This window comes from Magnolia sinica, chromosome 7 (genome assembly GCF_029962835.1).
Source record: "Magnolia sinica isolate HGM2019 chromosome 7, MsV1, whole genome shotgun sequence".
Classification (NCBI taxonomy): domain Eukaryota; kingdom Viridiplantae; phylum Streptophyta; class Magnoliopsida; order Magnoliales; family Magnoliaceae; genus Magnolia; species Magnolia sinica.
This window is the reverse complement of record NC_080579.1, coordinates 69567946-69640034: the sequence shown is the minus strand read 5'-3', so window position 1 is coordinate 69640034 and position 72089 is coordinate 69567946. Positions and strand designations below refer to the sequence as shown.

Sequence of the window (72089 nt, the reverse complement as noted above, 5' to 3'; positions counted from 1 at the left end):
AAGCGGCCTAACACTGTAATCTTCCCCAAGGGCATTGATACGATCAACCTCTCACGAGCAGACTCTGTCAGCAATCCAGTCAAACGGCAGAATCACTCAGACATAAAAGAATGTGAAGCACCAGAATCAAACAAAACTCGAGCGATGCATACAGAGACGGGGAGAATACCATCAACGACTCCTCCGGAGAACTACGGGTCCTACTCAGCCACATAAAACTTAGCCTGAGCTAGCTGGGGAGGTGTCTGTCCCCTCTGAGGGTGTTGCTGCTACTATTGTCACTGAGGCGGTCGAAACTGCTGCCTCTGCTGCTGAGGTTTCGGAGGTTAGTGTTGGTGCTGCTGCTGAGGGGGCCTCCGTGGTGGGAGCTGCTGTCACTGCTACTGCAGAGGCTATTACAGTGTTCTCAACTGCTGCTGTGGAGGCTTCTACAGTCGGAGACACTCCCACCTATAGTGTCCTATCCCACCACATCCAAAATAAGCACCGAGAAGCTGCCTTTGAGGTGGTGTTGGGGGTGATGTTGGTGCTGCTAGTGCTCTGGCGGTTGGGCGGCCTATGTATCTCTTCTACTGATGATGTTGCTACAGCTGGGAGCTACCGGAGGGGGCGTGCCTCTTCCGGTCTCTCCTCTGATCATGATCACTCTGGATGCCGGCCCACTTAGTCTCATAAATTTGTGCCCTCCGTACTACTGCATCAAAAGTCAGGAGCTCATGTCCAATAACACGGCCTTGAAGATCATAACGTAAGCCATTCTCAAAATGGTGGGCCTTTCGCTCCTCATTATCTACTAAGTATGGCACAAATCTGGACAGCGCTATAAAATGGGTCGCATACTGAGCCACTATCATATCCCCTACACCAGAGTCTCGAACTCTAGCCCACGCTGTCGTCGAATGTGGTCAGGAAAATATTACCAGTCAAATTAGTTTATGAAATCCTCCCATGTCCAGACAAAATCAGGCCCTGCAATATAGGTAACAGAGGTCCACCAGTACTTGGCATCACCCTGGAGAAGAAATACAGCTAACCGAACCCGCTGCTGGGTCGTACATCCCATCGTATCAAAAATCTTCTCCACCTCGGAGCACCATCTCTCGGCTGTTGTCGGGTCTCACTCAACTTGAAAACGTGGGAGATCGAGCTGTCGAAACTCTCGAAGAAGGGCACTCACATGCTCTTGCTCTACCTAGGCTGGCATAACAGTAGGGTGCATGCCCTACCCCGGGAGGGTAGCTGTCACAGCCTGCAACATCTACTGTAGCTGGGTGGTAGTCATGGGTACAGTCGGATCCGCACCGGTCTCGGGTGGAGGAATAACATCCTCAGGCTGGGGAGCAGGGATCTCTGGTGGTGGACTGAGAGTCATCGATGGTAGAACAGGAGTCACAGGTGGTGGAGCGGGAGTCACTCGGGTCACTCTCCTGGGCGACATATCCTATAAGAAAGAACAAAGACGCCTATCAACCTTGAAAACTCTAGAAGGCACGTACATTAAGGGTCTATACAGAAAATTGCTAAGTTATTTGAACTCGAGACCTAATTATTCTAAGCTCATAGCCGACATGTGATGTTGTTCTTAGTTACTCCTAAGTTATTCTCTGATACCAACTTCTGTCATGCCCCAAACTCAGAAACCGGGCTCACAAAATTTTCGATCACCGAATCCGGCGCCAACAGCCTCCATAGTACCCCATTCTCGGGTCCCTACACCCATATATCAAATTTCAATCTTAAGATCATATAAGAAGGATTTTCAATATGAATTTGATTTATAATAAGTATAACCATAAGCATAACCTACATACAACAACCAACAACATCATCACAAATCCACAAAGATAAAAAACTTTGAGTACAATGCGTAAAGGAAATACAATATCGATAATCAAAAGCTCTAGAAGTTGGTAGTATGCTCCAAGCTCAATGCTATTGTGGCGTCCTAGCGTCACCTGCACGCATCAATCGTGCATAAGCTTATAGAAAGCTTAAAGGGTAGTGAAAGTGTGTGCACAAGTAGAAATGCAAATATGCAATATCAGAACAATGTGAAAATATGCTAGTAAGTCCATGAATACTATCAGCCGTACCAAGGCTATACGATGCAAGGCATGAATGTTATCGACCATATCAAGGCCATGTGATGCAAGGCATAAATGATGTCGGCCATACCAAGGCCATGCGATGCGAGGCCTATGTAGCTGAATGTCATATGTGAGATGCAACGCACGCATGCCAGTCCTTATTTGAATCCACATAACCATATAACTCATCGCTAGAGCTTCAAATATTAGTACAGATCTCATTCTAGATAATTACTGGGGTCTAGTACACTCTACACTAGCTTGTCACCCCTATCCGTGCACACAATTAGGTAAGTGAAAGAGACCTCACTATCCACCTGCCAATATCGGGCCCATCTCATCGATAGCGGATCCATTCCTCATGCTGGTCAAACTCAACCTAGATATTGCCCTCTCACTCAGGCAGGTAAGGTCACACCCCTTTCCAACTGACCACGACACGGTGGGAGACATTGCCTACTAGTATCGGCCTTCATGCACTCATGTATCCACTTGGTCTCGACATTGGAGTCATCCTCTGGTACCATCGAGTTTAAAAAATTTCACCTACGGACATCTATGGCGCCCCGATGCTAATAATAGTATTTTTTGTATCCAATCCGGCCATCACACTATAACTACGGAGACTACGGCCCTGATGTCACTAGGGTGTACAGTAATCACAATCACACAATGCAAAATGCATGGGTCACGCAGTCCAATCATGCATCAATCCTGTACATATCATGCGCTCATGTGGGATAACTCCGCCTACCAGGGAGTCTCATAATAATCCACCAAATGGCATATGCTGTGATCAATCACTCCTCATATCAAGCATACATATGATGCGCATGGGTATGGATTGTGAAGTTATACTAAGCGTGTTATATGATGATGATATACTCTCCTCATATCAAGGATGAGCCTAGACGGCGTACTCATATCGAGAATGGTCCTAACGATCATTGGGGGTCCAACGGTTTGGGTTAGCCCACTAAGGGAAGGTGAGAATGGGCCTAACAATGGACCCTAGGGAGAGTTACAATGTGGACATTTAACCATCATTGCTCTTATAATATAGACATCAGACCATCATTGCTCCCAAGTCATGGCCCATCATACACATCATTACATACATCATGGTGGAATCGCACATCACATCGGTCCTCATATACATCGCTACGGGCCTCACTCATGGACCTCACATGCATCATGTTGGGCCTCATACAAGGGCCTCATATACATTACATTGGGCCACATACCATGGACCTCAAATATATCACGGTGGACCACGTCCCATGGGCTTCGAATACATCACAATGGGCCACAACCCATGGGCCTCCAACACATCACAATAGGCCTCATATATGGGCCTCAAATATATTACAATGGGCCCAACCCATGGGCCTCCAACACATCATAATGGGCTTCATATGCTTTACATCAAGGTGGGACCCACACAATATATTTTTATTTTATTATATCTACATCATACATCTATTTTTAGAGATTATTATAGAGCATTACACAAAAATGAATCATATCGAAAGATCATCTGGACCATAACATAAATAATAGTGGAGATAATGATTTTCACTATTAAACAAATCATAGGGCCCACCATAACATTTATTTCCCATCCAATCTGATCATAAGGTCACAAAGACCTAGATTAAGAGGAAAAACAAATTCCATATTGATCCAGAACTTCTGTGACCCAAAACGGGTTTCAATGATAGACGTTCAACCCTCCACTTTTTTTATAGTGTGGTCCACTTAATAGACTGATCTGGTCTTATTTCTGTCTTAAGCCTTAAGACGAGCTCGCAAAGAGAATGGATGTTTTGGATATAACATATAACTCAGATCAGACCCACAGAGCTTATTGACGTTTAGGGGGGCCCCACCGTCAAGGTAATGGATGGTGGATAAAACACATACATTACATGGGCTCCTCACACCGTCCATAGGGACGGTGTGAATATAAAATGCATACATCAAGGTGGGACCCACATGTGCAGCACATGTGGGTGGGTCCCACCGTCCCGTCAAGGAAATAGACGGATGGTGTGGATTAAATCCATACATCATTGTGCGCCCCATAGCAGCACCATCCAGATGGACGATGTGGGGATAGAATACATACGTTAAGGTGGGTCCCACATGGCACTGTCCGATGGACGATGCTGATATACAACACATGTATTAAAGGTGGGTCCCACCAGTCCAGCGTACGGACAGAGGGGATGAGACCCACAGAACTTCTGACGTCAATACCCCAACCATATGGCTGGGCTGCTGGCCACCAACAAGTGGATGGTCTGGATTCAACACATGCCTCTTGATGGGGTCCACAGAACTTACTGACATCAATATAGCAGCTAAGGCTACTGGCCGTCTAGCAGATGAATGGCCCAGATATAACATATGCATGAGGTGGGTCCACATGTGTGAGACCCACCAGATCTTTGAATAAAGGTGATATTTATGTTTTTCCTCTTCAATTGGGCCTGTACGATGGTCAGGCCAATGGGCTTGCCACTGGACGCCAACAAAGTAGGCCCAACGTGTGGACGGCATGGATATGATACATACTTCGTTGTGGGGTCCATCCGGGTGGGCCACATGGCCTCATCATCACCATAAAAAAGGAAGAGAGGGAGAGAGAGAGAGAGAGAGAGAGAGAGAGAGAGAGAGAAATGGTGTGATGGAGGGGCCCCACCACTATGGGCCCCTCTAATACATACATCAAGATGGGTCCCAAATGGGATCGATACCATCAATCATTAGGCCCCACTTGGTCCATCACAAAAATTGAAATCTAATTTTACCAAAACACCCACCGATTGCCTTCTTCTGTAGCTCCTTAGAACCCTTAGCTCTTAAGCTTTGATTTTCACGGAGGATGAGGAAGATTGAAGGGTTGTATGGTGCGGTATGGGGGTAGGAAGTGAGCCTTGATCTTTTCTCTCCTTAGAGCTTTTCTCTCATGGAAGCTTGGGAAATGGTGGAGAGAATGAGAGAGGAGAGGGTGTTGTAAGAAGGATGGGATGAGAGGAACGGATGTTGTAAGAATAATGACATGGAGGGTATGAGCTTAGTTGAATTTTGGATGAGAGAGCGATGGGTGGAGAGAGAGAGAGAAGGAGAGAGAGTTGACTTTGAGTAAGGCTTGTGTAAGAGAGGGATGGGTTGTGTACTTGACTTATGATTGATTGATGTGAAAGGTGGTAGAGATTCTCTTAGAATTCACAACGCATGACGTTTTCCTCGAAATAAATGTGGGCCCACAACTCTTGGCCGGGGTATCACATCGGCGCATGAGACGCGATGTTGGAACCACATCAACGATGCAGTCGCTAGGGTACAAGTCTCAAGTCAAATTGACTCGAATATACAGGATGCGACTCAGGGTCACACGTAAATGCTATATACACATCGCAGGTCACCAGAATTCAATCGAGAGGACTGCGAGATCCTAAGGAACTGTACGGACTAGGATACGAGTCTTGCAGCTGCATTTGTAGTGGATTTCATGTCTACATGTATGTGGCATGCATGCCTAAACCACATGAGCAAGCAGGGCATGAAGGTATTTTTTAACCGTTGTTTAATTTTAATTTTTAAAAGTATTAATTTTAGTATATGGGAGCATTATATATATGGTAAATGGATAATGTTATCTTTTAAGTCTTGGAAACATGTTCGTAAGAGAGTTCTAGATTATGTGCATTCTATGGTATGGGGGCCGACGCCTATAGTTTTTTATAAAAGATCGTCATAGTTTATCACGTTTACTGACGACTATTCTAGAAAAGTGTGGGTTTATTTTATAAAAAATAAATCCGATGTTTTCACCAACTTCAAACAGTGGAAGGCAATTATGGAAAAATAATCAGGGTAAAAGGTGAAAATGTTGAGGATAGATAACAGTGGGGAATTCACTTTTGAGAAATTCAATCGGTACTGAAAGGACGAAAGGATCGTGAGGCACAACATAGTGCACCATACACCAGAGCAGAATGGTGTGGCTGAGTGGATGAATCGGGCTCTCTTGGAGAGGGCCCAATGCCTGATCAGTAATACTAGATTAGGCAAAGAATTATGGACTAATGCCGTTAACACGGCTTGTTACTTGGTGAATCGATCTCATTCTATGGTCATTGAATTTAAAATTCAAGAGGAAGTGTGGAGTGGTCAATAGGTAGATTATTCAGGACTGTGTATATTTGGTTGCGATGCTTACTCTAACGTACCTGCAAGTGCTCTGTTTTCTAGCTCCCATGATTGTCAAATTTTGTAGTGCTAAAACCTCTTGGAATCTGTATCTTGTGTAGCTCATCTTCATGTTCAAGATCATGCAATCCATGTACAAGAACAAATGTCTTTACCTTAAGAACTTCAAATGCAAGAACAAGAGATTCACAAGTTCAAGTACAACATTGAAGTGATAGATCAAGCTTTCAAGCTTCAACATATGTTAAGACAAAGTGCTTTATTTTGGAACTCAAAGCTCAAGGTGAAATTCAAGCTTCAAAGTACTTCAAGTTCAATATTCAAAGTAAGTCAAGATGTTAAGCTTCATGTACTTCAAGATCAACTATCAACCGAAGTAAATGATGACTAAATGTTCAAATATCACTTATAAGGTATGATTGACCCTCGATTGACCATAGGCTAGGTCATATTGATTGCATACTTAAATTGGGTCACTATATAGTTTTATAAACTGTTTCTTGACTAGTCTTGGCCGATGTTCAACTAGTCCTAGTACTGGTTCGACCAGTCCAAGAATTTCCTCGACCTGTCCAAGGTTTGTTACTAATTTTTGAGATTTTCTGTTATAGCCTCGACCATTCCTAGAGACTGCTCGACCAGTCAAGTAGGCTCGACTCAAAGTCCAGCAACCATTTTTTGTTCCACACGACTAATCGTGAGCATGGCTCGACCGGTCGTGAAGGCTACTCGACCAGTCGTGCAGACTATTTGATCAGTCGTGGAACGGCTTTATCTTATCGTGCCCGAAATTTCAAAAGTTTGTTGGTCCTTTGACCAGTTGAGCTGACCTCTGGGCCAGTTGAGTGAACAATTTTTACACTTATAAATAGAGCACGATTTTCATAGTTTGATAAAACATTCAAGCAAAATCAAGACATCATTCTGAGAGATAAGTTTGTGATATTTTTAAGTTATTTAGTGCTTATTTAATATTATCTTTAATTTAGCTTTTTGCATTTGATTTTAATATTCTACATTCCAATCTTATTTGAAGAAGGGATTTAAGTTTTTTTCCTTTTTTAGAATCAAAATCAAATCAAACTAGCCCAAGGTGATTTAATCTAAAAATCATTTAGAACCTAGAACCTTTTCATGAGTATGGATATTGAACATCTACGTTGAACTTCTACTCTGAATTGGTTCTACAGGACTTTATCAAAGGAGAATATCCAGATAAGTATTTTACAATTCTTGTAAATTTCTTTTTATTTTTTGAGGTTGTGCCAGAAAAATCTCTCTTTCTTTTTTGGTTTGTCTGAGGAGATCCAAAAAACTCAAAGTGTGGGGTTTTTGAATTGTGTAAGCCTACTTAAAAAGACACAATTGTGAAGGTTTTAGGTGAACCTTGAAAAACCTATTTCATAGTGAATACCAATATCCACTGTATGAGGATATTGGGAGTGGAGTAGTGATCAGGGTCAAATATTGCATATCAAACCCCAGTAATTGCCTAAATTGACGTACATGATGAGGCTTAATGGAGTGTTTTACTCGTGTTTTTATTACAGGATGAAATCAGGAGTGTGTATTGAAAATTGATGTTAAAGGCATGGATTTCATGATCCAAAGTCTCCAGAGCATGGGATGGACTCCAGAGAACTAATAATGAAGATTTTACACGCCTGGGATCCAAGAAAATCAAGCCGTTCACATTAAAAAGGCCCGAAAATGGTCCAGAATGCAAGATCACATGGTTCCCGCCATCCGATTGACTTGAAACTTCATGCATAGCCTGGAGGCCATAAATAAACCGTACATATTAAATTTCAACCATTGGATATCTCGAGAAGTGGCCCAACGGCCAGATCAGCCCTTTAATTCCTTAAGTGGGGCCCACCTGGTCCCTGGACATGGCTCATCTTTGGTATCAACGCTGTAAATTATATGGGGAATCATATGGATGGAGGAGATTTGGTGCATACATCATGATGGACCTCACATGTGCACTGCATGCACACAGTGCGGACGCACACCGGCAGTACAACCATACATTCAAGGTCGGTCAGCAGACGCTGACCGACGAATTTTAAAAGAAAACGGAAGTTGCCGTTTTCGGCTTCACAGAAACAGAAACAGGGACTTGCGGTCTCCTGTTGTGGGCCACCATCACGACTCGTGGGTCCAATCTGGACCGTCTATTAGACCATAAATGCCGATATTATCATCGCCTAGGTGGCGTTATTTCAGATGGCAATAGAGATCGGTTTTTAACCGTTCAAAAGCAGAATGGATGGCAAGAAGCGAAATCACGTGGGCCGCATCGTGACGGTGAAAACGATCCATTCTCGTCAGAAATTGTGTGCATAAAAAGGGTTAACAAAAAATTTATTCCCTTTTGGGTTCTTTTTAATGACAAGGGGGAAAAGGAAAAATTCCTTTAAACCCGGGTTTCCAAGAAAATTTTAAAATGCTTTTCCCCCAAAAAAAAAGCAAACGTTTATCCCTTGGGGATTAAAAAAATGGGTTTGGGAAAGAATTAAACCCCCTTTCCAAAATCCCCAGAGGGCCAACTCCAAACCAAAAAAGGGCACTTTCCCTTTTTAATTGCCCAAAGCCCCCACTGGGAAAAAAAAGAAACAATTAAACTTTTGGGTTTCAAAAGGCGTTTCCCCTTTTTGAGGGAAACAAGCCCTGTTCGAAAGTGGCTTTAATGGAATCAAAAGCTAAAATTTCCCTCACAAAAGGTTAAATCCTTATGCAAAAGAGGCCAACCCATGGGGATACTAAACTCCTCCGTTTAAATATGGACCAAGCCACTTTATGAGGCAATGGCCAATTTATTGGAATTCATGCCTATTGATTTTAAATTGTTAAATTCAATAGGTTTTAATAAGGATTGGATCCAACCAAATAAGAAAGGGTTTTAGAATCAATTCCCGGAAGTCGGTAAATACTATGGTTTAGACACTTATAATCTTATAACTTCACGTTCATGTTGCCTCACTTAGACATCATTTCAGACGACACCAGCATCCTCAGACTTTCCCGAGATTCGCATTTTGCAAAATTGAAAATGCCTTAATGCGAATCAGGGGGTAAAGCTCAATTGGTCATAATGCCCAACCAAAGAGTTGAATCAATGGCACAACAGACCCGAGTGGAAGCATTTAATGCAAGAAGACTAATCAAGGACTTCAATACATTGCCATCCTTAAGCAACTTTCAGCCACATCCCACGCTTGTCCATCTTGATAAGGCTTAACATGAATGCAATGATTCAAGTTGGACATCAAAATGGGACAAACTCTAAAGCTAGTACATACCAATGCGTCCAACCAAACTCTCTTCAAAGCAGACCACAAATGGAGGACTTAATGTCGAGAAGGCTTACCTCAACAGTGGCCAAACAACATACTATTGAGAGCGGATGTGATCAAGAGACGCAGATGACTCCATGGGATGCCTATCTTAGGAGTATGTCAGCAACTATCGAAACCTTACCAATTCCAGAAGTTATGCAAATAAAATGCATAAGCCAAGACAAAGGAGTCATTATAAGAGATCTGACAGTTCTGATTCTTAAGCAAGATCAAATGGCATCATGGAGCTTCACAGTCTGCGGCTATATGAACATGATCTAGCCGAAGCATATGTGAGCGTATGAATTCTATCTACCAGTAGTCCGGACATGATCCTAATGTCTCAAAATGGATCCTTAAGAACACTTCCACGTATGATCAACATCGAAGCATCCGTGGTATAAATGTACATCTAGAGGTGCTCTTGGTATTTTCTATGCAATTAGGAACAGTAGATCTTCTATGACCATCCATGTTAAGACCAGTGTAACATCTAAGATACTATCCATGGATTAAAGAATACCATGTCATGATAGGTCTCTCCATTTCATCCATCAATGGCCAACCATGCTTACTATGAAGACTTGAAGTCGACAAATGAATCCAATTCATGGGATAGAGTCACCATTTAGCAATGAGGATCCATAGGAAGTAGACAATGAGCTGGCTAATTGACTAGGGCAATTGGTAAATAGATCCTACGCTCTAGCGAGCGATATGTAATGAATCCTGATATAAATTTACAAGTGAATCGAAGTCATCATTCGAACTACAATGTTCAATCGACAAGTAAAGCCATTTCCAGCACTATTCACGTAGACAAAAGAGCTACATGAACTCTGAAGTCGGCAAAAGCATGGTTTCCAATTCTTAATGTCAATCAATGATACATTGAGGAATATAGCATTGTAATCAAGTCAACAAGTTCAATGCCATCAGCTAGAGTAAGTTTTGATATGCATCAAATAACCTATGAACAGCATGAATCGTTCAGCATGTTAAGAAACTACTTAATCGAGGGATCCTATTGTTACTTGTGCCATCCATGAGATAATAGGAACATCTTATGCGACTCATGCACGTTGTTGAGAATTAACTGAGTGTAACGATTCGATAATTCTCAATGTCAGTACCGGTAAGTCTGTCAAACCTGTTGATAAAGCACAAATGATCTAGATAATAATGCGAATTAAGCGTTAGTGAGAATGTAAATTCTTTGTGATCATGTTTAGTAATTTTACGTTAGATTCTATACAATGTATTCGTATGCTAATTTTTGGACTAACCTTATGGACTTATCATATTCAGATTGAGACTTACACTCCAGGATCTTGTTCGATCTGTAATATTGGATTTAACTTCTTTTCTTTGAAATTTAGAATCTGAGGATGCACGTCTCCTAGGTAGACTCATAAACGAGTTTACTTGAGTCTTGAGACGTCTAATTCTCGAATTTAATCATGAATTCTGAAATGTTAGTAGATTGGATTCTAGAGATAGTGTATGTTGTAACTCATAGCATTATGCCATGATGATTTGTGTAATATATAATCTTGAGCTTCCGTATTGTTTGACAGTCAATATTTCATTGTTTCTTCGTATACATTAATTTGATGGTATCATTTGATGGACTTAATGAATATAATGTATTATGTCTTTAGGTTACTGAGTATAATTTTGAATTTACGAATCTCGAATATGATGCAACTAGAGTTTAGCATATGTTGGATAGTCGTTCTTAAGCTACTGCTAAATACGTATTTGAATAGAGTACTCTTGATATCTGTTGAATTTTAATCTATGGAATGCTTTCAACTGACTTAATTAATTTAAAATGCAGTGAAAGTTATTAGTCACATGATTCTCTCGATTGTAATTCAATTCTTGACAATATTGTATTGATCATGTAGACAATGAGATTAGGATAGATAAGTATTAAATCTTAATTTGAATTTTCTCAGTGAATGTGATTTTCAATATGGCATTTATATATTACATCTAATTTAAGTCTGGATGCTTATATTAGAGTCATATTACTCATCTGTTATTCACTCTGAATTATTCGAATCATTATTTAAAAATTAAGTACATAGGTAAATATGTCATAGTTGGTTTGATGGTCAATGCTTGCATTGTAATTGATTGATGTATCTCTGAGGTAGTTATCTGATTCAACGAATTAGGAAATTTGTTCTAATATGCTTAACATGTTATTGTCATGATTGTAGTATTTTTCAGATAAATTCTGAGTGGGTTGAATATGTAAGCATGATTATCTAATTGAGATTGAATGTTTAATCACAGATCACTATGATATTGTGAGTTTAATTACGCAAATGTGATTCAGGGAAATCATGATCTATTCATCATGGATTAATTTACTTATATTAATGATAATCTATTTCGACTTCTAATTCGATTATTGATTGTCGAACAGCATAACGAGTTGTTGATTTAATATGCAGTACTCATAATCCAAAATTGATATGGCTTGAATGTTCACAGATTCATCTATAAGTAGTGGATAGGATTCTAAGGTCATATTAGAAAAGGCTGACGAATGTATGAATGCCATGGTACGATGATCCGTTGCTTAACCAAGCACTAGATAACTACGTACATTGAAGATTGCAATGGTTCCAAAGAGAAGATTCATAACCTTAATAGGCAGGTTGACGGAAACTGTTGAAAGGAAATTCACATTGGAATCTCGTTGGTCCAACTATGATGGACTCTTAGGAGGTCTCTATGGACCACTGGGATTCACCTATCCACGAATTGCAATGGAGACATTTGTAAAGTCATAGATGCTCTGCAGGTCAAAAGGATCGAGTGAGCCAAATCCGACGACTCAGAATTTGGTTGCAATGCAAGGATGCGGATTGGAACCATAGAGCTCATGGACGACTTGGGCATAGAGCCAATGTATACATCATGGTGTTAATTGATTCAAAGAATCGTTATTTAATCCGGCATTGATGGCATCAAGAACACATATGAGCTCCAGATGGTACCGACTGCCGAAATTGCATGTCCTTACAGGCAAATGCTCATTCAAGAATCATGGTCACTAATGTGCACTAACAATCTGATGCAGAAACCGTACGTTACTAGCAGCCATCTCTTGAAATCGGTAACGCCAGAGATATCGATAGTCTAGCACGGTGTTCAAGTCACGAGAACCTAATTGCTATGGAAAGAGCGAACGCATCCGCAGACACGGTTCAGAGACAAGAAGCATGACGAAAGCCAATGAGTTGCCTAGTGAAGAAATTAATAGAGAGAGAGTATAGGATCGAATTAGAGAGTGGATGACGTTCTGAGCCTTATGTACCTGATTATGTGAACTTTGACAATGACGATAATTTGTCAATGTTGAGTAGAAGCTATTATATATGAATGTTGATTCTTATTAATGAATTGTTGAATTATCATATGGTTGATAGTTATCTCAAACTTTCTCAAGTGGTTACGTTGATTGTTGAATTATTATGTTATTACATGTTCTTAGTATCTTAATGCTTTGCTATATTATCATATTATGGATGCTTATTATGCTGATTATACAGTTGTGTCCATCAGCATAATGAGAGTAAGAGACGTGTTAATCATGGAAACAGGTACATCATGGGTGTAAAGGCATTGTTCGAGTTAATTCCATTTCGTATCCTAAGGATCAGTTTAGCACGATAAGTGGTTAAAATTAGATAGGATTGATAAGCAGTGTACGATTGATAAGGTCAGATGAACTTATTACTGTTTTGTTCATTAGATTTGAATTTATTAGTCTCCATATTGATTTTGTTATATTTGATTTATAAATTAATGTTTTAACTTATTCTTTTAATATATATTCGTGACAATCTAGTATTCATATTCATCTCTTGAAATCTGTGTTTAATAAGACCGATTTACTTAGATTCGATTTGCAATGTAATCGACAATCATCGATGTCAGAAACTGATTGTATCACCATGTGCCAGGAATTGATTCGTGTCTAAATTCAAAAGTATCAATGACTGCATAGTCACAAGGTATATAGTAATACTAGCACGGTGATATACGAACAGTTATCCGAGAAATGATGAGATCTAATAAGATTAGCATTAATGGCAATCAAATTAGAAGTTGAGAATATTAGATAAGATTATGGAAGAGCACTGAAGTCAAGATCAGAGATTCATACTATTCAGAACAGAATACGTTGGATGAATAAACTATACCTAACGAATTCATGAATTAGATATCACATCATGCGCAATAGAATAATTAAACTAACAGATGACGGAAGGGTACATAGAATTCAACAGACAATGATAAGAATGGAACTAGCATTCAAGATTCAGGGAAAATAATTAAGAAAGATTGATAACTCATCATGATTAAAATAGATACACATCAACATTGCTCCTGAGAAGATTAATCAATCAATGAATGATTCATAAAACATAAGAAAGAAATAAATAACGATAGCACTTAAACAATCCATAATGTTGATTTGGTAGGATGGTTTGGATTTTTAGATGAAATTGATTATTGGAACACTTAATGATCGTAAGCTGATACTCATGGAACTCAATGTTTAGGAATGTTCTAATTAATGGATTAAAATTTTGAACATGAGTATGAAGTTTACTGTGAGCTTGATTTCAGGAGAAAATTCTATTTACCATTCATGAATCTTAGAATTTTCACATCTCAGCTATCTGTTCACAAGTCACTTGAGTTTACAGGAATCGTCTTTTATTTCTAAAATTATTTTTCGCATGTTTTGCTCGGGACTAGCAAAATGCTGGTTGGGGGTTGTGATCAGGGTCAAATATTGCATATCAGACCCCAGTAATTGCCTAAATTGACGTACATGATGAGGCTTAATGGAGTGTTTTACTCGTGTTTTTATTACAGGATGAAATCAGGAGTGTGTATTGAAAATTGATGTTAAAGGCATGGATTTCATGATCCAAAGTCTCCAGAGCATGGGATGGACTCCAGAGAACTAATAATGAAGATTTTACACGCCTGGGATCCAGGGAAATCAAGCCGTTCACATTAAAAAGGCCCGAAAATGGTCTAGAATGCAAGATCACATGGTTCCCGCCATCCGATTGACTTGAAACTTCATGCATAGCCTGGAGGCCATAAATAAACCGTACATATTAAATTTCAACCATTGGATATCTCGAGAAGTGGCCCAACGGCCAGATCAGCCCTTTAATTCCTTAAGTGGGGCCCACCTGGTCCCTGGACATGGCTCATCTTTGGTATCAACGCTGTAAATTATATGGGGAATCATATGGATGGAGGAGATTTGGTGCATACATCATGATGGACCTCACATGTGCACTGCATGCACACAGTGCGGACGCACACCGGCAGTACAACCATACATTCAAGGTCGGTCAGCAGACGCTGACCGACGAATTTTAAAAGAAAATGGAAGTTGCCGTTTTCGGCTTCACAGAAACAGAAACAGGGACTTGCGGTCTCCTGTTGTGGGCCACCATCACGACTCGTGGGTCCAATCTGGACCGTCTATTAGACCATAAATGCCGATATTATCATCGCCTAGGTGGCGTTATTTCAGATGGCAATAGAGATCGATTTTTAACCGTTCAAAAGCAGAATGGATGGCAAGAAGCGAAATCACGTGGGCCGCATCAGCAGACAGTGAAAACAGTCCATTCTCGTCCGAAATTGTGTGCTGCATCCAATGGACGGCTTGGATTTATCTATACAGCAACAAAGTGGGCTCCACCAATGTCGCAGCGCGAACAGTGTAATCCCTGTTTACGCACGCCGGACGCTGTCCGATTTTTGCACCTGTTGTGGCCCACTACACTTGATCAGATGGAAGATCTGATCCGTCCATCATGTAGAAGACTGGAAAACGTCCTAAGGGACGGTATTTATTTGGAAATCGAGTGAGGAAAGAGGGCTGTTTTGCATCTGATCTTGGCTGCGGAAAGAGAGTCCGAACGCGGCTGCTGCTGCGACAGCGTTTCCAGCACGTCTCTCCACCGCCTAAATTGCTATAAGAAAGAGGAAAGAGAGCTCGTTCCAGAGGACCAGAGATTGAGGAGGAGAGCCAGGGAATTTGAGACCTAGAGCAAGGGAGAGAAGAAAGAGAAGAAAGAAGAGGGAGATCGATCGGTTTGATGTTCCTTGGTTTTATGAATTTTATTTCATCTATTTAATGGATTTTATGGGTCACTAATCTTTCAGCTAGGGCTGAGATGAAGCCCCTAATTTGATTAGTTCTTGTATTGGTTGAATTCACTTTGAATATTAATTAATTTGTTTCTTTCTCTAAGTGGGCTTGATTGGTTAAATTCTATACTTCTCCATCTATGAACTTGATTAAAGTATATATATGGATGTTGTTGGGATGCTTATTATAGGTGCTTGTGTCTGATCAAGAACAAGTTTCCTATAGAGGAAGAAACAGGGTGCTTTAATGAACTATACATTCCATGTGCCCAACCAAGGACATGGGATGTGTTATTCATGGCATTGCTTAAAGGAATTAGACATTCTGTATGCCGATTAAGGACACAGATTGTGCTTTCTCTGTATAAGTGGTATCAATCTAGATCAAGGTGAATAAACAGACAAAACAAGGGTTAGGATAATTAGGGGTGGATTCGAAAGTCCTAGTGCTCTCTCTGATTGAATTTTCTTCCCTGTTCTTAATTAATTGTTTTTCATAAAATTGTGCTTAGTAATTCATTCCATTATTTGTTGGATTAGTTAAGGAGAATCATAGATTTGAATTGTGACGACCAGTCCTCGTGGGAACGATCTCGTAATACGTACCGTATCTACATCTGATTCGTATACTTGCGAGTTTAAAAATCATTTAAATCATGTTGGTTTAAATAAAACATCAAGTTTTTGGCGCCGTTGCCGGGGACTGTTTCGTTCCAAATTGGATTTAGGATTCTCTCTTATCATAATTAGGTTTTTTACTACCTTTAGGTTAAATTTTTTAGAAACTAACCTATTTCCTGTTTTGTAGGGACATGACATAAACTACTAATTTGGTAATCTCTTTCCAAATTTTCTATTTTTCTTTCTAATTTCTATTTTCAGAATTAAGGTTTTATTTTTATTTTTAGAAAGTTTCTATTTCTAGGCTATTTTATTTTTTAGAAATTTCCTATTTTCTAATTCTAGATTCTGATTCTTCTTTCAAGTAACTTTCTATTTTCTAGTTTTAGAAATTTTTTCCCTTTTTAGAAACTAACTTAGTTTTTATTTCTAAGATTACAAACCTTTTTTTTTTTTTTTTTTTTTTAGAAATTAACCGTTGTTTAGGATTTTTTTTTCTAGCATTATTTTAGTAAATTTAATTTATTTTTGTTTTCTTTTTGTTTACAGGAATTAAGGAAGCTGCTAAATAATATTGTCTTCAAAAGGAGGAGCTCTCAAAATCTTCAGACATTCATCATCTCCTTTTCTCGGGTTCTTCTTTCCAATTCTCGTTTACATAGCTTTCTCTTGTTTTTAGGAATTCATAACTTTTTCCTTTAGTTTTAATTCATCTTAGGTTGCATCTTAGTTTAGTTTTCTTTCTTATATTGATAACATAGTTTATGCTAGGACGTAGATCCCTGAATATAGAACTAGCACCGTTTGATCCTGAGATTGAAAGAACAATTCGTGAAAGATTGAGAAATAATCCTGTTGAAATGGTGAATGAGACTGAAGTTAAAGCTCTCAAAGATTATTCAGCTCCTGTCCAATTTAATGCGCCTTCATGCATAGTGTTGCCAACCACTACGGCAGCACACTCTGAACTTAAACCTGGAGTCATACAATTGTTGCCATCCTTTTATGGATTGGACAAGGAGGACCCATATCATCATGTGAAAGAATTCTTAAACATTTGCTCCACCTTTAAGTTCCAAAACTTCTCAGACGATTCGATCCGCCTACGCCTGTTTCCTTTTTCTTTGAAGGATAAGGCGAAAGCATGGTTGAATTCTCTAGAAGTTGGATCTATCACTACATGGGACCAACTGTCTAAGAAGTTCTTAAACAAGTTCTTCCCCGTTCACAAAACCAATGCCCTCCGTAGAGAAATTACTAACTTCACACAAAAAGAGGGCGAGCACTTTCATGAATGTTGGGAAAGATGGAAGGACTTGCTTCTTAAATGTCCTCACCATGGTTTTGAGAAGTGGCAACAAGTTCAATACTTCTATGACGGTCTGGACACCCCAAAACCGTCGCATGGTTGATGCCACTAGTGGAGGGTCATTCATGACCAAAAGTGATGTCGAAGCGTGGAACTTCTTTGAAACCTTGTGCGAAAATTCCCAGCAATGGGATTATTCAAATAGAGGTGACAGAAGTCCCCAACCACAAAAGAGAGGTGGTATATATGAGATAGGAGTCATACCAGAGCTGAGCGCCAAGCTTGATAACCTGACAAAGAAAGTTGATGCTCTGGTATTAAATAATGGACCACCACAAACAACTCAAGTCGAGGCATATGCCACATGTTCTAGTCCTGCCCATCCTATGCAGTCTTGTCCATCTGGTGCAGCATTCCCAGAACTTCTCTCTGAACAAGTTCATGCTATGAACACTTTTCAAAAATCTGGGAATGATCCTTACTCGAACACATACAACCCAGGGTGGGCTAGACATCCAAATTTCTCTTGGGTAAAAGGACCACAACAAGGAGGACCATCTGGAAATCCTCCCATGCAACCGCACCTCCAAGTTGGCAGTCAACAACCTCAACAGTTTCCACAATATCAACAACTGCCTACACAATCAAGGAAACCATCTCTTGAGGATACACTCCATCTTTTCATGCAGAGTTCTCTCCAATTCCAAAAAGACACCCAACAAACCTTACTGGCCAACCAGCAAAGCTTACATGCAAATGCACAATCCATTGCCAAGCTGGAAGTACAAATGGGTCAACTAGCTGCCACATTGAGTGAGAGAGAGAAGGGCAAGTTCCCTAGCCAACCTGAGGCTAATCCAAAGGGACAATATGAGATTGGCTCTAATTCCAACCAAGGGCAATATCATGAACAGGCCAAATCGATCACTACCCTTAGGTCAGGCAAGCAGATTGATAACAGAATAGAGATGCCTGGGGATGAATTAAATTCTAAAACAGAAGATCAAGATGAAGCAGAGAGCCATACCAATGCATCCAAAGTCCAAAAGCTCTCGACTCTCCAAGAGCCACTAATGTGCCACCTTATGTGCCCAAAGCACCCTTTCCTCAACGTCGCACCAATAAAGAAAAGAAATAACTTTGATGAAATCTTGGATGTGTTTCAAAAAGTGCAAGTCAACATCCCGTTGCTTGACGCTATCAAGCAAGTCCTTGCTTACGCTAAGTTTCTTAAAGATTTATGCACTCAAAAGCGTAAACAGAATGTTCATAAGAAAGTCTTCCTTGCAGAGCACTCAACTCCATGATTCAACATAACACCCCTCCTAAATTTAGGGATCCAGGAGCTCCCACCATTTCTTGCGGCATAGGAGATCATAAGATCGGGAAGGCATTACTTGATTTAGGGGCGAGTGTCAATTTGTTACCATATTCGGTTTATGAGCAGCTAGGACTTGGTGAGTTGAAACCGACTAAGGTAACATTACAACTAGCTGATAGATCTGTCAAGGTGCCCGGGGTGTTATTGAAGATGTGTTAATCCAGGTTGATAAATTTTATTTTCCGGTGGATTTCATAGTTATAGATACTCGGCCTGTCCAGAATCTTCATAGTCAGATCCCAGTCATTTTGGGTCGTCCATTTTTGGCCACATCTAATGCTATTATCAATTGCAGGAATGGAGTTATGAAATTGTCCTTTGGTAACATGAATATTAAACTCAATGTTTTTAATGCAGGACAACAACCCTCAGATTTGGATGACATATTTGAAGTGGACATGATCGAGAGCCTTGTGCAGGACTCCTTCCGTACATCTTTTGAAGATCCTCTGGAGACCTGCTTAGCACAATCGGGCATGGATTTTGACATTGATAGTCCCATCCATGAAGTCAATGCATTGCTCGACTCTACTCCTATATTGGAGACTGAAAAATGGAGAGCGAAAGTGGAACCTCTTCATCCCTCTGAGACTCTTCCTGACAGCACAGTTTGTAACTCTGAGAAGACAAAGGCGAGCAGGCTGCTTAATGTTCTTAGAGCATATAAGGCAGCAATTGAACGGAAGATAGAAAAAATCCAGGGAGTATGCCCCACTGTATGGATGGATCATGTTGTGGTAATATCGCATAACATGCAAAGGAAGCGTGATCCTAACATAGAAGAAGTCGTTCGAGCAGAAGTCCTTAAATTATTTGACGACAGTGTCAGTTGCCTTATTTCAGATAGCACAGTTTATGGGAACTCACATCACTTGTCTGGGATCGGTTAATGAAAGTGTTGAGTTAGTTACTTCAATGTTTGTGGGTAACATTACTGCAAACCCTCACGAGACTACAACTCGTCCACTAGGGGTAACCTAGGAGTTTAAAGGCTTGTTGCATGCGCTAAATGCAATCGAGAGCACCTGCGAAAGTGGTATAGGTAGGATCTTCTTTTATTTTTCTTTTTGTTATTTTTTCTTATGTTGATTTCTCTCTTGTGCTAACTCGCTTTTACGTTGAAATTTTTTCACAAATTTTGAGAAAGCTTCTTGATTCTCCATCCAGGTATTATCTTTTCATCACTCCTCTTTTATTCGCGTAGTCCCATGTGCATTGCTTGTTTATTTCTTTTACATTGAGGACAATGTACATTTTAGGTTGGGGGTGGGAGATTAGGGTACCTAATCAGTATTTTCTTGGTCTTGAGGAAAATTTGTGAAAATTTTAAAATTTTTTCTGAATTTCTATTGAATTCAAAGTGATTTTGACGGATAGTTGTGATTTTAACATCATAAGATACATGATGTTGGTAACTAATGACTCTTGGATTCGGCCATCTGCTTGATTTCACAGTCAATTTTGAATTGTTAATCCATGATTAGAAGTTGTAAACATTGATTGTGTCATGATTTCACATATCACATCTCGCTTGCACATTAAGTTTTGGTTCGATAACTGAATGATTAACTTGGTAAAAAGAAGAATTAAAAGGCTAAGTCACATAATCTTCACCATAGGTTTGCTCCCTATAGGTGTAGATTTGATTCTCCATAGTTGACTTATAAAAAATGAGGCGACGAGTTTTCACCATAGGTTTGCTCCCTGTAGGTGAGGATTTGATTCCCTTCCTTGGCGTACTGTTCATAAAAAAAAAAAAAAAAAAAAAAAAAAAAAAAATTAAGGCTGAAAAGTTAATCTAAAATGCTAGTGTTGGTTGTCAGGAATTCTGTTGTTAATTACCAATTTTAGCATGAAATTGATTATTGGAACACTTAATGATCGTAAGCTGAGATTATACTATACACCTGTGGAACTCAATGTTTAGGAATGTTCTAATTAATGGATTAATATGTTGAACTTGATTATGAAGTTTACTGTGAGCTTGATTTCAGGAGAAAATTCTATTTACCATTCATGAATCTTAGAATTTTCACATCTCAGCTATCTGTTCACAAGTCACTTGAGTTTACAGGAATCGTCTTTTATTTCTAAAATTATTTTTCGCATGTTTTGCTCGGGACTAGCAAAATGCTGGTTGGGGGTTGTGATCAGGGTCAAATATTGCATATCAGACCCCAGTAATTGCCTAAATTGACGTACATGATGAGGCTTAATGGAGTGTTTTACTCGTATTTTTATTACAGGATGAAATCAGGAGTGTGTATTGAAAATTGATGTTAAAGGCATGGATTTCATGATCCAAAGTCTCCAGAGCATGGGATGGACTCCAGAGAACTAATAATGAAGATTTTACACGCCTGGGATCCAGGGAAATCAAGCCGTTCACATTAAAAAGGCCCGAAAATGGTCTAGAATGCAAGATCACATGGTTCCCGCCATCCGATTGACTTGAAACTTCATGCATAGCCTGGAGGCCATAAATAAACCGTACATATTAAATTTCAACCATTGGATATCTCGAGAAGTGGCCCAACGGCCAGATCAGCCCTTTAATTCCTTAAGTGGGGCCCACCTGGTCCCTGGACATGGCTCATCTTTGGTATCAACGCTGTAAATTATATGGGGAATCATATGGATGGAGGAGATTTGGTGCATACATCATGATGGACCTCACATGTGCACTGCATGCACACAGTGCGGACGCACACCGGCAGTACAACCATACATTCAAGGTCGGTCAGCAGACGCTGACCGACGAATTTTAAAAGAAAACGGAAGTTGCCGTTTTCGGCTTCACAGAAACAGAAACAGGGACTTGCGGTCTCCTGTTGTGGGCCACCATCACGACTCGTGGGTCCAATCTGGACCGTCTATTAGACCATAAATGCCGATATTATCATCGCCTAGGTGGCGTTATTTCAGATGGCAATAGAGATCGATTTTTAACCGTTCAAAAGCAGAATGGATGGCAAGAAGCGAAATCACGTGGGCCGCATCAGCAGACAGTGAAAACAGTCCATTCTCGTCCGAAATTGTGTGCTGCATCCAATGGACGGCTTGGATTTATCTATACAGCAACAAAGTGGGCTCCACCAATGTCGCAGCGCGAACAGTGTAATCCCTGTTTACGCACGCCGGACGCTGTCCGATTTTCGCACCTGTTGTGGCCCACTACACTTGATCAGATGGAAGATCTGATCCGTCCATCATGTAGAAGACTGGAAAACGTCCTAAGGGACGGTATTTATTTGGAAATCGAGTGAGGAAAGAGGGCTGTTTTGCATCTGATCTTGGCTGCGGAAAGAGAGTCCGAACGCGGCTGCTGCTGCGACAGCGTTTCCAGCACGTCTCTTCACCGCCTAAATTGCTATAAGAAAGAGGAAAGAGAGCTCGTTCCAGAGGACCAGAGATTGAGGAGGAGAGCCAGGGAATTTGAGACCTAGAGCAAGGGAGAGAAGAAAGAGAAGAAAGAAGAGGGAGATCGATCGGTTTGATGTTCCTTGGTTTTATGAATTTTATTTCATCTATTTAATGGATTTTATGGGTCACTAATCTTTCAGCTAGGGCTGAGATGAAGCCCCTAATTTGATTAGTTCTTGTATTGGTTGAATTCACTTTGAATATTAATTAATTTGTTTCTTTCTCTAAGTGGGCTTGATTGGTTAAATTCTATACTTCTCCATCTATGAACTTGATTAAAGTATATATATGGATGTTGTTGGGATGCTTATTATAGGTGCTTGTGTCTGATCAAGAACAAGTTTCCTATAGAGGAAGAAACAGGGTGCTTTAATGAACTATACATTCCATGTGCCCGACCAAGGACATGGGATGTGTTATTCATGGCATTGCTTAAAGGAATTAGACATTCTGTATGCCCGATTAAGGACACAGATTGTGCTTTCTCTGTATAAGTGGTATCAATCTAGATCAAGGTGAATAAACAGACAAAACAAGGGTTAGGATAATTAGGGGTGGATTCGAAAGTCCTAGTGCTCTCTCTCTGATTGAATTTTCTTCCCTGTTCTTAATTAATTGTTTTTCATAAAATTGTGCTTAGTAATTCATTCCATTATTTGTTGGATTAGTTAAGGAGAATCATAGATTTGAATTGTGACGACCAGTCCTCGTGGGAACGATCTCGAAATACGTACCGTATCTACATCTGATTCGTATACTTGCGAGTTTAAAAATCATTTAAATCATGTTGGTTTAAATAAAACATCAAGTTTTTGGCGCCGTTGCCGGGGACTGTTTCGGTCCAATTGGATTTAAGATTCTCCCTTATCATAATTCATAGTCTTAGGTTTTTTACTACCTTTAGGTTAAATTTTTTAGAAACTAACCTATTTCCTGTTTTGTAGGGACCTGACATAAACTACTAATTTGGTAATCTCTTTCCAAATTTTCTATTTTTCCTTCTAATTTCTATTTTTAGAATTAAGGTTTTATTTTTATTTTTAGAAAGTTTCTATTTCTAGGCTATTTTATTTTTTAGAAATTTCCTATTTTCTAATTCTAGATTCTGATTCTTCTTTCAAGTAACTTTCTATTTTCTAGTTTTAGAAATTTTTTCCCTTTTTAGAAACTAACTTAGTTTTTATTTCTAAGATTACAAACCTTTTTTTTTTTTTTTTTTTTTAGAAATTAACCGTTGTTTAGGATTTTTTTTTCTAGCATTATTTTAGTAAATTTAATTTATTTTTGTTTTCTTTTTGTTTACAGGAATTAAGGAAGGAAGCTGCTAAATAACATTGTCTTCAAAAGGAGGAGCTCTCAAATCTTCAGACATTCATCATCTCCTTTTCTCGGGTTCTTCTTTCCAATTCTCGTTTACATAGCTTTCTCTTGTTTTTAGGAATTCATAACTTTTTCCTTTAGTTTTAATTCATCTTAGGTTGCATCTTAGTTTAGTTTTCTTTCTTATATTGATAACATAGTTTATGCTAGGACGTAGATCCCTGAATATAGAACTAGCACCGTTTGATCCTGAGATTGAAAGAACAATTCGTGAAAGATTGAGAAATAATCCTGTTGAAATGGCGAATGAGACTGAAGTTAAAGCTCTCAAAGATTATTCAGCTCCTGTCCAATTTAATGCGCCTTCATGCATAGTGTTGCCAACCACTACGGCAGGACACTTTGACTTAAACCTGGAGTCATACAATTGTTGCCATCCTTTTATGGATTGGACAAGGAGGACCCATATCATCATGTGAAAGAATTCTTAAACATTTGCTCCACCTTTAAGTTCCAAAACTTCTCAGACGATTCGATCCGCCTACGCCTGTTTCCTTTTTCTTTGAAGGATAAGGCGAAAGCATGGTTGAATTCTCTAGAAGTTGGATCTATCACTACATGGGACCAACTGTCTAAGAAGTTCTTAAACAAGTTCTTCCCCGTTCACAAAACCAATGCCCTCCGTAGAGAAATTACTAACTTCACACAAAAAGAGGGCGAGCACTTTCATGAATGTTGGGAAAGATGGAAGGACTTGCTTCTTAAATGTCCTCACCATGGTTTTGAGAAGTGGCAACAAGTTCAATACTTCTATGACGGTCTGACACCACAGAACCGTCGCATGGTTGATGCCACTAGTGGAGGGTCATTCATGACCAAAAGTGATGTCGAAGCGTGGAACTTCTTTGAAACCTTGTGCGAAAATTCCCAGCAATGGGATTATTCAAATAAAGGTGACAGAAGTCCCCAACCACAAAAGAGAGGTGGTATATATGAGATAGGAGTCATACCAGAGCTGAGCGCCAAGCTTGATAACCTGACAAAGAAAGTTGATGCTCTGGTATTAAATAATGGACCACCACAAACAGCTCAAGTCGAGGCATATGCCACATGTTCTAGTCCTGCCCATCCTATGCAGTCTTGTCCATCTGGTGCAGCATTCCCAGAACTTCTCTCTGAACAAGTTCATGCTATGAACACTTTTCAAAAATCTGGGAATGATCCTTACTCGAACACATACAACCCAGGGTGGGCTAGACATCCAAATTTCTCTTGGGTAAAAGGACCACAACAAGGAGGACCATCTGGAAATCCTCCCATGCAACCGCACCTCCAAGTTGGCAGTCAACAACCTCAACAGTTTCCACAATATCAACAACTGCCTACACAATCAAGGAAACCATCTCTTGAGGATACACTCCATCTTTTCATGCAGAGTTCTCTCCAATTCCAAAAAGACACCCAACAAACCTTACTGGCCAACCAGCAAAGCTTACATGCAAATGCACAATCCATTGCCAAGCTGGAAGTACAAATGGGTCAACTAGCTGCCACATTGAGTGAGAGAGAGAAGGGCAAGTTCCCTAGCCAACCTGAGGCTAATCCAAAGGGACAATATGAGATTGGCTCTAATTCCAACCAAGGGCAATATCATGAACAGGCCAAATCGATCACTACCCTTAGGTCAGGCAAGCAGATTGATAACAGAATAGAGATGCCTGGGGATGAATTAAATTCTAAAACAGAAGATCAAGATGAAGCAGAGAGCCATACCAATGCATCCAAAGTCCAAAAGCTCTCTGACTCTCCAAGAGCCACTAATGTGCCACCTTATGTGCCCAAAGCACCCTTTCCTCAACGTCTGGCACCAATAAAGAAAAGAAATAACTTTGATGAAATCTTGGATGTGTTTCAAAAAGTGCAAGTCAACATCCCGTTGCTTGACGCTATCAAGCAAGTCCCTGCTTACGCTAAGTTTCTTAAAGATTTATGCACTCAAAAGCGTAAGCAAAATGTTCATAAGAAAGTCTTCCTTGCAGAGCAGCTCAACTCCATGATTCAACATAACACCCCTCCTAAATTTAGGGATCCAGGAGCTCCCACCATTTCTTGCGGCATAGGAGATCATAAGATCGGGAAGGCATTACTTGATTTAGGGGCGAGTGTCAATTTGTTACCATATTCGGTTTATGAGCAGCTAGGACTTGGTGAGTTGAAACCGACTAAGGTAACATTACAACTAGCCGATAGATCTGTCAAGGTGCCCCGGGGTGTTATTGAAGATGTGTTAATCCAGGTTGATAAATTTTATTTTCCAGTGGATTTCATAGTTATAGATACTCAGCCTGTCCAGAATCTTCATAGTCAGATCCCAGTCATTTTGGGTCGTCCATTGGCCACATCTAATGCTATTATCAATTGCAGGAATGGAGTTATGAAATTGTCCTTTGGTAACATGAATATTAAACTCAATGTTTTTAATGCAGGACAACAATCCTCAGATTTGGATGACATATTTGAAGTGGACATGATCGAGAGCCTTGTGCAGGACTCCTTCCGTACATCTTTTGAAGATCCTCTGGAGACCTGCTTAGCACAATCGGGCATGGATTTTGACATTGATAGTCCCATCCATGAAGTCAATGCATTGCTCGACTCTACTCCTATATTGGAGACTGAAAAATGGAGAGCGAAAGTGGAACCTCTTCATCCCTCTGAGACTCTTCCTGAAAGCACAGTTTGTAACTCTGAGAAGACAAAGGCGAGCAGGCTGCTTAATGTTCTTAGAGCATATAAGGCAGCAATTGAACGGAAGATAGAAAAAATCCAGGGAGTATGCCCCACTGTATGGATGGATCATGTTGTGGTAATATCGCATAACATGCAAAGGAAGCGTGATCCTAACATAGAAGAAGTCGTTCGAGCAGAAGTCCTTAAATTATTTGACGACAGTGTCAGTTGCCTTATTTCAGATAGCACAGTTTAGGCAACCCATCCTTTCATTTCATTTCATTTTCCTAGTTAGTTACTTCAATGTTTGTGGGTAACATTACTGCAAACCCTCACGAGACTACAACTCGTCCACTAGGGGTAACCTAGGAGTTTAAAGGCTTGTTGCATGCGCTAAATGCAATCGAGAGCACCTGCGAAAGTGGTATAGGTAGGATCTTCTTTTGTTTTTCTTTTTGTTATTTTTTCTTATGTTGATTTCTCTCTTGTGCTAACTCGCTTTTACGTTGAAATTTTTTCACAAATTTTGAGAAAGCTTCTTGATTCTCCATCCAGGTATTATCTTTTCATCACTCCTCTTTTATTCGCGTAGTCCCATGTGCATTGCTTGTTTATTTCTTTTACATTGAGGACAATGTAGATTTTAGGTTGGGGGTGGGAGATTAGGGTACCTAATCAGTATTTTCTTGGTCTTGAGGAAAATTTGTGAAAATTTTAAAATTTTTTCTGAATTTCTATTGAATTCAAAGTGATTTTGACGGATAGTTGTGATTTTAACATCATAAGATACATGATGTTGGTAACTAATGACTCTTGGATTCGGCCATCTGCTTGATTTCACAGTCAATTTTGAATTGTTAATCCATGATTAGACGTTGTAAACATTGATTGAGTCATGATTTCACATATCACATCTCGCTTGCACATTAAGTTTTGGTTCGATAACTGAATGATTAACTTGGTAAAAAGAAGAATTAAAAGGCTAAGTCACATAATCTTCACCATAGGTTTGCTCCCTATAGGTGTAGATTTGATTCTCCATAGTTGACTTATAAAAAAATGAGGCGACGAGTTTTCACCATAGGTTTGCTCCCTGTAGGTGAGGATTTGATTCCCTTCCTTGACGTACTGTTCATAAAAAAAAAAAAAAAAAAAAATGAAGGCTGAAAGGTTAATCTAAAATGCTAGTGTTGGTTGTCAGGAATTCTGTTGTTAATTACCAATTTTAGCATGAAATTGATTATTGGAACACTTAATGATCGTAAGCTGAGATTATACTATACACCTGTGGAACTCAATGTTTAGGAATGTTCTAATTAATGGATTAATATGTTGAACTTGATTATGAAGTTTACTGTGAGCTTGATTTCAGGAGAAAATTCTATTTACCATTCATGAATCTTAGAATTTTCACATCTCAGCTATCTGTTCACAAGTCACTTGAGTTTACAGGAATCGTCTTTTATTTCTAAAATTATTTTTCGCATGTTTTGCTCGGGACTAGCAAAATGCTGGTTGGGGGTTGTGATCAGGGTCAAATATTGCATATCAGACCCCAGTAATTGCCTAAATTGACGTACATGATGAGGCTTAATGGAGTGTTTTACTCGTATTTTTATTACAGGATGAAATCAGGAGTGTGTATTGAAAATTGATGTTAAAGGCATGGATTTCATGATCCAAAGTCTCCAGAGCATGGGATGGACTCCAGAGAACTAATAATGAAGATTTTACACGCCTGGGATCCAGGGAAATCAAGCCGTTCACATTAAAAAGGCCCGAAAATGGTCTAGAATGCAAGATCACATGGTTCCCGCCATCCGATTGACTTGAAACTTCATGCATAGCCTGGAGGCCATAAATAAACCGTACATATTAAATTTCAACCATTGGATATCTCGAGAAGTGGCCCAACGGCCAGATCAGCCCTTTAATTCCTTAAGTGGGGCCCACCTGGTCCCTGGACATGGCTCATCTTTGGTATCAACGCTGTAAATTATATGGGGAATCATATGGATGGAGGAGATTTGGTGCATACATCATGATGGACCTCACATGTGCACTGCATGCACACAGTGCGGACGCACACCGGCAGTACAACCATACATTCAAGGTCGGTCAGCAGACGCTGACCGACGAATTTTAAAAGAAAACGGAAGTTGCCGTTTTCGGCTTCACAGAAACAGGGACTTGCGGTCTCCTGTTGTGGGCCACCATCACGACTCGTGGGTCCAATCTGGACCGTCTATTAGACCATAAATGCCGATATTATCATCGCCTAGGTGGCGTTATTTCAGATGGCAATAGAGATCGATTTTTAACCGTTCAAAAGCAGAATGGATGGCAAGAAGCGAAATCACGTGGGCCGCATCAGCAGACAGTGAAAACAGTCCATTCTCGTCCGAAATTGTGTGCTGCATCCAATGGACGGCTTGGATTTATCTATACAGCAACAAAGTGGGCTCCACCAATGTCGCAGCGCGAACAGTGTAATCCCTGTTTACGCACGCCGGACGCTGTCCGATTTTCGCACCTGTTGTGGCCCACTACACTTGATCAGATGGAAGATCTGATCCGTCCATCATGTAGAAGACTGGAAAACGTCCTAAGGGACGGTATTTATTTGGAAATCGAGTGAGGAAAGAGGGCTGTTTTGCATCTGATCTTGGCTGCGGAAAGAGAGTCCGAACGCGGCTGCTGCTGCGACAGCGTTTCCAGCACGTCTCTCCACCGCCTAAATTGCTATAAGAAAGAGGAAAGAGAGCTCGTTCCAGAGGACCAGAGATTGAGGAGGAGAGCCAGGGAATTTGAGACCTAGAGCAAGGGAGAGAAGAAAGAGAAGAAAGAAGAGGGAGATCGATCGGTTTGATGTTCCTTGTTTTTATGAATTTTATTTCATCTATTTAATGGATTTTATGGGTCACTAATCTTTCAGCTAGGGCTGAGATGAAGCCCCTAATTTGATTAGTTCTTGTATTGGTTGAATTCACTTTGAATATTAATTAATTTGTTTCTTTCTCTAAGTGGGCTTGATTGGTTAAATTCTATACTTCTCCATCTATGAACTTGATTAAAGTATATATATGGATGTTGTTGGGATGCTTATTACAGGTGCTTGTGTCTGATCAAGAACAAGTTTCCTATAGAGGAAGAAACAGGGTGCTTTAATGAACTATACATTCCATGTGCCCAACCAAGGACATGGGATGTGTTATTCATGGCATTGCTTAAAGGAATTAGACATTCTGTATGCCGATTAAGGACACAGATTGTGCTTTCTCTGTATAAGTGGTATCAATCTAGATCAAGGTGAATAAACAGACAAAACAAGGGTTAGGATAATTAGGGGTGGATTCGAAAGTCCTAGTGCTCTCTCTCTGATTGAATTTTCTTCCCTGTTCTTAATTAATTGTTTTTCATAAAATTGTGCTTAGTAATTCATTCCATTATTTGTTGGATTAGTTAAGGAGAATCATAGATTTGAATTGTGACGACCAGTCCTCGTGGGAACGATCTCGTAATACGTACCGTATCTACATCTGATTCGTATACTTGCGAGTTTAAAAATCATTTAAATCATGTTGGTTTAAATAAAACATCAAGTTTTTGACTTTCGCTCTCCATTTTTCAGTCTCCAATATAGGAGTAGAGTCGAGCAATGCATTGACTTCATGGATGGGACTATCAATGTCAAAATCCATGCCCGATTGTGCTAAGCAGGTCTCCAGAGGATCTTCAAAAGATGTACGGAAGGAGTCCTGCACAATGTTCACACCCCAAGTGCAAGGTTGTGATGTAGTAATAAACTCGGTAAGACCGAGGTCGAATCCACAGGGACTGATACCTGTACGTTATCTGAAACCAAGTAGAACTAGAAATAGACTAAGATGCGATCTAAACAAAATAGAATTTAAGAAATAATTATGGAATAATTATCTAAAACTTTAAGGAATTCAGAGGAAGGGAAACTAGGGATTCAGAGGATCCACTTGTAGAGATCAGGGAGATCTTATGCCTGCATCAAGGATTATGGAATTTAAACTGAACTTACTTGATCTGGTTTTCAAGAGATGAAAGGTATATGAATTAGAATGGATTCCATCATCTAACCATGCCCAGGAGACAAAGCAAATAACAGGATTAAACTAATTACCAACCAATCATGAAAGTGAGGAAGGGTACGATCATCCAACCATGCCCATGGGACAATGATGAACAACAGGGCTTCCTGACTTCATAAATATAAAAAGAGGAAAGAAATATTCAAAGCCCTTGCAAGCCCATTGTAATTTCAGTCACAACATGCCATTAAAAACTAAAAATATTCCCATAAAATTAAATCAAGAATAATCTCTTCAATCTTAATCAAAGGGCACCAGCAACATCTCTCCCATCAGGCTACAAGCTTCACCCCTTAGCCCTAGCTAAGAGGTTTAGCCGAGCATGATATGGGTTAAATTCCAACTAAAAAGAAGAAGAATGAAAAAAACATTAAAGGAAAGAAATAAAATAAAAGAAAAAGGAAAACCTCTTTCTTCCAATCTCCTCAGCCTTTTCTCCTTCTGTTTTCTCCAGCCCCGTCTAGCAGGAATCCCACCTGCTGCTTCTCCCAAAACGTGCAGCCGACCCTCCTTTCGTGCACAGCAGCTGCACTCCTCCCGTGCACAGCAGCAACCCTATACTCTCTGCCAACGTCCAGCAGCAACAGACTTCTGCTCGTTCCAGCCTCCAAACCGAGCCTTTCCACACTGCCCTCTCCCTCTCTCACATCTCTTTCTTTCTTTAATAGCCGTCCTCCGAGAGCTGTTGCCGAGTCCTACCAGAAACAGGTTGCGGAGACCGTTCATCAGCGTGCACAGCAGACTACACGCAGAAACGCACTTGCGTTTGGCTTGAGTTTTTGGGATGGCTGAAAAGGCTTGGTTTAGAACTTTTCTCATGGCTGGGGTCTCGGCTAGGTGGGCTCCACATGAATGGTTCGGATCGCTCATCCGATCAAGGATGATGGGCCACAGGCTGTCCGGAATTTTCGGATTTCTCCGGACTGCGTAAACAAGACGCGTAACGTACCTGCGCTGTTCGGCTGGTGGGGCCCCTGATCGTCGTTATTTGAGAAATCCAACTCGTCTATTAGCTGAGTCACGAAAACTCGGTCGGACATGACCATTTTTGGATCCGCTTATTCGTGGCCATGAACGGTATCACTCCACCGTCCGCCTGCCGTTTGGACGATCAACAGCCGGCCTCCGATGTTTCTTGGAATTCTGCCATCTAGGCGAGGATGATATGGGGCAAGGACTTCTGATGGACGGTCCGGATCGGTCCATTACATCACGGTGGTGGCCCACAAGAAAGAGCCGCAAGCTCTGTTACGGGCTTCCCAGCGGCGGGCGAGAAGGATTCAAATCCTTCTGTCTCTCTGATTCGGTGCTCGTCCACCGAACGTATGTTGTGCACACACACCACTTAAGGCGGGTCCCACCTTGAGGTATATGATATATCCGCTCCGACCATCAGTTATTCCATCTAATTTAAACGGTTGAGACCGAAGATGAGGTGTATCCAGAGATCAGGTGGGCCCCAAATCAGTAATTTGTGGGCTGATTTGTCCGTTGGGCCATTTTCACAGTGCTCCAGGAGCTGAAATTTTACGTGTACGGTTACTTTATGGTCCTCAGGCCACATATGGAGTTTCGAACTGATCGGATGGTGAGAACCCTATGATCTTGCATTCTGGACACTTTTCAGGCCACTTGAGCTTCAATTCCTCGATTTTCTTGGATCCTTGGCGTGCAAATCTATCGATCTTGGTCTCCTAAGGTCCGTCCCATGCTTTAGTGTCATCAGGTCGGTAAATCCATGCTTTTTAGTGTCCTTTCCCAGTCCAAGCTCATGAAGACGCCCTGCATCACAAATACAATTAAATTAGGCTATTAAACGGTGTCATGCTTGTAAATCCATGCAATAAATGGGTCTGATATGCAATATTTGACCCTCAACACAACCCCCAACCAGCATTTTGCTAGTCCCGAGCAAAGTATGCGAAAAAATAAGTTGAGAATTACAGGAGAATTTCTATGAACTCGAGTGATTTTGAAAAACAATCTAGATATTCAGAATTCAACAATTCATGAATGTTGGGCCTTACTCTCTCCTAGACTCAAACACATGGTAAACTTCATTCAAAGTATTAGTCCCTTAATTAGAAATAATCCTAAACATTGAGTTCCACAGATGTAAAGTGTACTCCCAACTTTCAACATTAATATTCAATTCTTTATTTCAGGATATCGTTGGTAATCAACAAGAGAACTCATAATAACCAAAGCTTGCCTCAAAGATCATCTTTTCATTTCTTCAGTTTTTTTTTTTTTTTTTTTTTTTTTTAAACTAAGAAGGGAAATGAAGTCCACACTTATAGGGAGCAAACCTATAGTGAAGATTCTTTGCCTAACCTTTTTCAATGGTATCTCTTCCTTTTAATTGATGTTGACGGGCAATTGTTCAAGTTGGTTCCTTCTATGCTTACTGATCCCCAAATGAACCCTTCAGTTTTAAACTGAAATCTTGATGTGTAAGCGAGATGTGACATGTGAAATCATGACTCAATCAATGTTTACAACTTCTAATCATGGATTAATAATTAAACTTAACTGTGAAATCTAACGAGCAACTGAATCCAAGAGCAGTAAATCACCAACATTCCATATCCTGTGATTCTAAATCGAAGATGGTTGTCAAATCACTTTGAATTCACCAGAAAGTCCAGAAAAAATTTAAAAATTTTCACAATCTCTGCTCAAGACTAGGAACATACTGATTAGGAAGCCTAATCTCCCACCCCCAACCTAAAATCTACATTGTCCTCAATGTAAAAGAAATAAGCATGCAATGCACATGGGACAAAATGAGTAAATGAGAAGTAATGGGAAGATAGTACCTGGATGATGCATAGAGAGACACTTTTCAAGAGATCACAGCCTGGGCACCGATCAGCACGAGAGAAAAGGCAACAAAAATAACACAAAATAAAATCCTATCTATACCACTTTCGTAGGTGCTCTCGATTGCATTTAGCGTATGCAACAAGCCTTTAAACCCCTAGGTTACCCCTAGTGGACGAGTTGTAGTCTCGTGAGGGTTTGCAGTAATGTTACCCACAAACATTGAACTAACTAATGATAAAAATGAAATGAAATGAAGAGCTGGGTTGCCTCCCAGGAGCGCTAAGTTTACGTCTTCAGCCAGACCAAAGCAACTATCATAATCCTATGAAAGCGATAAACCTACCTATACCTCCATCAGACTAGGAGATCAGTCCTGGTAAACAGGATCAGTCAGAGGCATGGACATGTCCTCTGAATCAAATTTCTCGACAAATGGCTTTAAACGATGTCCATTTACTTTAAACTCCTTGTCATTGTCGGGATCTCTTATCTCGACGGCCCCATGAGGATAAGCAGTAACAACAATGTAAGGGCCGGTCCAACGAGATCGAAGCTTACCCGGAAAGAGATGTAATCGAGAATTATACAAAAGGACTTTCTGGCCTGGCGTGAATGATTTTCGTAGAATATGTTGATCATGAAACGCCTTCATCCTGTCCTTGTAAATTCTCGAATTCTCGTATGCGTCGTTCCGGATTTCTTCAAGTTCATTCAACTGCAGTTTGCGTAGCGAGCCAGCGTTGTCTAGATTGAAATTAAGATTTTTGATCGCCCAGTATGCTTTATGTTCCAGCTCCATAGGCAAGTGACAAGCTTTCCCATAGACAAGTCTAAAGGGAGACATTCCAATAGGAGTTTTAAAGGCAGTACGGTATGCCCATAAGGCATCGATCAATCGGATTGACCAATCCTTACGATCAGGGTTAACCGTTTTCTCCAAAATGTGTTTAATTTCCCTATTAGAAATCTCAGCTTGTCCACTTGTCTGTGGATGGTATGGGGTGCTCACCTTATGAGAGATACCGTATTTCTTCATTAAGCTCTCGAATGGTCTATTACAAAAGTGTGAGCCCCCATCACTAATGATGGCTCGAGGCGTTCCGAATCGAGAAAGGATGTTTTCTTTTAGGAATTTAATGACCGTGCGATGGTCATTCTTTCGACACGGAATCGCTTCGACCCATTTAGTGACATAATCTACGGCGAGCAAAATATACAGATTTCCAAACGATTGGGGGAATGGTCCCATGAAATCGATGCCCCAGCAATCAAATGCTTCAATGATAAGAATGGGATTCAAAGGCATCATATTTCGACGGGACAATGCTCCCAATTTCTGACAACGCTCACAAGCTTTGCAAAACTCATGAGTATCCCTAAACATAGTGGGCCAGTAAAAGCCACACTGCAGAATCTTGGCCGTGGTCTTTTTAGCAGAAAAGTGACCACCACAGGCCTCTGAGTGACAGAAGGAGATGATGCTCTGATGCTCATCGTCTGGTACACATCTCCTTAGAATTTGGTCTGGGCAATATTTAAATAAATAAGGATCATCCCAGAAAAAGTTGCGCACCTCGGTGAAAAATTTCTTCTTATCTTGCGCAGTCCACTGTGTCGGTATGGCACCTGTAGCAAGATAATTAGCAATATCAGCAAACCAAGGTGAATGGGAGACTCTGAACAGCTGTTCATCAGGGAACATGTCATTGATATGAGTCGTCTCAAGGGACTCAGAGGTATTAAGGCGAGAAAGGTGATCAGCCACTACGTTCTCTACTCCTTTTTTATCTTTAATTTCCAAATCAAATTCTTGGAGTAGAAGAATCCATCGTATCAAGCGGGGCTTAGAATCATTCTTAGAAAGAAGATGCTTAAGTGCTGCATGATCTGTGTAGATAATAATCTTGGATCCGATCAAGTAGGACCTAAATTTGTCCAAGGCGAACACTACGGCTAAGAGTTCCTTTTCCGTAGTCGAGTAGTTCACTTGGGCAGGATTTAGAGTCCTACTTGCGTAGTGAATGACGTAGGGCTTCTTGTCTTTTCTCTGGCCTAGGACCGCCCCAAGAGCATAATCAGAAGCGTCGCACATAAGCTCAAAAGGAAGGTTCCAGTCGGGTGGCTGCATGATAGGTGCAGTGGTTAATGTGCCTTTAAGCTTGGTGAAAGCTTCCTGGCATTGCTCAGTCCACTCGTACGGAACATCCTTTTGAAGAAGATTACATAATGGATGAGAGAGGAGACTAAAGTCCTTTATGAATCGCCTGTAAAATCCTGCGTGTCCTAAGAAGGATCGCACGTCTCTGATGTTCTTGGGTGGAGGTAGGTTAGAGATAAGATCGATTTTTGCCTTATCTACCTCGATTCCTTTGGACGAGATGATATGTCCAAGGACAATTCCCTTCTGAACCATGAAATGGCACTTCTCCCAATTAAGTACCAGGTTCTTTTCTTCACATCTTTTCAGCACACATTTAAGACTTTCCAAGCACTCGCTGAAAGATGGACCGTAAACAGAGAAATCATCCATGAAGACCTCTAGATATTGCCCCACCATGTCAGAAAAAATACTAAGCATACATCGCTGAAAAGTGGCAGGGGCATTACATAGTCCGAATGGCATCCTTCGATAGGCAAAGGTGCCGTAGGGACATGTAAATGTGGTCTTTTCCTGGTCTTCAGGGGCTATCTCTATCTGGTTGTAGCCCGAATACCCGTCAAGGAAACTGTAATAGGAATGACCAGCTAACCTTTCCAGGATCTGATCAATGAATGGTAAAGGAAAGTGGTCTTTCCTCGTGACGGTATTCAACTTCCTGTAGTCAATGCACATTCTCCAACCAGTAGTGACTCTAGTTGGCACGAGTTCATTATTAGCATTGGCTACGATGGTGATTCCGGACTTCTTAGGGACCACTTGAGTTGGACTCACCCATTGACTATCAGATATAGGGTATATAATACCCACATCCAATAGTTTAAGAACCTCGGCCTTAACCACTTCCTTCATATTTGGATTTAGTCTACGTTGTGGTTGCCGAGCGGTCTTTGCATTATCCTCAAGATATATGTGGTGAGTACAAATCGAGGGATCGATTCCTTTGAGGTCCGCTATCGTCCATCCCAGGGCTCCTTTATGCTCAATGAGAGTAGATATAAGCATACTCTCCTGTTCTTTCTCCAGGTGGGCAGAGATCACCACCGGGTATGTCTCATCTTGACCTAAATATGCATATTTCAAATCAGAGGGCAAAGGTTTTAGGTCAAGCTTCGGCGGCTTGAGGTTAGACGGCAGAGGTACTACATCAGTTTGTGGTAATTCTTCAAATTGTGGCCTCCATCGGTTAACTTTAAGTACCAGTGCAGTATCAAGCAAGGCGCACGTCTCCCTAATCATGTCATCATCAAAATCATGGGAGTGGGCCAGGCACGTCTCTAGATGGTCGGAGGATAAGGTCAGAGGTGTCGTATCTTCCACGAAAGAGTCAATCATGTTAATGTCGTGGAACTCGTCATCATCCTCTGAATTGCTGCCGTTATTGAAAAAAATGTTTGACTCCAATGTCAAATTTCCAAAAGACATAGTCATGATACCATTCCTGCAATTGATAATTGCATTTGACGTGGCAAGGAATGGGCGACCAAGAATGACGGGAATCTGAGTGCTCATGTTATTGATGGGTTCGGTGTCCAGGATGATAAAATCTACAGGGTAGTAAAATCTATCAACTTGGACCAACACATCCTCAATTATCCCTCTTGGTACACGAACAGAGCGATCAGCAAGTTGTAGTGTGGTTAAGGTGGGTTTTAATTCACCCAAACCTAACTGTTTGTATACCGAGTAGGGAATCAGATTGACGCTTGCTCCTAAGTCAAGAAGTGCGTGATCAATTCGATGGTTCCCGATTACACATGATATGGTTGGGCTACCGGGATCCTTGAATTTCTGCGGCACGTCTTGCTTCAGGATGGCACTCACTTTCTCAGTCAAGAAGATTTTTTTTTGAATAATTTTCCGTCGCTTGGTCGTGCATAAGTCTTTTAGGAATTTGGCATATGAAGGTATCTGTTTAACGACATCAAGTAGAGGAATGTTGACTTTCACCTGTTTCAACACCTCTAGGATATCCTGAGAGTTAGAGAGAGGTTTTGGTGAAACCAACCGTTGGGGGAATGGAGCAACTGGCTTCTCTAGAAGTTCCGGTTCTACTTTTTGTGGGGCATCACTGGATCCATCATTGTTGTCCTCTTTTGGTTCTTGAGGCTTTTCGGGCCTAACCGGAAGAGTTTTATCAATGATCTTCCCACTCCTAAGAGTGGTGATGGATTTAGCATGTCCCATCTGATTTGAAGAGCTGGGATCATTATTCTCGTATTGTGGTTTAGGATTGGGGAGAGGTTGTGCAGGAAGCATCCCCTTTTCTATAACCGTCATACGAGAATCTATCTTTTGCATAAAATCTGTAATTCCCCGCATTGCCTGAGCCAGCTCTTGTATGGGATTTTGAACCGGTTCCTCTTGAGGTTTCACTTGATTTGGATTTTGATTGAAGAAACCTGGAGGAGTCGCCGTTTGTCCATTCCTCCAACTAAAGTTTGGATGATTTTTCCAGCCAGGATTGTATGTGTTGGAGTTAGGTCCAGTAAAAGGTCTTTGATAGTTATTTACGGCATTGGCTTGTTCATTCAACACTCCTCGAAAGGCAGGTATTGTAGGACAGTTTTCAGTTGTGTGAATGTTGCAATCACAGATGCCGCAAACAATTTCATTGACCTTTTCCTTCTTTCCTTCCATGGCCTCAACTTTCCTTATGAGCGTAGTCACTTTACACTTGAGATCATCCTCTTCTTTCAAGAGATATAATCCACCTTTCTCTTTTAATTGAGTCGGCCTAGACGTGGTGTTCGACTTTGGGTAATAGTCCCAAGATTATGTTTTTTCAGCCAAACTGTCGAGGTAGTCCCATACCTCGTCGATATCTTTATTAATGAACTCTCCATTACACATTGTCTCGACCATTTGGCGCATGGAAGATGTCAGTCCATCATAGAAAAAATTTGTAATGCGCCACGTTTCAAATCCGTGTTGTGGGCATGAACTGACCAAATCTTTGAACCTTTCCCAACATTGAAAGAATGTTTCATCTTCCTTTTGGGCAAAGTTCATGATCGCTTTTCTAAGGGTAATCGTTTTATGATGTGGGAAGAATTTTTTTATGAATTCCCTCTGCATATCGTTCCATGTGCCAATGGATCTAGGACGCAGTGAATGTAACCACGTCTTAGCTTTCTCTTTTAAGGAAAAAGGAAAGAGTTTCAGCCTAATTGTATCCTCAGATACATTAGGAAAACATAATGTAGCTATAATCTCATCGAACTCTTTCAAATGTAAATATGGACTCTCTGATTCAAGTCCATGGAATTTGGTAAGGAGTTGGATAACTCCTGGCTTGATGTCCATTTGTCCTGTGTTTTCAGGAAAAATCATGCATGAGGGCGTACTCACTCCCGCCGGTTGTAGAAAATCCCGTAAAGTACGAGGCGGGGGTGCCTGTTGCACCTCATTTTCATCCTGGGTATCCTCCACCCTGGGTGGAAGTAGAGGAGGTTGGTCTTCAGCCATAACTTCAGTTAACTCAGGGGATTTCGAGCGGTGTCTAGTCCTGCGATGGATAGTCAACCCCTCAACCAATCCTCCTTCAGTCAAGAGACGTCGAGTGTCGTCACGGGCCCACTTGGGCATGAAAACACTCGCAGCCCTCAATTAAAAACTTAACCCTAAGGAAGGAAAAGAAAAGCTAGAAAGAAAGAGAGAGTTGGAAAGAAATTACCAAATTGAAGTCCTAAGTTAAAAACCTGCAAAATAAAACAAAAATAAGTTAGATTCTAAAAAGACAAATAGCAGTAAATTAATTTCTAAAAGAAGGAATTCTTAAGAGAAAGTGGAGATTTCTAAGATAAATTAAGAAAGATCTAAACTAGAAAGTAGATTATTAAAAGAGAACTGAAAGATAGGAAGTAGGGAAAGAGCTTACCAAATTAGAAATTTCTATCTTAAAGGCCTACAAAATAGGAAGGTTAGTTCCTAAAAAATATTCTAAAAATAAATTAGGAAAATAAATTAGATTCTAAAAGTGCTAGAATTAGAAAATTTCTAAAATTTAAACCCTAATTCTAAAAATATGAAAAAGTAGAGAGATTAGGAAGGAATTACCAATTGAGAAACTTATGTCCAGATCCTATAAAATAGGAAACAAGTTAGTTTTGAACCCAAATAGAAATAAATAAATAAAAACTAAGGTTAGTAAAATCCTAATCTTAAACTAATCCTAAAACCAATTAATTTCAGAAAATCGTAACCGTCAGTCCCCGGCAACGGCGCCAAAAACTTGTTCACACCCCAAGTGCAGGGTTGTGATGTAGTAATAAACTCGGTAAGACCGAGGTCGAATCCACAGGGACTGATACCTGTACGTTATCTGAAACCAAGTAGAACTAGAAATAGACTAAGATGCGATCTAAACAAAAGAATTTAAGAAATAATTATGGAATAATTATCTAAAACTTTAAGGAATTCAGAGGAAGGGAAACTAGGGATTCAGAGGATCCACTTGTAGAGATCAGGGAGATCTTATGCCTGCATCAAGGATTATGGAATTTAAACTGAACTTACTTGATCTGGTTTTCAAGAGATGAAAGGTATATGAATTAGAATGGATTCCATCATCTAACCATGCCCAGGAGACAAAGCAAATAACAGGATTAAACTAATTACCAACCAATCATGAAAGTGAGGAAGGGTACGATCATCCAACCATGCCCATGGGACAATGATGAACAACAGGGCTTCCTGACTTCATAAATATAAAAAGAGGAAAGAAATATTCAAAGCCCTTGCAAGCCCATTGTAATTTCAGTCACAACATGCCATTAAAAACTAAAAATATTCCCATAAAATTAAATCAAGAATAATCTCTTCAATCTTAATCAAAGGGCACCAGCAACATCTCTCCCATCAGGCTACAAGCTTCACCCCTTAGCCCTAGCTAAGAGGTTTAGCCGAGCATGATATGGGTTAAATTCCAACTAAAAAGAAGAAGAATGAAAAAAAACATTAAAGGAAAGAAATAAAATAAAAGAAAAAGGAAAACCTCTTTCTTCCAATCTCCTCAGCCTTTTCTCCTTCTGTTTTCTCCAGCCCCGTCTAGCAGGAATCCCACCTGCTGCTTCTCCCAAAACGTGCAGCCGACCCTCCTTTCGTGCACAGCAGCTGCACTCCTCCCGTGCACAGCAGCAACCCTATACTCTCTGCCAACGTCCAGCAGCAACAGACTTCTGCTCGTTCCAGCCTCCAAACCGAGCCTTTCCACACTGCCCTCTCTCACATCTCTTTCTTTCTTTAATAGCCGTCCTCCGAGAGCTGTTGCCGAGTCCTACCAGAAACAGGTTGCGGAGACCGTTCATCAGCGTGCACAGCAGACTACACGCAGAAACGCACTTGCGTTTGGCTTGAGTTTTTGGGATGGCTGAAAAGGCTTGGTTTAGAACTTTTCTCATGGCTGGGGTCTCGGCTAGGTGGGCTCCACATGAATGGTTCGGATCGCTCATCCGATCAAGGATGATGGGCCACAGGCTGTCCGGAATTTCCGGATTTCTCCGGACTGCGTAAACAGGACGCGTAACGTACCTGCGTTGTTCAGCTGGTGGGGCCCCTGATCGTCGTTATTTGAGAAATCCAACTCGTCTATTAGCTGAGTCACGAAAACTCGGTCGGACATGACCATTTTTGGATCCGCTTATTCGTGGCCATGAACGGTATCACTCCACCGTCCGCCTGCCGTTTGGACGATCAACAGCCGGCCTCCGATGTTTCTTGGAATTCTGCCATCTAGGCGAGGATGATATGGGGCAAGGACTTCTGATGGACGGTCCGGATCGGTCCATTACATCACGGTGGTGGCCCACAAGAAAGAGCCGCAAGCTCTGTTACGGGCTTCCCAGCGGCGGGCGAGAAGGATTCAAATCCTTCTGTCTCTCTGATTCGGTGCTCGTCCACCGAACGTATGTTGTGCACACACACCACTTAAGGCGGGTCCCACCTTGAGGTATATGATATATCCGCTCCGACCATCAGTTATTCCATCTAATTTAAACGGTTGAGACCGAAGATGAGGTGTATCCAGAGATCAGGTGGGCCCCAAATCAGTAATTTGTGGGCTGATTTGTCCGTTGGGCCATTTTCACAGTGCTCCAGGAGCTGAAATTTTACGTGTACGGTTACTTTATGGTCCTCAGGCCACATATGGAGTTTCGAACTGATCGGATGGTGAGAACCCTATGATCTTGCATTCTGGACACTTTTCAGGCCACTTGAGCTTCAATTCCTCGATTTTCTTGGATCCCTTGCGTGCAAATCTATCGATCTTGGTCTCCTAAGGTCCGTCCCATGCTTTAGTGTCATCAGATCGGTAAATCCATGCTTTTTAGTGTCCTTTCCCAGTCCAAGCTCATGAAGACGCCCTGCATCACAAATACAATTAAATTAGGCTATTAAACGGTGTCATGCTTGTAAATCCATGCAATAAATGGGTCTGATATGCAATATTTGACCCTCAACACACAAGGCTCTCGATCATGTCCACTTCAAATATGTCATCCAAATCTGAGGGTTGTTGTCCTGCATTAAAAACATTGAGTTTAATATTCATGTTACCAAAGGACAATTTCATAACTCCATTCCTGCAATTGATAATAGCATTAGATGTGGCCAAAAATGGATGACCCAAAATGACTGGGATCTGACTATGAAGATTCTGGACAGGCTGAGTATCTATAACTATGAAATCCACTGGAAAATAAAAGTTATCAACCTGGATTAACACATCTTCAATAACACCCCGGGGCACCTTAACAGATCTATCAGCTAGTTGTAATGTTACCTTAGTCGGTTTCAACTCACCAAGTCCTAGCTGCTCATAAACCGAATATGGTAACAAATTGACACTCACCCCTAAATCAAGTAATGCCTTCCCGATCTTATGATCTCCTATGCCGCAAGAAATGGTGGGAGCTCCTGGATCCCTAAATTTAGGAGGGGTGTTATGTTGAATCATGGAGCTGAGCTGCTCTGCAAGGAAGACTTTCTTATGAACATTCTGCTTACGCTTTTGAGTGCATAAATCTTTAAGAAACTTAGCGTAAGCAGGGACTTGCTTGATAGCGTCAAGCAACGGGATGTTGACTTGCACTTTTTGAAACACATCCAAGATTTCATCAAAGTTATTTCTTTTCTTTATTAGTGCCAGACGTTGAGGAAAGGGTGCTTTGGGCACATAAGGTGGCACATTAGTGGCTCTTGGAGAGTCAGAGAGCTTTTGGACTTTGGATGCATTGGTATGGCTCTCTGCTTCATCTTGATCTTCTGTTTTAGAATTTGATTCATCCCCAGGCATCTCTATTCTGTTATCAATCTGCTTGCCTGACCTAAGGGTAGTGATCGATTTGGCCTGTTCATGATATTGCCCTTGGTTGGAATTAGAGCCAATCTCATATTGTCCCTTTGGATTAGCCTCAGGTTGGCTAGGGAACTTGCCCTTCTCTCTCTCACTCAATGTGGCAGCTAGTTGACCCATTTGTACTTCCAACTTGGCAATGGATTGTGCATTTGCATGTAAGCTTTGCTGGTTGGCCAGTAAGGTTTGTTGGGTGTCTTTTTGGAATTGGAGAGAACTCTGCATGAAAAGATGGAGTGTATCCTCAAGAGATGGTTTCCTTGATTGTGTAGGCAGTTGTTGATATTGTGGAAACTGTTGAGGTTGTTGACTGCCAACTTGGAGGTGCGGTTGCATGGGAGGATTTCCAGATGGTCCTCCTTGTTGTGGTCCTTTTACCCAAGAGAAATTTGGATGTGTAGCCCACCCTGGGTTGTATGTGTTCGAGTAAGGATCATTCCCAGATTTTTGAAAAGTGTTCATAGCATGAACTTGTTCAGAGAGAAGTTCTGGGAATGCTGCACCAGATGGACAAGACTGCATAGGATGGGCAGGACTAGAACATGTGGCATATGCCTCGACTTGAGCTGTTTGTGGTGGTCCATTATTTAATACCAGAGCATCAACTTTCTTTGTCAGGTTATCAAGCTTGGCGCTCAGCTCTGGTATGACTCCTATCTCATATATACCACCTCTCTTTTGTGGTTGGGGACTTCTGTCACCTTTATTTGAATAATCCCATTGCTGGGAATTTTCGCACAAGGTTTCAAAGAAGTTCCACGCTTCGACATCACTTTTGGTCATGAATGACCCTCCACTAGTGGCATCAACCATGCGACGGTTCTGGGGTGTCAGACCGTCATAGAAGTATTGAACTTGTTGCCACTTCTCAAAACCATGGTGAGGACATTTAAGAAGCAAGTCCTTCCATCTTTCCCAACATTCATGAAAGTGCTCGCCCTCTTTTTGTGTGAAGTTAGTAATTTCTCTACGGAGGGCATTGGTTTTGTGAACGGGGAAGAACTTGTTTAAGAACTTCTTAGACAGTTGGTCCCATGTAGTGATAGATCCAACTTCTAGAGAATTCAACCATGCTTTCGCCTTATCCTTCAAAGAAAAAGGAAACAGGCGTAGGCGGATCGAATCGTCTGAGAAGTTTTGGAACTTAAAGGTGGAGCAAATGTTTAAGAATTCTTTCACATGATGATATGGGTCCTCCTTGTCCAATCCATAAAAGGATGGCAACAATTGTATGACTCCAGGTTTAAGTTCAAAGTGTGCTGCCGTAGTGGTTGGCAACACTATGCATGAAGGCGCATTAAATTGGACAGGAGCTGAATAATCTTTGAGAGCTTTAACTTCAGTCTCATTCGCCATTTCAACAGGATTATTTCTCAATCTTTCACGAATTGTTCTTTCAATCTCAGGATCAAACGGTGCTAGTTCTATATTCAGGGATCTACGTCCTAGCATAAACTATGTTATCAATATAAGAAAGAAAACTAAACTAAGATGCAACCTAAGATGAATTAAAACTAAAGGAAAAAGTTATGAATTCCTAAAAACAAGAGAAAGCTATGTAAACGAGAATTGGAAAGAAGAACCCGAGAAAAGGAGATGATGAATGTCTGAAGATTTGAGAGCTCCTCCTTTTGAAGACAATATTATTTAGCAGCTTCCTTAATTCCTGTAAACAAAAAGAAAACAAAAATAAATTAAATTTACTAAAATAATGCTAGAAAAAAAAATCCTAAACAACGGTTAATTTCTAAAAAAAAAAAAAGGTTTGTAATCTTAGAAATAAAAACTAAGTTAGTTTCTAAAAAGGGAAAAAATTTCTAAAACTAGAAAATAGAAAGTTACTTGAAAGAAGAATCAGAATCTAGAATTAGAAAATAGGAAATTTCTAAAAAATAAAATAGCCTAGAAATAGAAACTTTCTAAAAATAAAAATAAAACCTTAATTCTAAAAATAGAAATTAGAAAGAAAAATAGAAAATTTGGAAAGAGATTACCAAATTAGTAGTTTATGTCAAGTCCCTACAAAACAGGAAATAGGTTAGTTTCTAAAAAATTTAACCTAAAGGTAGTAAAAAACCTAAGACTATGAATTATGATAAGGGAGAATCTTAAATCCAATTGGACCGAAACAGTCCCCGGCAACGGCGCCAAAAACTTGATGTTTTATTTAAACCAACATGATTTAAATAATTTTTAAACTCGCAAGTATACGAATCAGATGTAGATACGGTACGTATTACGAGATCGTTCCCACGAGGACTGGTCGTCACAATTCAAATCTATGATTCTCCTTAACTAATCCAACAAATAATGGAATGAATTACTAAGCACAATTTTATGAAAAACAATTAATTAAGAACAGGGAAGAAAATTCAATCAGAGAGAGAGCACTAGGACTTTCGAATCCACCCCTAATTATCCTAACCCTTGTTTTGTCTGTTTATTCACCTTGATCTAGATTGATACCACTTATACAGAGAAAGCACAATCTGTGTCCTTAATCGGCATACAGAATGTCTAATTCCTTTAAGCAATGCCATGAATAACACATCCCATGTCCTTGGTCGGGCACATGGAATGTATAGTTCATTAAAGCACCCTGTTTCTTCCTTTATAGGAAACTTGTTCTTGATCAGACACAAGCACCTATAATAAGCATCCCAACAACATCCATATATATACTTTAATCAAGTTCATAGATGGAGAAGTATAGAATTTAACCAATCAAGCCCACTTAGAGAAAGAAACAAATTAATTAATATTCAAAGTGAATTCAACCAATACAAGAACTAATCAAATTAGGGGCTTCATCTCAGCCCTAGCTGAAAGATTAGTGACCCATAAAATCCATTAAATAGATGAAATAAAATTCATAAAAATAAGGAACATCAAACCGATCGATCTCCCTCTTCTTTCTTCTCTTTCTTCTCTTTCTTCTCTCCCTTGCTCTAGGTCTCAAATTCCCTGGCTCTCCTCCTCAATCTCTGGTCCTCTGGAACGAGCTCTCTTTCCTCTTTCTTATAGCAATTTAGGCGGTGGAGAGACGTGCTGGAAACGCTGTCGCAGCAGCAGCCGCGTTCAGACTCTCTTTCCGCAGCCAAGATCAAATGCAAAACAGCCCTCTTTCCTCACTCGATTTCCAAATAAATACCGTCCCTTAGGACATTTTCCAGTCTTCTACATGATGGACGGATTAGATCTTCCATCTGATCAAGTGTAGTGGGCCACAACAGGTGCGAAAATCGGACAGCGTCCGGCGTGCGTAAACAGGGATTACACTGTTCGCGCTGCGACATTGGTGGAGCCCACTTTGTTGCTGTATAGATAAATCCAAGCCGTCCATTGGATGCAGCACACAATTTCGAACGAGAATGGACTGTTTTCACTGTCTGCTGATGCGGCCCACGTGATTTCGCTTCTTGCCATCCATTCTGCTTTTGAACGGTTAAAAACCGATCTCTATTGCCATCTGAAATAACGCCACCTAGGCGATGATAATATCGGCATTTATGGTCTAATAGACGGTCCAGATTGGACCCACGAGTCGTGATGGTGGCCCACAACAGGAGACCGCAAGTCCCTGTTTCTGTGAAGCCGAAAACGGCAACTTCCGTTTTCTTTTAAAATTCGTCGGTATGCACGGCTGGTGTGCGTCCGCACTGTGTGCATGCAGTGCACATGTGAGGTCCATCATGATGTATGCACCAAATCTCCTCCATCCATATGATTCCCCATATAATTTACAGCGTTGATACCAAAGATGAGCCATGTCCAGGGACCAGGTGGGCCCCACTTAAGGAATTAAAGGGCTGATCTGGCCGTTGGGCCACTTCTCGAGATATCCAATGGTTGAAATTTAATATGTACGATTTATTTATGGCCTCCAGGCTATGCATGAAGTTTCAAGTCAATCGGATGGCGGGAACCATGTGATCTTGCATTCTGGACCATTTTCGGGCCTTTTTAATGTGAACGGCTTGATTTCCCTGGATCCCAGGCGTGTAAAATCTTCATTATTAGTTCTCTGGAGTCCATCCCATGCTCTGGAGACTTTGGATCATGAAATCCATGCCTTTAACATCAATTTTCAATACACACTCCTGATTTCATCCTGTAATAAAAACACGAGTAAAACACTCCATTAAGCCTCATCATGTACGTCAATTTAGGCAATTACTGGGGTCTGATATGCAATATTTGACCCTGATCAGAGAGGGTCAAATAATGATGTTTTATTTAAACTTGATGTTTTATTTAAACCAACATGATTTAAATGATTTTTAAACTCGCAAGTATACGAATCAGATGTAGATACGGTACGTATTACGAGATCGTTCCCACGAGGACTGGTCGTCACAATTCAAATCTATGATTCTCCTTAACTAATCCAACAAATAATGGAATGAATTACTAAGCACAATTTTATGAAAAATAATTAATTAAGAACAGGGAAGAAAATTCAATCAGAGAGAGAGCACTAGGACTTTCGAATCCACTCTTAATTATCCTAACCCTTGTTTTGTCTGTTTATTCACCTTGATCTAGATTGATACCACTTATACAGAGAAAGCACAATCTGTGTCCTTAATCGGCATACAGAATGTCTAATTCCTTTAAGCAATGCCATGAATAACACATCCCATGTCCTTGGTCGGGCACATGGGATGTGTTATTCATGGCATTGCTTAAAGGAATTAGACATTCTGTATGCCGATTAAGGACATAGATTGTGCTTTCTCTGTATAAGTGGTATCAATCTAGATCAAGGTGAATAAACAGACAAAACAAGGGTTAGGATAATTAGGGGTGGATTCGAAAGTCCTAGTGCTCTCTCTCTGATATTGGGAGTGGAGTAGTTGTGTGGCTATATTTCTGAACAGTTAGTGTACACACAAGTGAACCACTATAACTTCTGGTCTTGTGGTGGATGGTTAATTGTGGCACTGTGTGAATGTTGTAATTTCCTTTTAAGCATTTGTGGAGAATGTTGTAATCTCTTTTATGCAAGTGTGAGAATGCTGTAATAACTTAGTTATTTTCTTTGCTATTCTTATTCTTTATTCCTCTATATCGGTTTGAGTTTTTGATACGCAGACCGTTCTAGAAATCAGGTTGTCCTACCATAAGCCATTGGTTTTTTATGTAAGGTTGTCCTTAGAACAACATTTGTATCAACCTCTCAATACTTGTACATTTGAGGTTGTTATTCATTTATGCTATGTAGGATTGTTTAATGCTATCTTTATTTATATTTGTTTGAATTTAACATTTAATTTTTAATTTGGCATAGTCCTATTCACCTCCCCCTCCCCCTCCCTCCTCTCTAAGACTCTTAGCTCAGCCTTTTCAAGTAGTATCAGAGCCTAATAGATTGCTTTAATTTTTTGGATTAATTTCCTGAGCTAATCGATATGAGCTTTTTGAGATGTCAAATTTTGATAACCTTTCAATCACTAGGCCTCCACCATTTGATGGCTCCAATTATGCCTATTGGAAAGCCAGAATGAGGATTTTCTTAAAATCCATGGATTAGAGTGTGTGGTAAGCCACAGTGACCAATTGGACCCCTCCAACCACTGAAGTAACTAGTTTCGATGGATCTAAAACTGTAAAAGTTGCACCTTACTTTCCTTGGACTGCTCTTTAGAAAAGTGAGAGTAGTGTCAATGCAAAGGCTCTAAATGCAATTACTTGCGCACTATCACTGGATGAATTCAAGAGAATTATATCCTGTAGTACTGCAAAGCAAGCCTGGGATATTTTAGAAATGATACGAGGGAACAACAATTGTCAAGAAATCTAAAGTCCAAATTCTCACAACCAAATTTGAGGAAATACATATGAAAGAAAGTGAAAATTTCATGGACTTTTATATAAGATTGAATGACATTGTCAACTCTATATAGGATCTTGGTAATAGAATCCCAGAAAGTAAAGTCTGTGCAAAGATAATATGCTCACTGCCTGAACAGTTCAATTCAAAGGTAACTGCGATCCAAGAACTTCATGATACAAATAATATGAGGGTAGAAGAATTGGTTAGTTCCTTACAGACCTATGAGCTAAATTTTAAAGCTCCTAAAGTTAAATACATCACCCTTAAATCTTCTAAAAGCATTTCTCACGAAAATAATAATAATTCTGATTTAGAAAATTCTGAAGATGATATGGCCCTTTTAGCTAAAAAGTTTTACAAGATTTTTAAAAGTAAAAAGAGGGTTGATGTTCAAAAATCTACTGAAAAGAAAAGATCTAGATCTAAAACTTGAAAATCTTTAAAAGACAGCCAATGTTACAACTGCCATGAATATGGGCATCTAGCAAACAAATGTCCTAAAAAGGACAAACCTAAAAAGAAAGGTATGTTGGCTACTTGGGATGAATCTTCCTACTCTAAAGCCTCTTCTGAGTCAGAAGATTCTGAAACCGAGTCGGGTAATGAAGTTAAAGCCCTTATGACTCTAGCCAAGTTCATTTTTTCAGATAATGATGATTCAACTAGTGAAGAAAATCTGAATAGTGACCATGAAAACGAAGAACACCTTCAAGATGCTTATAATGCCCTATACAAGGAAAGTTGCAAAATTACTTTAAAGCTAAAACTTTAGAAAGAAAAGTTTTCAAAAATAAAAGAAAATTTTGATAATCTAGTCTTAGAAAAATCACTCATTTCAGATTTCTTTAAAAAAACTAAGTGCGACTTAGATTTCAAAACCTCCCAAGTTGTTAACTTAAAATCTGAAAATGAAAAGTTAAAACTAGAAGTCTCTTCACTTTTGAGTTTGAAAGACATATGGAGGTATGCCCAAGGTGATCCTAAATTAGAAAAACTGTTATCCGGATCCAGAAAATGTAGTGATCGATCTACTTTGGGCTATGATAAAAGCATTCCTCCTAAGAATAAAATACTCTACCCAAATTTGTGAAAGGGGAGTCTTCTAACTTAAAAGGGAAAAGTCTGAATCAAAATTATTCTAAAAATGCCAAGACTTTTCAAAACTTAAAACTTGAAAGCAACCATATCAACTATAAAAATCAGAATCATAATCCTTTAGCTAAGAAAATTGTTGATTTACTTAAGGAGCTCTTAAAATCTAACTCAGTGGGTCAGTCTTATAACAACTACAAACATAAGAAAACCAACTATACTCCTAAAACCAAAATTGTAATAAAATGGGTCCCTAAGGTTACTTATTTGGTTGCCCATACCGCTTTCAAAGCTTCGAGCCATTCAAAGTGGTACCTAAACAGTGGTTACTCCAGACATATGATAGGTGACAAAGGTCTATTCACCAATCTTTAAGACCTGACTGATGGTTCAGTCACATTTGGTGATGGTAGCAATTGCAGAATTATTGGCCAAGGTACGGTTCAACTCTTTAACCTCTCTCTATTTGAGAATATTTTATATGTAAAAGGGTTAAAACATAATTTATTAAGCATCTCTCAAATATGCGATAATAATCATAGTATAAAATTCACCAACCAAGGGTGTGAAATTTTAAATAAAAATGGTTCTGTAATATTAACTGGTCGCGGAACTTCTGAGAACTACTACATTGTTAATGATTTAAGCTCATATAATCTATCGTGTTACATGGTCCATATTGATGAAACCGAATTATGGCATAAATGCCTCGGACATGTACACTACCACAACTTATATAGATTGAGTAAAAGAGAACTGATAAGAGGTCTACCGAAAATACAGAAAGTAGAAAAAATATGTGGTGTATGCCAGATTGGTAAACAAACCAGGAGTACTCACAAAAAGGTGAACTCCAAAGCCACATCTAAACCACTAGAACTTCTCCACATGGATCTCATTGGACCAACTAGAACGGAGAGTCGATGTGGCAAGAAGTACATTCTGCTGATAGTAGATGACTTTACCAGATATACTTAGGTAGTTTTCTTAAGAGACAAATCAGAAACTCTCGATGAAGTAAAAAGGGTACTTAAACGTATCCAAACAGAAAAAGAATTACAAGTCTCTAAGATCCGTAGTGATCATAGTTCAGAATTTGAAAATAGCGATTTTGAGAAATTTTGCAATGATCAGGGAATATCACATGAATTTTTTAAAACACAAAAATAAAATGGTGTAGCAGAAAGAAAAAATAGAGTGCTTTAAGAAATGGCAAATGTAATGCTAAATAGTATGAAGCTTCCTAAAAATCTTTTAGCTGAAGCTGTAAATACTGCTTGTTATATAATCAACCGCATTTACACTAGAAAATCAAATGGTAAAACGACTTATGAAATGTGGTTTGATAAGAAGCCTACTGCCAAATACTTTCGAGTTTTCGGCAGCAAGTACTACATTTTACGTGACCGAAAAAATCTAGGTAAATTTGACAGCAAAAGTGATGAAGGGATATTTTTAGGGTATACTCTGAATAGCCGAGCGTATTGGGTTCTTAACAAGAGGACTAGTGTAATTTAAGAGTCCATTAATGTGGTTATAGACGATCACTTGAATACACCTGCTTTAAGTTCAGAAAATAATGAAGTTCTTTTAATTGATAAACCAGACTCTTCATCAAGTCAAAATAACACTGAACTGAGAACTGTTAAAGACCATCCATCTAATCAAATCCTTGGAAATCCTCTCACTGGTGTGCGCACTCATAAATAACTTGAAGATATGTGTAACTACGATGAAGTGTGATCTAACAGTGAGTGTACCAATAAGCTAACCAAAAAATGTGTCCTTTATATCTCAAATAGAACCAGCTAAAGTAAAAGAAGCTCTTACTAACGAAAACTGGATCGTAGTGATGCAAGAAGAGCTCAATCAGTTTGTAAGAAATGATGTTTGGTACTTAGTTCCAAGACCAAAAGATAAACACACTATCAAAACAAAATAGATTTTCAAAAATAAGTCTGATGAACTTGGTAATATTATTAGAAATAAGGTTAGGCTGGTTGTACAAGGGTTCACTCAAATTGAAGGTATCGATTATGATAAGACCTTTGCCCCAATAGCTCGTCTTGAATCAATCAGACTATTCATATCCATTGCGTGCTTTAGAAAGTTTAAAATATACTAAATGCATGTAAAGAGTGCATTCTTAAATGGTGATTTACATGAAGAAGTGTATGTTAAACAACCAATAGATTTTGAAGACCCTAAGTATGCTAATCATGTCTACCGCCTAAAAAAGGCACTTTACGGTTTGAAACAAGCTCCCAGGGCATGGTATGAAAAGTTAACTAAGTTTCTACTATAATGGGAAGTGTTGATAAGACATTGTTTGTAAAGAAACATAATGATCACATACTAATAGTGTAAATCTATGTTGATGATATTATCTATGGTCTACATATGCTAACATGACTGTTGATTTTGCAAATCTTATGAAGTCTAAATTTGAAATGAGCATGGTTGGAGAACTATACTATTTCCTAGGGTTGCAAGTCAAACAACTACCTGATGGTTTCTTTATTTCTCAAACCAAATATGCTCTGAACTTAGTTAGAAAGTTTAGATTTGAAAGTGGAAAAAATTTTGATACTCCAATGAGTACTACTCTAAAACTCTCTAAGGATTCAACAGGTAAGAGTGTGGATCCTAAATTGTATCACAGTATGATAAGTAGTTTACTTTATTTAACTGCGAGCCGACCTGATATTGCATTCAGCGTTGGAATTTATGTTAGATATCAATCGGACCCTAAAGAGTCACATCTGATAGTTGTTAAGTGTATTTTGCGATATGTCTCTAGTTCAACAAATCTTGGTCTCTAGTATCCACATGATACTAGTGTGCAATTAGCTGGTTACACGGATGTTGATTGGGCTGGTAATATTGATGATCGTAAATCAACCAGCGGTGGTTGTTTCTATGTAGGGAACTATTTAGTTTCTTGGCTAAGTAAGAAACAAAGTTTCGTATCACTCTCCACAGCTGAGGCTGAATATATAGCTGCTAGTAATGCATGTACTTAGCTTGTGAGGATGAAAAGAATGATAAGCGATTACGGAATTACGCAAGAATCCATGGTTTTATATTGTGATAATTTTAGCGCAATCAAAATCTCTAAAAATCTAATCCAGTATTCACGAACCAAGCATATTGACATTAGATATCACTATATTCATGAATTATTGCAAGACAAGTCAATTTCTTTGAATTATATTCCGACTGAGACTCAACTTGCAGACACATTCACAAAACCGCTCGACAAAAGCAGGTCTGCTAAATTGAAATTTGATCTTGGAATGTGCAATATGAATTGATGATTCATGTCTTTCTGTATTATAATGTATATAAGTATTATGTTGAATTTTTTAGAATTTAAATTTTATGTAAAATTGCACATTTTGTGTTGTGCACGACCGTCAAGTACATACTCGACCAGTCGTGGCACGACCGGTCGAGCATGTACTTGACCCATCGTGAAACACGGGTTTGACCTTTTAATTGGGAAAAAATCACTTTTTTCTTCGTTTGGGTCTTCTTCTTCAACGAGCCCTACCTCGACCGGTCGAACCCATCTTCGATTCCTCCGTGGGTAGTGCATTATTTTTATTTTTCTTCTAGATTTAAGTCCTTTACACTTCATTTTCTTCATTTATATGGTTTATTTCATGTTTTATGATTGATTTGGGAGTTTCTATCAAAAAATCTGATCTACAAGAAACCCATCTTGCCTCCTTAATACTCTTTTTATTCCTTAATTTTTGTATTACAATGGAGGGTAGAACCAAAAAGAAAGGATCTCATGGTCCCTCTTCATCTCATTCGGCTCCTATCACAGTATGCCATCTTCGGTCACCCGAGGATGATCCCGAGCATGTGCGGGATATTCGGTTGCGCAATGTGATAGTAGAACGGACTGTTAATCCTGATCATTTGGCTTCATTTGGTGTTATTCCTCTCATCCAGTCTATAAGATGGGATAGCATACTTCATTGAGGTGGGCCAGCATACCACTCCATTGCACAGGCTATGTATGCTTGCATTATTGACTTTTCATCTGAAAATCTGACATTTACTATTACGACCAGAGAAGGTCCAATTGATGTGGACCGTCATCTTATTTCTGAATTAATGGATATACCTGTCAATGATGAAGGTATTCCTATTAGTTCTCTTGTGGCCAAACCTTCTGAATCTGCGAAGTGAATGCTCACTAGAGATTTGTGTAATATGGATGCGGAATGGAGTACTGGGAATGGGCTTGCTTCCAAGTTTATGTTACCTAGATACAGAATTCTTCATAGGATTTTCATTTCAAATATCTATCCTTGATCTAGTAACAAAACCGAACTTACTACATTCATGGTTCGTATTCTTTATTCTATCATTTCTCGAGTCTCTGTCTGTCTTCCTTCTCTGATTTGTTATCTTATGATTCAGTTCCGTCTCCACCTAGGTCATAGTGATATATTCTTTACTTATCTTTTGACTATTTTAACCACCCATAGTTTAGTAGCTATGCCTGTTGAAGAAGCTCCCATTCAACACCTACCTTTCAACAACTCTAACATTAACAAGATGAATTTGAAGTTGGCCACAGGCCAAGTTAATATGGGTGCTAGTGGAGCTACTGAAGCAAATGAAGAGGAGGGTGATTTGCCTCCAGATGATATTAATATGGATGACCTCTTTGATGAAATAAAATCTAATTCTATTGTTGATCCTGATTATCAGCCATCTGATTTTGATGTGCGTTTGCGCTCACTTAAGGAGAAGGTTGAAAGTATGAATGTGTCCCATGAAATGCAATTTAAATATGTGGGCAAATATCTTAGGAGCATTAATAAGGGGACTTCATCAAATTGATCCTTCCATACCTGCTCCTTCTTCTGGTTCGAATTGGTTTATGAGTAGCGGATATGTAATAACTTTTAAATACTTGAATTTCTCTTGTTTTATGTGCTTGGACATGCTTTCTTATTGTTATGAAGTTGGTTAACTGGTTATCTTGCTCTTATCTTCTCTTATTACTCATTTTACTTCCTTATTTATTTACTTTCATACTCATTTATCGGTTCTGTCCTTTATCATCTTATGACAAAAAGGGGGGAAATTTTATTATGTCATAATTATTTCATTATGATGAATGTGAAACTGTGGATGTGGTGGATGTGGATAGGTTGCAATTTTTATTTTTATTTTTTGTTGTTGTATGGTATTAAGGGGGAGTATTGATGAGTATTTATACATATTGGTTTAGTATTGATGCATATTGGTTTAACCAGGTTGTAACTGGTGCATGATTGTTTAACCAGGTTGTAACTGGTGCATGAATCTTTAACCAGGTTGTCACTGGTGCATGATTCTTTATTGTGTGTTTTATACTTATCTTATTTTAATGTAGTGTGTTTTATCAGAAATTTAACAAAGGGGTAGATTGTAAATGCAATGTTTTCTAGCTCCTATGATTGTCAAATTTTGTAGTGCCAAAACCTCTTAGAATCTGTATCTTGTGTAGCTTATCTTCATGTTCAAGATCATGCAATCCATGTACAAGAACAAAGGTCTTTACCTTAAGAATTTTAAATGTAAGAACAAGATATTCACAAGTTCAAGTACAACATCGAAGTGATAGATCAAGCTTTCAAGCTTCAACCTATGTCAAGACAAAGTGCTTTACTTTGAAACTCAAAGCTCAAGGTGAAATTCAAGCTTCAAGGTACTTCAAGTTCAAGCTTCAAAGTACTTCAAGTTTAAGATTCAAAGTAAGTCAAGATGTCAAGCTTCATGTACTTTAAGAGCAACTATCAACTAAAGCGAATGATGACTCAATGTTCAAATATCACTTATAAGGTATGATTGACCCTAGATTGACCATAAGCTAGGTCATATTGATTGCATACTTAAATTGGGTCACTATATAGTTTTATAGACTGTTTCTCGACTAGTCTTAGCCTATGTTTGACTAGTCCTAGTACTGGTTCGACCAGTCCAAGAATTTCCTCGACCTGTCCAAGGTTTGTTACTAATTTTCGGGATTTTCTGTTATAGCCTCAACCAGTCCTGGAGACTGCTTGACCAATCGAGTGAACAGTGCTTTACCAGTCGAGCAGGCTCGACTCAAAGTCCAACAACCATTTTTAGTTCCACACGACTAGTCATGAGCATGGCTCGACCGGTCGTGAAGGCCACTCGACCAGTCGTGCAGGCTATTCGACCAGTCGTGAAACGACTTTATCTTATCGTTCCCAAAATTTTAAAAGTTTGTTGGTCCTTCGACCAGTCGAGCTGACCTCTGGGCCAGTCGAGTGAACATTTTCTGCACTTATAAATAAAGCACGATTTTCAGAGTTTGATAAAACATTCAAGAAAAATCAAGACACCATTCTGAGAGATAAGTTTGTGATATGCTTAAGCTATTTAGTGCTCATTTAATATTATCTTTAATTTAGTTTTTTACATTTAATTTTGATATTCTACATTTCAATCTTATTTGAAGAAGGGATTTAAGTTTTTCCCCTTTCTTGAAATCAAAATCAAATCAAGCTAGCCTAAAGTGATTTAATCTAAAAATCATTTAGAACCTAGAACCTTTTCATAAGTGAGTGTAAACATTGAACATCTACATTGAACTTATACTCCGAATTGGTTCTACCGGGCTTCATCAAAGGAGAATATCCAAATAAGTATTTTACAATTCTTGTAAATTTCTTTTTGGTTTTTGTGCCAGAAAAATCTCTCTTTCTTTTTTGGTTTGTCTGAGGAGATCCAAAAAACTCAGAGTGTAGGGTTTTTAAATTGTATAAGCCCACTTGAAAGACACAATTGTGAAGGTTTTAACTGAAACCTTGAAAAACCTATTTCATAGTGAACGCCAATATCCACTGTATGAGGATATTGGGAGTGGAGTAGTTGTGTGGCTGTTTTTCTAAACAGTTGGTGTACACACAAGCGAACCACTATAATTTCTGGTCTTATGGTGGATGGTTGATTGTGGCACTGTGTGAATGTTGTAATTTCCTTTTAAGCATTTGTGGAGAATGTTGTAATCTCTTTTGTGCAAGTGTGGGAATGCTGTAATAGCTTAGTTATTTTCTTTGCTATTTTTATTCTTTATTCCTCTGTATCAGTTTGAGTTTTTGATACACAGACCATTCTGAAAATCAGGTTGTCCTACCATAAGCCATTAGTTTTTGGTGTAAGGTTGTCCTTAGAATAACATCTGTATCAACCTCTCAATACTTGTACATTTGATGTTGTTATTCATTTCTGCTTTGTGGGATTGTTTAGTGCTATCTTTATTTATATTTGTTTAAATTCCGCATTTAATTTTTAATTTGGCATAATCCTATTCACCCCCCCCCCCCCCCCCTAGGACTCTTAGCTCGGCCTTTTCAGTACCGTCATTTGAGAAAGATAAGCTGGACCAAAGGGCTAAAAGTACATCTTTATCGGCTATGGTGGTGGAGTGAAGGGGTATGAGATATATGATTGGGTCCTACGAAAAATCATCCTTACTCATAACGTCAAATTCGACGAATGATCATTATTCCGTAAGGATGAACACAAGGAAATGAAAAGTTGGTTGTGAACGTTCAATTAGACAGTGATGACACATAGACTGATACCGAGACATAAACATAGTATAAGAGCAAGTAGAGCAGCCACCTATGAGAAAGAATCTATCAAAGGATCATAGGTTACCGACGAGATACAAGGATGACTCAAATGTCATATTTGCTCTTATTACGGATGAGGGGTATCCATCTACTTTTTAGGAAGCTCTTGATAAGCAAGATGCTGGAAAGTGAAAAGCAACGATAAATGATGAAATAGACTTCTTGTACAAGAACGAGACGTTGGAGCTGGTGAAGCTTTCCGTCGACAAAAAAGTGATCGGGTGCAAGTGGATCTTCAAGAAAAAATAAAATAAGTACAAAGCAAGGTTGGTAACGAAAGGATATGCTCAAAGAGGTGTAAACTTCATTGAGATATTCACGCTAGTAGTAAGGTAAGTATCTATCATATTCTTATTGGTGTTAGTTGCCTGATACAATCTCGAGATGAAATAGATAGATGTAAAGACTTCTTTCATGCATGAGGAATTACAAGAGCAAATTTACATGAAGTAACCAAAAGATTTCGAAATACAATGAACAGAAAACAAGGTTTGCTGGTTTAAGAGGTCGGTGTATGGCCTGAAACAGTCACCTAGGCAGTAGTATAAAAAAATCAATTCTTTCATAGTAAGTCGGAAATTTACCAGGAGTGAGTATAATCATTGTATATATTACAAGACATTGAGTGATAAAAAGTTTATTATTTTGATATTATATATTTATGACATGTTTATCGTCAGTCATAACATGTCTGAGATCGACATCTTGAAGACTCGGTTATTAGGGATATTCAAAATGAAAGATTTAGGGGTTGTAAAGAGGGTTCTCAGCATTGACATATACAACGACGGTAAGAGAAGCAGACTATGGTTGTCTTAGGTTGAATACATTGAGAAGGTATTAAAGACGTATGGGATGGATAAGGCAGAGCAGGCCAACATTTTACATGCAGCTCATTTTAAACTTTTTTTCTGAATAGTGTCCTAAAACAGATGAAGAAAAGAAGGTTATATCTCGTGTGTCTTATTCGAGCACAATTGGCAGCTTGATGTATGTCATAGTCTGTATACAACTGGATATTTTACATCCAATGGGTGTTTTTAACAGATATATGTATAACCCCGGCAAGTAACACTCGGAGGCAGTGAAATTGCTACTTCGATATATTCGAGATACATAGGACTATATCTTATCATTTGAAAAATTATGAGACAAGTTACTAGGTTATGTGGATTTTGATTACTCGGGCAGTGTAAATAATAGAAGATCGACTTTCGATTACTCTTTGTGCTAGCGAGTGGAGCGATCAGTTGGATGCTGAAGCTTCAGTCTGTGGTAACCTTTTCCACAACTGAAGATGACTATATGACAGTAACAAAAGTATTCAAGGAAGGTGTTTGGTTGAGAGGAATGATAAATCAGTTTAGGCTTTAGCAGGAAGTTGTGTCAATCACTTGTGACAATGAAAACACAATCAATTTGACTAAGAATTATATTTATCATTCATGTACTATACATATTGATGTGCACTATTATTTTATCCGACAGGTTCTTAAGGAAGGAGGCATGACTTTAGAAAAGATTCATACAAGTGTAAATCTGGCTGACACGCTTACAAAGGTGGTTCCCATAAAGAAGTTCAAGTTCTGTGCAACTTATCCGAGCTTGGCGAAGCATAAATGGAAAATAGAGTGTATACGAGAAGCAATGATGGAGCTATGATGAAAGGCAGAATTAAATATGATAATTGATAAGGAGTTATGATGAATAAAGATTATGGTGAAGATTGTTATTGATATCTTAAATCTGTAAATAACAGGATCTGTTGATGCCATCGACAGACCACTCAATGTTATCAAGCAGATGTCGATACCATCGATAGATACTAGATCCCATAAAATAAATAAATTGAAGAAAAAAAATTAGAAAATTCATGTTGGTTGTTGAAACGTTTTAGTGTTGCTACTTGATGTCATCAAAGTAAGTTCGATGTCATCGACAGATCCTTGATGGGTTGTTGATGCCATTGAAGGTCACATCAAAGAAGTACACAGAATTGCATGAATGCGGAATTTGTTTCCTATTTCGATTGTAGTATATATCGAGTGTAATCGAGATTAAGGAATAGATGAGGTGTTTGGGGATTTTCTAATTTGTTGCTAAGGGTTTCAAGGACATATATAAGGCTGATGAAGTAGGTTAGAGGATTGTTTGAATCGAAAATACTCTATCTTTTATAATTTCTACTTTCATAATGCATATCCGTGAGTTTGTATCATGGTTTTTTATAAGGATTTTTTCATGTAAAATTTAGATTATTCTTATTTGAACTTAGTTGTGCAATTGCAGCGCGTACTTTGCTTGATTCGAGTCGTGTTTCAGCAGTTAAGTTGCCTCATCTGATCTATGGGATATTCCACTTAGACCGTCCATGTTGGATCCTATTTTGCGGGACCCACCGAATAATCCAGGCACCGTCATCTTCATGTCATTTCACCATCCACAGTTTGGCCTACTAGATGAAAGCTTCTGATCATGGTGGGTCCCATGTACATTCGGAGGGACGAATTTCCAGTGGTCTGGAGGACTAATTTTTTCGGGAGTATGATATATTGCATTTTGCGCTGTGCCGGCGTGAATGAATATTTAAGGAACAAAAATCAAAGGAATTCTATTTTTTAATCACAATTATATATTAAAAATTCAATTAAGATTTAAATAACGCCCAAAATGTAGATCAATGATAGATCCGCTACATTAGTTTTTGTTATTAGTGCGGAGATTCCAATCCCCTCGCTTTCTAAATCATGTTGGCCAAACGACAGAGGTTGCATGTCTTTCTCAATATAAAAATAAAAATTGATCCAGTGCTCTTAGTTGCACCGGGACACTTGGACAGCCCAATCGGCTGATCTGGCTGTCCATCAGTTTCACTACACATATAAAGAGAAACCATTTAAAAATCACATTGATTGAACAGTTCAAAAGATATTCACGCTAGTAGTAAGGTTAGTATCTATCATATTCTTATTGGTGTTAGTTGCCTGATACAATCTCGAGATGAAATAGATAGATGTAAAGACTTCTTTCATGCATGAGGAATTACAAGAGCAAATTTACATGAAGTAACCAAAAGGTTTCGAAATACAATGAACAGAAAACAAGGTTTGCAGGTTTAAGAGGTCGGTGTATGGCCTGAAACAGTCACCTAGGCAGTAGTATAAAAAAATCAATTCTTTCATAGTGAGTCGGAAATTTACCAGGAGTGAGTATAATCATTGTATATATTACAAGACATTGAGTGATAAAAAGTTTATTATTTTGATATTATATATTTATGACATGTTTATCGTCAGTGATAACATGTCTGAGATCGACATATTGAAGACTCGGTTATTAGGGATATTCAAAATGAAAGATTTAAGGGTTGTAAAGAGGGTTCTCAGCATTGACATATACAACGACGGTAAGAGAAGCAGACTATGGTTGTCTTAGGTTGAATACATTGAGAAGGTATTAAAGACGTATGGGATGGATAAGGCAGAGCAGGCCAACATTTACATGCAGCTCATTTTAAACTTTTTTCTGAATAGTGTCATAAAACAAATGAAGAAAAGAAGGTTATATCTCGTGTGCCTTATTCGAGCACAGTTGGCAGCTTGATGTATGTCATAGTCTGTATACAACTGGATATTTTACATCCAATGGGTGTTTTTAACAGATATACGTATAACCCCGGCAAGTAACACTCGGAGGCAGTGAAATTGCTACTTCGATATATTCGAGATACATAGGATTATATCTTATCATTTGAAAAATTATGAGACAAGTTACTAGGTTATGTGGATTTTGATTACTCAGGCAGTGTAAATAATAGAAAGTCGACTTTTGATTACTCTTTATGCTAGCGAGTGGAGCGATCAGTTAGATGCTGAAGCTTCAGTCTGTGGTAACCCTTTCCACAACTGAAGATGACTATATGGCGGTAACAAAAGTATTCAAGGAAGGTGTTTGGTTGAGAGGAATGATAAATTAATTTGGGCTTTAGCAGGAAGTTGTGTCAATCACTTGTGACAATGAAAACACGATCAATTTGACTAAGAATTATATTTATCATTCATGTACTAAACATATTGATGTGCACTATTATTTTATCCGACAGGTTCATAAGGAAGGAGGCATGACTTTAGAAAAGATTCATACAAGCGTAAATCTGGCTGACACGCTTACAAAGGTGGTTCCCATAAAGAAGTTCAAGTTCTATGCAACTTATCCGAGCTTGGCGAAGCATAAATGGAAAATAGAGTGTATACGAGAAGCATTGATAGAGCTATGATGAAAGGCAGAATTAAATATGATAATTAATAAGGAGTTATGATGAATAAAGATTAAAGACATGGTGAAGATTGTTATTGATATCTTAAATCTGTAAATAACAGGATCTGTTGATGCCATCGACAGACCACTTAATGTTATCAAGCAGATGTCGATACCATCGATAGATACTCGATCCCATAAAATAAATAAATTGAAAAAAAAAAATTAGAAAATTCATGTTGGTTGTTGAAACGTTTTAGTGTTGCTACTTGATGTCATCAAAGTAAGTTCGATGTCATCGATAGATCCTCGATGGGTTGTTGATGCCATTGAAGGTCACATCAAAGAAGTACACAAAATTGCATGAATGCAGAATTTGTTTCCTATTTCGATTGTAGTATATATCGAGTGTAATCGAGATTAAGGAATAGATGAGGTGTTTGGGGATTTTCTAATTTGTTGTTAAGGGTTTCAAGGACATATATGAGGCTGATGAAGTAGGTTTGAGGATTGTTTGAATCGAAAATACTCTATCTTTTATAATTTCTACTTTCTAATGTATATCCGTGAGTTCATATCGTGGTTTTTTATAAGGATTTTTTCACGTAAAATTTAGATTATTCTTATTTGAACTTAGTTGTGCAATTGCAGCGCGTGCTTTGCTTGATTCGAGTCGTGTTTCAGCAGTTACGTTGCCTCATCTGATCTATGGGATATTCCACTTAGACCGTCCATGTTAGATCCGTCGTGTTTCAGCAGTTACGTTGCCTCATCTGATCTATGGGATATTCCACTTAGACCGTCCATGTTAGATCCTATTTTGCGGGACCCACCGAATAATCCAGCCACCGTCATCTTCATGTCATTTCACCATCCACAGTTTGGCCTACTAGATGAAAGCTTCTGATCATGGTGGGTCCCATGTACATTCGGAGGGACGAATTTCCAGTGGTCTGGAGGACTAATTTTTTCGGGAGTATGATATATTGCATTTTGCGCTGTGCCGGCGTGAATGAATATTTAAGGAACAAAAATCAAAGGAATTCTATTTTTTAATCACAATTATATATTAAAAATTCAATTAAGATTTAAATAACGCCCAAAATGTAGATCAATGATAGATCCGCTACATTAGTTTTTGTTATTAGTGCGGAGATTCCAATCCCCTCGCTTTCTAAATCATGTTGGCCAAACGACAGAGGTTGCATGTCTTTCTCAATATAAAAATAAAAATTGATCCAGTGCTCTTAGTTGCACCGGGACACTTGGACAGCCCAATCGGCTGATCTGGCTGTCCATCAGTTTCACTACACATATAAAGAGAAACCATTTAAAAATCACATTGATTGAACAGTTCAAATTAGTTGATCTTATAACTTAAAATATGGATGGTAATGATCATTTGTGAAAAGATAGGACTAATAATAAAAAAATCCAGGCCTTTATATTTGTTGATGTCCATTATAGATTTCTTATGTTTCTAAAAATCAAACCAATTAGAAAATTCTGTCCATCAGATTTCTCCAATTTCACTTGATGACTGTTTGGCCATTAATTATTTTTATCTCAGAACAGTTTCATTGAAAGCCACCTTTCAGACGGATAGGATAATCAGATATTTTTTGTAGTTGGAAATGCTATGCATCAAAAGTATGGAAAATCAGGTGGATGGTTCGATTGGTTCGTTACCTGACACTTGTACGGTGGAGAGTAGGCTGTACCATATTTTGGTTCTACAGGATCTACCGTAGGATATTCCCTAATGTAGGAAGTAAAATGTGATGGTGGGCGTTCAATCCACGCCGTTTCGTGTGGCATGGTCCACATGACTTTTCGATCTGCCTCAATTTTGCATTAGTCTTTCAAAAATGGACGGAGTGGATTTGTCACGGGAATCTCTGTGGGCCCACATGGCTTCCGACCACAGGAACTCCGCGGAAATGGATTGGTTACTCCCCCTGCCACCAGCCCGGTGGCTGATGGTCAGTGCTCTGTGAGCCCCACCATGATGTATGTGTTTCATCCATGCCGTTCATCCATTTTTAAAGATCATTTTAATTCTCGAAACAAAACATTAGAGGGATATAAATCTCACGTGGACTACGCCACAGGAAAACAATAGTGACTGGATATCCACCATTAAATTTCTCCTAAGGGTCACTGTACTGTGTATTTGACATCCAATATGTTTATTAGGTCATACAGACCCAGATGAAAGGAAAAAAAACAACGATCGGATTGATCCAAAACTTACTTTTATGGCCCCCAAAAAGTATTTAATCGTCAACGTTCATTCAATACTGTTTCATGTAATGTGGTCCAATTGATAGTAGCATACACCCTATTTTTCGTCTAATATAATAAAATGATCTAGAAAAATATATGGACGGTATGGATGAAACACATAAATCATGGTGGGTCCCACAGAGCACCGACCATCTGCCATTGGCTCGTGGCAGGGGGAGTAGCCAATCTATTTCCCTCCGCGTCCAAAATCAGGACGGGACTCGTTTAGTAGTTTACAGGACTACTCAAAATTGTAATCCGCAATCCCTTCACTGACAGTGGGGGCCCACCCTTGGTGAAATGACTCATTGACAAGTCGCTCCCAATGAAAGCGATCCTTTGATGAGAGGTCCTACTCAGATGAGTCAACCACACCATTTCTACCTGTTCAATCTGAAACCTCTGCCCTTTTTGTTTTAACCGCCAGATCTTAGATCACATGTGGGGCCCCAGATTGTCCAAACTGTAGAATCCTTGGACCCAGTAGTTGTTATTTATTTTTTTTGAACGGTTCAGATCACAAGGATAAGATCCGATGCATCTGTAGGGTTAAGGACCAGGAACAAGAAATTGAGATCCCCTTTATAGAAAAGCTGGGTCATTTGATACTCCGACCTAGTGTGATGGTTGATACGCAGGCACCCAGACATAAACCGCCCCAATTGTCGGACCCATTGTAGATAATTGAAAACCTAAAATTAGATTAGTTAAACCATTCTAATTTCTGATTCATGGACACTTTTTTATTAATAATTTATGACCATTGAATATTCTCCATCTCATTCATCCATTAATGTCCATTAATCAGCTAGTTAGATAATCAAATAAGAAGAATTATTGGTTCAAAAAACATCTAAGGTGGGCCGTACAATTTTAACGGTCGATTTATGTGTCTTATATTCCTAGGTGACACTGTGCCAGCGTGTCAAATTTCTTTAAATAGAATCATGTTCAGTCGTTTTCCAGAGAGGCCGACCAGGACTGGTACAATTTAGTAAAGGGTACCAATCCTATCAAGTGTGAAAATGACATATCTATTGAGAAATCTGGACCGACCAATCAACAGGGCAATATCATGGATGGATCACTACTCGCAGATTAATGAAGTATTTTCTATTTACCCATTTAGATTCCCTTGTCTATGGGAAAAGTTTCTATGACGTCGAGCTTGTTAGAGCTTCCCATGAGATTCATCACTGTGGCCCCACTGCAGGGTTTGTTGGACATCCACACCATCAATTAGAAGAGCCCTTCTATGATGGGTGCTAGTCCTAAAACTCAAGTTAATCTATGACTTAGGTGGGCACACAGTAAATAACACTTGAGAGTGGATTCCCACAATCCACACATTGAAACCTTCTTGAGTATATATATATATATATATAAGAGAGAGAGAGAGAGAGAGAGAGAGATATGGGCACAGGACGATTGATGCGCATCTGACTCATTCAAATTCAATTCGGCCTGAGCCAAATGGATGAGCCTTTTAAGTATCTCTAACCCTATTAGGCTGCAACCAACGCATCTCGACCCAATCTCAAAGTCTCTCTTTATCCTCTTCCAAGCCTAGTGGCCACCCAACTGCCACCCGCCACTATCACCACCCTCCTCATCTTTCTCTCTCCTCTCCACTCCTTCCCTCTTTCACCTCAATATCCGCATTGGTTCGAACCGATTCGGTACTTTTTATCAGGTAGGACTCGGTCAGGATTAGTCCAGGCCAAACCCATATTTAGATCGGGTAGGCATGCTGGACTCTGTACAAAGTCAAGTCAAGTTTAGAGATTAAACCCATTTCAAAACTTGATCAAGTCAGTCATCCTTAACTCGGTCCAACTCGACTCGATACCCAGCTCTATATCTATATGTACATTCAACTGAGATGTGGTTCACACATTTTTTGTATCCGTCTTAATCGGATAATGTGTCACACCAAATTTTAGATCATTCTAAAGCTCATGTTAGCCCACCAAATGCTTTTATATGTTTTAGAAATAATTTAAAGTGGCCCACATGTTAATTTCATATATGAATGATTTTTGGGATATCCCATCACATAAAAGGAATCTACCAATGCACGGTGTGAATTTCTAACACACATCATGGTGGGCCCCATAGAACTCGACCTTATGGTAATCTCCGGTGAGGTTTTCTTCCTGGAACCATTTCCCATAATCTATGCATCCTTTTATGATGCTTCTTTATTTTAAGCAATTTTCAACCACTTAAATTTTGGGACGCGGGTAAGATACCGATAGGTTGAGTAGCGAGTCGGCTACTGAAGTTCCGTCGTCACCAAGTTCTGCAGGCCCATCATGATGTATGTGCCGTCCATACATTTTGAGATATAATTTTAGGGCATGAGCGGCAGATAAAAATTTGCAGTTGACCCGACCACAAAAAACAGTAGGGAGAATGATTCCCACCGTTGAAACTATCCTAAGGCCGACCATAATGTTTATTTGAAATCGAACCTATTTAAAACTTAAGAAAGACATAAAATAAGGAAAAACACAAAGATCATCTTGGTCTAAAACTTTTGTCGCCTTTAGAGGTTGTTAACTGTGGGCATCACTCTCCCCGTTGTTTTCTGTGGTGGGTCAAACGGAGCTTTGATTTAACTCACTCTTTCGATATTCTCCTAAATTTATCTCTGCAAATGGATAGAAGGTGCGGATGCAAAACATACATGAGGGTGGGGGGCCTCGGAACTAGGTGACGTCACCTCAGCAGCGAGTCTCGCTACTCAACCTGTCATTAGCTAATCCGCGCTCTAAATTTTGTAAATTATATGATAGATGCCCCACTAATTGAACGGTGTGGATCCACCGCCATGTGCGCCAGCAAAAAGTTGTGGAATAACACCATTACTTGATCATTGTCAGACGTACACTGCGCAAAAGGCAGGGGTTTGTCTGGGCTTATTCTTTAGAGAAAACTTTGATACTCTGGCAGGATGTATGATACACAGGCACTTATAAATGACTTAGATACTGCATACGAAGCATATAGTTAATTAAATTAAACTACCCAACTTATGGTTTGTACTTTAGATGCACTATCAACCAAAAATTAATATTAGTTAATTAATGGACTATCGGATGCAGTGGACATTTATGGGACAGTTAAAATGGTAAATATCCAACTGCCATATTTCAACAAACAAGTAGCTATAAATCGGGGTTTATAACTGTTTAAGCTATCTGATCTTGAGAATTTAAATTATTCAGAATAGATTACACAATTTATCCGGTTTAATTTTAATTAATAAATTCCACGTATAAAATTTCTGACCGCCTGCATATCTAGTGTCGTACGCTTCCAGAGTATCAAATAAGTCCCCTGTTCTTTTTCTACTTTCCAACTACTTTTACCATCACAGGACGGGGACAGTGTCCTGATGCATCGAGTCAGTACCAACGGTACCGTCGTTTCCTGATCCATACCATTGATATGATGGGCCCACAAAAATCCCAAAGACCCTCTAAATTGGAAGATCGTCTCCGTACAATCTTTATATGTTTTGTCGAGATGACTACTGTTTTCGCCCCATTGTCTCCGTTGTCAAGCAATCTGATTCGACGGTTAGGATCTTTCAACATGGGATACCGTTTGCGGATCTCTCATACATGACGGAGTCCCGAACCATGGACCCCACTTGCATGGACAATGGTGAATAAGAAATTATCGCATACACCCGTCAAAGTGAAGATGAAAGAACGGTACCACGCAGGAGTAAAGAATATTGTGCATCGCTGACCTCTGCCGTACATGTGACTGATCATGGTGATCAATGAGTCGAGTGGACCCCACATTAGATGGACCAGATTGTATAGTTCGCACTAATCGGATGATCGATTTCGCTATGAGCTGAGGAAATATGAAGGTTGTAATTTTATGCCAATGCTTTTAATGTGATGGGACCAGGACCAACTGATGGATGGTTGTCCCATCACTGAGGACAGGCCCATGTATGATGAAGAGATGTGGACCACTATCTGTTGTCGCACAGGGTACAAGACTGGCCTCTCATAGATTAAAAAACGGAACGGATTAGGTGCTGTTTCGACCACACCCAACACGGTGCAGCCCTGATGGCGGGGCCCACTTTGATTATATATTATATATCCACACTGTTCATACGCTTTTCCAGATAACTTTAAGAAAATATATGAAAAATTAAAATATTATATTTTTATTTAGACCACACCATTGAAAACAGTGGTGATTGAAAACCTACCATTCAAAACTTCCTAGGGACCAGATTAATATTCTCCGTAACGGTTATTTTCTATCCAACCTGTTGAAAAGGTCACACAGAACTATATGAAGTGAAAATATTACGAGCTTGATCCAAAACTTTGGTAGCCCACCAGAAGTTTTTAACTGTCATTTACCTCTGTTTCATGTTGTGTAGGCAACTAATATTTGGATCTGGATTATTTTTAGGATCATATCCCTGATTTGACGTGGAAAGACATATTTACGGAATGGATTTAAAATATATACATCAATGTGGGCCCCATGGTCAGAGCCGCACCGTGTTGGGTGATGCCGGGGCCGCACCCAATCCATTCAAAAAACCAATACAGAAATAAAATAAAATAAGAAGTGAATAACCAGGTATAATGAAAATCTACACCCATGCAAACAGACGTTGTACGAAAGACGTAAATCTGTATAAATCCAAACTCTTCAAATGGTGAGCCCCATATGATACATGGGGTAGAAACCCGAAATTATACTAAAAAGGTTATCCCATTTCTTGTATTTCTGTCCATCAAAACGACGGTCAGAACCAGAAATGGAAAGAGCACCAGCCTCATTTGCGGACGCGGACTGCATACTGACACTTCCTGTAGCGACGTTACGGTGCTCTGTGGGCCCCAAAAAAATGTATTTATCTTATCCTCGCCGTCCATCCGTTTTTCCAGCTCATTTTAAGATCGTGAGTCCAAAATTGAAGCACATATATAGCTCAAGTGGATCACACCACAGTAACGGTGGGGATTGAACGCCTACCGATGAAATCTAATTGTGAGACACGAAAGTCTTGGATCAAGATGGTATTTGTTTTCTCCCTTCATCCAAGTTTATGTAACCTTATTAACAGGTTGGATGACAAATAAACATTAGTGTGGACGCTAGGAAGGTTTCAACAATATGCATCATTATCCCATTGTTTCCTTTGATGCGGTCCACTTGAACTTTATATATGCTTTAATTTTAGGATCAAATAATAAAATGATATGAAAAAACGGATGAACGGTGTGGATAAAACACATACATCACTGTAGGCCCCACAGAGTCCTGCCACGCAATCCGCGTCCTTGGATACTCCACCCAAGGCTAGTATAATGTGCCAAAGTTTGTGGTCTATACAAGCGGATGATCCCGTCGTTTGATGATCCTGTCCATTTGTTCATATGGGTCATTTCAATCGGTGGACTTCAAATAGATCATAACTGTTCAAATTGAATTGGAAAGGTCCAAAGAGAATATGTCTAGGATGGTGCAATCTGTTAGATCTTTGCTCTTCCTCTATTTACAATGAGTCCCATCAGATCAATGGTCTTGATCAATAAAATATGGGCCCCACCTGAACAAATGAAAACACAGGATAAAACAAAAATCCAACGGCGGAGGATCACATAGTAAACGATAGAGAAAAGGCCGGCCTTTTTTGCGACTTTAAGAAGCATCTGGTCAACATGCAGGCTTCCCTTTCGTAAGGCGGTTACGCGTTATTATTACTAATAAAATACATACATAATTCATATTAATAATATATCATACTCTGCCAGAGCATCATATTTCATACTCATGCGCACTGCTTATTTACACGTATCATGCGTTTATATATATCCCCAAATGTTTTAATATGTGGGAATAGTCCATAAGAGTGGGGCACCTTTTTATATTGAGTTACATACGTTAAACGTGTTAGATGATAAGAGGGTGCGTATGATCGTCTTAACTCCGGCAGAGTATGGTGAAAGGTCTTCCGTCTAAAATAGAGAGAAAAACGCTATAATCGAGAGAAAGATAAATACAGGCAGAAGCAGCCAACGGTGTACCGCCAGGTGAGTCCAACATGTGTAAAATCACATCCATTCAATAGATGGTCCACACGATTTAAGTAATGGTTCTTAAGAATTATGGTGTCTAACTAATTTTTTGGGCGAAATCGATATTTAAAATATGGGCCGTTAGATTATCCTCAAAGATGGGCTACCCACATGATGACTAGAGTGACAATAGTCACACGAGTGTGCCAGGCTGGCACTTGTGAAGCATGTGACGTTGTGGATCTGATGCGTGCGACCATCGGGAGGAACCTCAGGGACAGGAGATTCCGCAACCGCTTCCAGGGTGTGTGGGGCCCACCCACCTACAGAATCTGGCCACGTGCCTCGATCACATGCGGACGGCCCCAGAGATGTCAGTGCGGCGTTGCCTGTTTCATGTGGGAAAACGAGGGCAATTGTGCGAACGTCACGTTCGGATGGGGACGCTATTTAGACAGGGGAGTTATTTTATGCTCTGGCGGAGGGTGATAGATGGTACGCAGGCATCTCAGAATTACTTAGAAATTGCACATGTAGGATAGACATAAGTCAAATTAAACTGAACAAATTGTGTGTCCCAGTTTGCATGCATCATCAACCAAAAGTTATGCTTATTTTATTATTCTAACATCGGATGGTGGACATTGTTGGACGGTTATAAATGAAGAATATTCAATGGTTCCACTTCGATAAGAAAGTGTCCACTAATCAATGTTCAGATTTACTGAAATAGATCTGATTCTGATATGCTGACTAGGCAGCAGTAGTTTCCACAGATCAGTTGGCTTAATTTGAGTTGATGCACTCCACCTGTAGAATTTCTGAAAGCCTGCGTATGGAGCGCCGTGCGCTGCATGAGGATCCTTTAACTCCCCGTTTACGAAAAAGAGAGCCGATTGCGTATGGTGAGTAAATTCTGTGGGGGCCACCTTGATATATATGTCATTATCCACGCCGTCCATCCGCTTTTTCAGATCAATTCAGTGCACGAAAACATGATTGAAATATATCCGGCCAGAAGAGCTCAAGTAGACCACACAACTGAAATAAGTAGGGATACACTTCCACCGTTGAAACCTTCTTAGGGTCCACAATGATTTTATTTGTCATCCAACCTATTCATAAGGTCACACGGACATGGATTAAGGGAAAAAAAAAATACTAGATATATTCAAAACTTGTGGGGCCCAGGAAGTTTTCTAGCAAGTATTCAATTCCCACTGTTTCCTATGGTGTGGTCCCCTTGAGCATTGGATATAATTCAATTTTGGGATCTTGCACTAAAATTATCCTGAAAAAATAAATGGACGGCATGGATAAAACAAATACAGCACAGTGGGCTCCATGTAATTTACTCATCACGCTATAGCGAGGTGAGTTACTCACTACACAATCCGCTCTCGTTTACGAAAGGCAGTACTCAGAAGAGGAACCACGCGAGTACGGAGGATACCCCAGTCTCCGTTAATTTTAACGGACGTCCGTTGGTGGACGTCCATCGTGGATTTCAGTGGCTGCGGGTCCCACCACGACGCTGACGTCTGGGTACGTTGGTCCCCCTTCCGTAGGGCAGCCCATCTTATAATATTGCTCCATAATCCGTATATGGGGTCGTATACCCCCTTTTACCTAACCTTTTTAAAGAGAAAATGACTAAAAAGCCCCGTAGTATTTTACTCGGTCCAAGAAAGCCATGCTCCGGTGATTATTTAGTTGTCATGCGTATCATGCCTGTGTGCCCGTGTTCCCTTACAATGTTTGGTCGGAATTGAGTC

The 72089-nt window shown here is 39.5% G+C and overlaps 4 non-coding genes across 4 annotated transcripts; 2 read left to right on the top strand and 2 right to left on the bottom strand.

Moving 5' to 3' along the window:
- Nucleotides 1–17712: 17712 nt before the first annotated feature.
- Nucleotides 17713–17819, bottom strand: LOC131252232 (small nucleolar RNA R71). Its single transcript, XR_009174267.1, has one exon. It is a non-coding gene; the product is annotated as a small nucleolar RNA R71 (small nucleolar RNA).
- Nucleotides 17820–24583: 6764 nt separating this feature from the next.
- LOC131252231 (small nucleolar RNA R71) lies at nt 24584–24690 on the bottom strand. The gene has a single exon (XR_009174266.1). It is a non-coding gene; the product is annotated as a small nucleolar RNA R71 (small nucleolar RNA).
- A 13975-nt stretch (nt 24691–38665) lies between these two features.
- On the top strand, nt 38666–38772 carry LOC131252207 (small nucleolar RNA R71). Its single transcript, XR_009174239.1, has one exon. It is a non-coding gene; the product is annotated as a small nucleolar RNA R71 (small nucleolar RNA).
- A 5198-nt stretch (nt 38773–43970) lies between these two features.
- On the top strand, nt 43971–44077 carry LOC131252230 (small nucleolar RNA R71). The gene has a single exon (XR_009174265.1). It is a non-coding gene; the product is annotated as a small nucleolar RNA R71 (small nucleolar RNA).
- Nucleotides 44078–72089: the final 28012 nt, after the last annotated feature.